General features: G+C 45.1%; 2 protein-coding genes and 1 long non-coding RNA gene across 7 annotated transcripts in view; all 3 read left to right on the top strand.

The window, feature by feature from the left end:
- TMEM176A (transmembrane protein 176A) overlaps positions 1-2700 on the top strand; it is a 4621-nt gene extending 1921 nt beyond the window's left edge. For 3 of the 5 annotated variants that reach the window (XM_074378922.1, XM_074378921.1, XM_074378923.1), the window contains exons 4-8: positions 989-1045; positions 1212-1427; positions 1948-2058; positions 2203-2306; positions 2412-2700. In XM_074378922.1, the coding sequence (XP_074235023.1) occupies positions 989-1045; positions 1212-1427; positions 1948-2058; positions 2203-2306; positions 2412-2442 (519 nt within the window). In that variant the 3' untranslated portion in view covers positions 2443-2700. The remainder of the gene's footprint in view (positions 1-988; positions 1046-1211; positions 1428-1947; positions 2059-2202; positions 2307-2411) is intronic. The other 2 variants (XM_003929855.4, XM_074378924.1) reach the window with 1 other exon arrangement.
- Positions 2701-16057: 13357 nt separating this feature from the next.
- LOC104651687 (uncharacterized) lies at positions 16058-42468 on the top strand. The gene is made up of 3 exons (XR_745120.3): positions 16058-16402; positions 25280-25416; positions 38984-42468. It is a non-coding gene; the product is annotated as an uncharacterized LOC104651687 (long non-coding RNA).
- Positions 42469-45684: 3216 nt separating this feature from the next.
- On the top strand, positions 45685-56980 carry AOC1 (amine oxidase copper containing 1). The gene is made up of 5 exons (XM_010340467.2): positions 45685-45792; positions 51760-53345; positions 54046-54331; positions 55419-55551; positions 55861-56980. The coding sequence occupies exons 2-5, from the start codon at positions 51764-51766 to the stop codon at positions 56125-56127; spliced, it is 2268 nt and encodes a 755-aa protein (XP_010338769.1). The 5' UTR covers positions 45685-45792; positions 51760-51763; the 3' UTR covers positions 56128-56980.
- The last annotated feature ends 14879 nt before the right edge of the window (positions 56981-71859 follow it).

Here is a 71859-nt window from a genome sequence, read left to right as displayed (position 1 = left end):
TGGCACCACAGAATGCTGGCAGTCAGAAAGATCTGATTATCTCGGCCCATTCCCTGCCTGTACAGATGAGCAAACAGCGAGGGCAGTGTCGGCGTGTCCTAGTCGCACTGTCCGCTCTCCCGACGCCTGCCCAGTGCTGCTCCCATCAGGCTGGCTGCCTCTCCCTGCCTCAACAGTAAATGTCAACTAAGGATCTAAGGACCCACCCATCTCCGGATACTTGTGTTGAGATGGGGGAGGCAGAACGTGCAGATAGTATGCGAGCGCCCAGGAAGCATCAGCCTTGGTTACTCCCACTGTCCTCCACAGGCCCTGCACACAATCGGAATCCAGGAATTATTGTTAATAGATGGGTGTGTGCAGTTTGCACAGGAGCTAGGTGGACTGGTCATGGTACCTACACCCTCAGCATAGCAGTATAACACATGTATTTACTGATAATCACCTTCACCCAACCTATGGCAAAATACCCGGATTAGTTACAGAATTAGCCAAACAGGATTCAGGTCCACCTGTCCACTGGGATATACTAGATTTCCTGTTCTTCAAGCCCAGTTGAATGGATCATTGGGCACTGTTAGGACAGGCTTCTAGACCTAACCGTGCCCACCCTGTATAGAGCCACCCTTTACTGAGAGCTTCTCCAGCACCTTATGACTTTATCCACAAGATCCCAGCATCCCTGGAACTTTGATAAAGCACTTGCTGGTGTTTAAAAGGGAAGGTTTAGAGAAGGAAGGGGGGCTCACACCTGGCTTGACCACAGGCTCTTAGGCGTCACTAAAGCAGGGCCTTCTGCGGCCTCAGGAGTTGGATCCCAGCTCCACTGTCTCAGCAGTTAACCTTACCATGGATCAAAAGGCTTAGCATGAAGCCTCAGGCCCAAGCAGAGTGTGCTGGGGAAGGGTCTGCTGCACGGGGTCTCTCTCACGGGAGGGGACTCGCATTCCCTGTGCTAAGCCTCCTGCTGCATCAATCTCTCCCCCAGGCTGTGCTGGCTGGAGTTGCTGCCTTCATTTATGAGACACGGGGTGGCACCTACTGGGTGAGTTCAGAGAAGGGCATGGGGTGGAGGGACCAAGCTCAGGCTGGAGGCCACCCCAATCTCCTGCCCCATCACAGGCTTCTCTGGGCCTTGCCCTCTTTACCCCAGACTGGACTCTGGGAGAAACTGATTCACGAAGATTTCTCTCTGCCTCCTCCCTCCCCAGTCTCTGCTGAGAAGTCTGCTAGAGCTGGCAGCTTTCTCCACAGCCATTGCTGCCCTCAAGCTTTGGAATGACGATTTGGGATACGGCCGCTATTATAGTAACAGTATGTGCCACATCTCTACCTGGAGTAACTGGTACAACACCCCAATCCCCACTGAGAGTCCAGAAGAAGTCAGAAGGTTCCAACTGTGTATCTCCTTCCTGGACATGCTGAAGGCAGGTGGCCAAGGGGAAGGGCAGCAGCGGGCGGGGCAGGGATGCCCAGGCCAGGCTGGGGGCAAGAGTCAGGCTCTTCACCAGACATAGGTGTTACACCAACCTTGATTATCGTCGCCAAAGACAAAGCATCAGAGAAAACAGAAGTGGCTCCTGTAGTTGTGGGTGTTACAGACTAGTGGGAAATACAAGCACTAAAATAATAAATGAACCAATACTGTGAGGGCACAAAGTGCCGCAAAGATGTTAAATGCATGTTTTCCCTCAGTCCTCTCAAGTCCTAGAGGTTCTAGGGAATCAAACCATAGCCCAAACCCGTCACTGTGCAAACGAGGACACGGGCCCAGTATGAGGGGTTTCCGGCCGCATTCTGCACGCTGGATGTATTGACTTCCCCTCTTGAAGCCACAAACTTGGAGATAAAGGGGTAGAGATTGACCCAGATCAGTAAGGAACATGGGGACAGAGCAGGAAGGCAGCTGTCATCCTGGTGCTTACAGCGTGGGTTCTCTGTCCCCAGGCCCTGTTCATTACCCTTCGGGCCATGCTCTTGGCTATCTGGATTCTGCTGCTTCTGGCATCTCTGGCCCCTCTGGGGCTGTACTGCTGGAGAATATTCTCAGCCAAAAAGGTGAGTTCCTCAAGTGTGTGCCTGTGCGTTTGGGGCAGTGGAGCTGTTCAAAGGAGACAGGAAGGAACAGTTGACAGTTTGGGGAGAAGAAAGGGGCCCATGACACGAGTCCCAAGTGTTATCATGCCTGTCTTTCTACCCCAGTGGTGGCCCAGTCCAGAAAGCCCCTGTCCCCAACCAAGTGGCCTCCAAGCCAAAGAGCCCAGTCATCTGGGGAAGTCTATATTCGTGCTGTGCCTTTGCATCAGGTACCACGCGGCTGATTCTGGTAGCTCACAGCTAAGCTGCCCTGGAGGAGAGACTCCACCCTTTCTCGCCCACTGACGGTTGTCTTGCCCTTCCTCCTCCCTTAGAAAAGAGACAAGAAGGACATGTTGGAAGTGAGTGGAATCTAGCCATGCCTCTCCTGATAATAGCACCTGGTGCTCCTGCACTGGGCGTCCCTGCATCTGACTGCTGGAAGAAGAACCAGACTGGGGAAAAGAGACTCTTCAACAGCCCAGTTATCCTGCCCCAGGACCATGGCCACAGCCCTGCTCCAGCAGCACTTGTCCATTCCTTGCACCCCTTCCCCGTCCTGCTCCGCGGCATGTCCCCTCCTAAGCAGTCACGTGATAATAAACGCTCATATTATTGTGCCCAGGTCCTTGCGTAGTTATTTCCGGGAATTTCTCTTGGCGGGGGAAGGAAGTGGAGAAGGAGCCGGCAGCAAACCTCAGACACTCTTAGCTCCCCAACCTCCTGCCTCAGGCTAGACTCGCTGGCCCTGGAGCCAGACCCTCTTTGAGGCTGGTCCTGTGGCTGTAGGTTCAGAGGCCTAGAGATAAAGGATGAAGGGGGCTGCGACTCTGAGTCCACTCCCTATCACTGACATTTAAGAAGGTGAATGCTTGGCAATTTAAGAATCAGAATTTTTTTTTTTTTAAATTTTGACTGTCTGAAAAAATTAAGTAGGCAACCGATAGGACATCCAGAAATAAAGAAAGGACATCTAACAATATGGCAAGATAGAAACCCTTACAAATTGTCCCATAAAAATTCCTAAAACTGCTGGATAAAATATGAATCATGTCTTTTTCAATTCATGACTACACTATCAATAAAAAGATGGAAGCCATCAAAGCCCACAGTAGAAGTCGGAGCCAGAATTCAGAGAGTGGAAGCCAGTACCTGCCTGCATCAGTCCCACAACCACCCGCATACTCAGTGTTCCACTTGAAGGGCACGCAGGGCTCAGCAAGTAGTTGCATTCACAGCTAAGTTATATCACAGTAAAAGGATACACAAGGTGGGGGGTGGGGAACACATCAGGTGGACTCTGGAAGAATAATCCAGGCTCAGGCATCCTATTTCCTCCCACAGTGAGAGGCCACACAGTAACACAGCAGTGTTTCCACCCAGGGAAGCCCACCTAGGACTCCAAGACGAGGGTTTTGATTCAGAACTGGTCACACAGGCAGTCTCTCCACCTGCACGGCTACTGCAATTTCAGACTCCCAGAAGAAAAGCAGGTGTCCATCTGAAATCACATTGTAGGGTCCAGGCAAGCTGATAGAGTGGAATTTAGTACACAGGCACACAAACCACCCTATCAGCATAGGAACATTCCAGAAGCCCAATTCCTAGGAGACAGCAAAGGGTAGCAAAACCTTGTAAAGGGCAGCCCTCTGTTAACTCTTTCCTGGTCACGGCCCTAAGGGCATCTGCCAACCTCTTGCAACCCAAAACTGCACTTAATAACTATGTGAAAGACAGTAAATCCCACTTAAACTAGAGAGTCACAGTGAAGGACCCAGTATAAATCTCCAACTTCAGAGAACAATTGGAGGGAAAAATCCACTCCATCAAGGGAGATGACAAGTTAACTCTTGGTGAAGGGTCAGATGAAGATTCATGAATACAAGCTGGCCCTAACATGGACTTAATGGATGGAATTCCCACTCCTTGGACAAACCCCCTAACCCTGAGAAAATAATTTAAAGGTCCTCAAGATGATAATGACTCCTGACACCTGTCAGAAACAAATGCAAATTCTGCCTGGAGAAATTTCCATGTCCCCTGAAATCCAAATAAATAGATAGACAATGCAAGGAGCCAAACCAGACTCTGGCCCCAGTTGGCAGAGCTGTCCCAAGCAACAAGGGAATAAAGCTGGCATGGTGCTCTGGAAGAGCTCTAAACTTGCAGTCAGAGACATAAGCACAAATCTCAGCACCCTCACTTCCTAGCTCCTTGACCTTGGGTCAGCTACAAAAACTTCCTGAGCAACAATCTTTGTATTTGTAAAATGTGGTTTTCACAAAACCAGGGCTAATGTGAGGATCAAATGATACATCTAATTCTAGAAGTGTCTAAAACCTGGATACCCTACAGTATGAATTCTTCAAATAAATGTGGATTACTATAAAAAACTCGGGGAGAAAAGAGTGTACTCACCAATCCCCACGTCCTGTTTCCTCCTTACTTCAGAGGAAGTGTAACAGAGTCCCCAGATGGGAATATAATCTCCTTTGTTCAAACTTCTAGAATGGGCATGAGGAAAACCAGAACTATATACATCATCAGTGGGACTGACCATGCAAACCCCATAGAAGGTGTGGTTCTCAGTGCACAGGAGCAGCGTGAAGTGGCCTTTGGCAGAGACTGGTGTTGTTCCCCAATATTCATTCTTTTTTTTTTTTTTTTTTTGAGACGGAGTTTCGCTCTTGTTACCCAGGCTGGAGTGCAATGGCGTGATCTCGGCTCACCGCAACCTCTGCCTCCCGGGTTCAGGCAATTCTCCTGCCTCAGCCTCCTGAGTAGCTGGGGTTACAGGCACGCACCACCATGCCCAGCTAATTTTTTGTATTTTTAGTAGAGACGGGGTTTCACCATGTTGACCAGGATGGTCTCGATCTCTTGACCTCGTGATCCACCCACCTTGGCCTCCCAAAGTGCTGGGATTACAGGCTTGAGCCACCGCGCCCGGCCCCAATATTCATTCTTGCTTCTCTTATTTCTTGTAATAGGTCCCCTGGATAAAAATTGGACACATAGCTTCTTGGAATAGAGACTAGATTTCCCAGCCTCCTTTGGTGACTTAATTCTAGGTAATGAGATTTAAGAGGAAGTAGTGTGTGCATGTCCTGGGAACATCCTTTAAAGACAGAAGTGCCCTTTGCCCCCATGCTTTTTTTCTGATGCTTGGAGTGCAGGTGTGATAGCAGCACTATAATGAATGCTTATAATTTTATGTGTCCCAGCATTAATTTTGAATATTAACTGGACTTTCCCCTACCAGCAGCAGGGCTCAGTCACCCTCGATACAGTTTCCACTTCTATACTTCATATCCATTCCTCTATGTGGCCAATCCAGATAGCTGCCTTATACAACTGCCTCCTGGTGACCAGCTCACTATGGAACAACTAGATACAGCCTGCTCCACTGGCCCTGCTGACCCCCACACCCTGCATGGACTGTGCAGACATGCAGCAGTGACCATCTCTGCGCTCTCCTGGAACTCATGCCTGCTTGCTCTAAATCCACCAACCAAAACTCCCTATGGGAAACCAATTTAGATCATACCCTGGACCCAATAAAGGGGTCCCGCACTCTCTCTCCCTGCCTGTGCTCCCTGACCTCCAGGCATGCTATGTGGCCCCCAGAGTCTGCAAACACTAAAATCTCTTAATTTTCACATTGTGGTTGTGTCACTGAAGCCATGTCAGAATTCTGACTCCTATGGCAGGGCTTCCCCAAAGGGACCCATGCAGGTGGATGTCCTGCTGGTGCTCTTTTGTCCAGGCCTCTGTTGGCTGCTATGGACAGTAGCTACCAGCCAAGCTGATGGAAAAAAAGCTGTTTTGAATAAAAAGTTTAATTTAAAACATGGACCGGCTGGGTATAGTGGCTCACGCCTATAATCCCAGTACTTTGGGAGGCCAAGGTGGGTGAATCACCTGAGGTCTGGAGTTCCAGACCAGCCTGGCCAACCTGGAGAAACCCCAGCTCTACTAAAAATACAAAATTCAGCTGTGCATGGTGGTGCATGCCTGTAATCTCAGCTTCTCAGGAGTCTGAGTCAGGAGAATCACTTGAACCCAGGAGGCGGAGGTTGCAGTAAGCCAAGATCGAGCCATTGCACTCCAGCTGGGTCAACAAGAACAAAATCCCACCCAGAAAAAAAAAAAAAAGTACCTAGAGCAAGCTATCTTGGGCCATGAGGTGATTTGGGAATAATATCCATTCATTGAAGAGCAATGGGACAGAGAGTGTGCCCCATGCACAACATACTAATCCTGGGGTGCCTGCCTAGATGTGGATGTATGAAAAAAGCTCGTGTTCATTTACATATTCTGTCCCTTACAGCCAGACATAACTCTAATAAATTTTCACCTCAGAAAGAATCATCCTAAATGTGCATGCACTTAACAACAGAGCTTCCAAGTACATGGAACAACTGTGGATAGAACTGAAAGAAGTCGGCCAGGCGCGGTGGCTCACGCCTGTAATCCCAGCACTTTGGGAGGCTGAGGCGGGTGGATCATGAGGTCAAGAGGTCGAGACCATCCTGGTCAACATGGTGAAACCCCATCTCTACCAGAAATACAAAAAATTAGCTGGGCATGGTGGCACGTGCCTGTAATCCCAGCTACTCAGGAGGCTGAGGCAGGAGAATTGCCTGAACCCAGGAGGCGGAGGTTGCAGTGAGCCGAGATCGTGCCATTGCACTCCAGCCTGGGTAACAAGAGCGAAACTCCGTCTCAAAAAAAAAAAAAAAAAAAAAAAAAGAACTGAAAGAAGTTGTCAAATCCACAATTACAGCTGGAGACACAACATTCCTATAGCAAGGATACAGAAGAGCTGAACCACACCATCAACAACTGGATCTCATTACATTTATAATACAATCCACAATAACATTAGAATACACATCCTTTTCAAGTGTTTATGGGACATTCACCAAGACGGACCATATCATTCGTTATGAAACAAATCTCAACAAATTTAAAAGAATTAAAATCATATAAGGTATATTCCCTAAACCATAATGAACTATAAATCAACGAATGAAAAGTAATGGGAAAATCTCCAAAAACTTGAAGATCAGACAACATATTTCTAAATAATTCATGAATCAAAAAGTCTCAAGGGAATTAGAAAATATTTTGAACAAAATATTTGAACAGAATAAAAATGAAAATTCTTCCTAACAAAATTTGTAAAATACAGCTAAGAAGTGCTTAGAGATAAATTCATAGTATCAAGTATTTGTATGTGAAAAGAATAAGAAAGTTCTTAGATCAATAATTAAAATTTTATCTTAAGAAACTAAAAAAAGAAGAGCAAAATAAATGCAAAATTACCTCAAAGCAAAATAGAAGAAAGAAAATTTTAAAGAAAAAAATTCATTAAATAGAAAAAAATAGGGAAATCGATGAAACTAAATGCAGGTTTGTTGAACAGATTGAAAAACCTCTAGCATGAGTGACAAAAAATTATAACAATAAGAGAAACCAGCCAGGCATAGTAGCTCATGCCTGTAATCTGAGGACTTTGGGAGGCCAAGATGAGTGGATTGTTGGAGCCCAGCCTGAGCAATGTGGCAAAACCCCATCTCTACAAAAAATACAAAAATTATCCAGGCATGATGGTGCAATCTGTAGTCCCAGTTACTCTGGAGGCTGAGGTGGGAGAATCACCTGAGCCCAGGAGGTTGAAGCTGCAGTGAGTCCCACGATCGCACCACTGCACTCCAGCCTGGGCAACAGAGTGAGACTGTCCAAAAAAAAGAAAAAGGGAAATTACACAAATTTCCAATATTCAAAATGAAATGGGGGATATCACGACAAGCCCCACATAAACTAAAAGGATAATAAGGAAATATTATGAACAATTCTATATACTTAGAAATTCAACCACTTAGATGAAATAAACTAATTCCTCAAAAACCGTGAACTACCAACTTATCCAATGTGAATTAAATGACATAAATGGCAGTCTATCTGTTAAAGAAATTGAATTCATAGTGAAAAACCTGAAAAAGAAATCTCCTGGCCTGGATGGTTTTACTAGATAATTCTACCAAATAGTTAAAGAAGAAATAACACTAATTCTACACAGTCTCTTCCAGAAAATAGAAGAGGGAAGCTTCCAAACTTATTTTATGGGCTCTCAGGGTGTTTTGGTCACCCTGAGACCAAAATCAGACAGTACAAAAAAGAAAAACTACAGACCATCCTCCAATAAGAGTCTAAAGAAGAAAGGCCACATGATCTTATCAATTGATGCAGAAAAATCATTTGACAAAATTCAACATCAAAATATGCTTTTTAAAAAAAATTCTCAGTAAACTAGACATAGAGAGAAACTTCCTCAAATTGATAAAGAGCATCTACCAGAAACCTGCAGTTGTCATTATACTTAATGATGAAAGACTGAATGCTTTGTCCCTAAGATAGAGAAAAAGAAAAAAAAAAAAAAGAGTCCTCCCACCACTTCCAATCGATATCATACTGGAGGTCCTAGCCAGTACAGTAAGGCAAGAAATAAAAAAGGTATAGATTAAACAAGAAAAAGAAAAACTGAACCTATTTTAGATGACAATAATTGCCTATATAGAAAATCCCAAGGAATTCGTGCGTGCACACGCACACACACACAAACACGTCTTATACCTAATAAATTACTTTATCAAGGTCACAGGATACAAGTCAACACACAAAAATCAACTGTACTTGAATATACTCATAATGTAAGATTGGCAAGCAAAATTAAAATACATTTACAACAGCTCCAAAAAATTAAATACTTAAGATATAAATCTAACAAAATATTACAGGATCTGTATGATGAAAAAGATAAAATGTTAATGAAAGATATCAAAGAAGACCTGACTAAATGGAGAAACATACTGTGTTCATGGGTTGGAAGACTAAGCATATTAAAGATGTCAATTCTCTCCAAAGTTTTCTACAAATTTAGCACAATTCATACCAAAATCCCAGCAGAAATTTTATGTATATATAAATATATGTATAAACATATGTATAGAAAGAGAGAGAGAGGAATAGAGGGGAGCTGGTTTTGAAATGTTTATGAAAAAGCAGATAAACTTCAACCGCTAAAACAATTTTGAAGACAAAGAATAAAATTGGAGGAAATGCTCTGCATGTTTTAGGAGCTGCTATAAAGCTACAGCAACCAACACATTGTGTACTGGTGGAGGGAGACATGTGTCCATCAGTAGAACAGGATGGAAAGTCTTGAAACAGTCACACAAACTTGGCCAAGCGATTTTTGATAAAGGTACCAAAGCACTTCAATGGAGAAAGCATAGTCTTTTCAACTAACGTGAACAGGGGTTGACTGCCGCTCAGAACTAGAAAACCTATATCCTGAATTGTGTGTCCTGGAGTCTATGAGGAAAGACAACAACACTAATGGTGTTAGAATAACTGGACGTCTATATGCAAAAAGTTAACCTTGACATAACCTTGACATAAGGTTAACCTTATGTCAAGGTTAACTTTTTGCATATAGACGTCCAGTTGTTCACACAGCTTATGGGAAAAAAAAAAAAAAAGATGTCTAGCTTTTCTCACAGCTTATGGAAAAATTAACATAGAAGGCATAATAGACCTAAATGTAGAACATGAATCCATAAAACCTGTAGAAGAAAACAGGAAAAAAATCTTCATAACCTGAGCTTAGGCAAAAAGTTCTCAGACATGACACTAAAATACAGTTCACAAAATTTAAAAAGTGATAAAGGGAATTAATAACTGTTGGTCTACAAAATACTTCATTAAAAGACAAACTATATGAGAGGGAAAAAATTTTGCAAACAGTATATCTGGTAAAGAACTTGTATCCAGAATATATAAAGAACTCTCAAAACTCAACAGAAAGAAAGCTAAACGCAAGTTTCTAAACTCATTTCCAAAGCCAAGTTTTAGAAATGAGCAGAAGACTTAGACACTTCACCAAAGAAGACATACGGATCACAAATAAGTACATGAAAAGATGATCAAGGCTGGACACAGAGACTCATGCCTGTAATCCCAGCACTTTGGGAGGCCAAGGCGGGCAGATCACGAGGTCAGAAGTTCCAGACCAGCCTGGCCAACATAGTGAAACCCTGTCTCTACCAAAAATACAAAAATTAGCCAGGCATGGTGGCGCATGCCTGCAGTCCCAGCTACTCTGGAGGCTGAGAGAGGAGAATTGCTTGAACCCAGGAGAGGACAGTTGTGGTGAGCCAAGATGGCACCACTGCACTCCAGCCTGGGCAACAGATCGAGGCTCTGTCTCAAAATAAAATAGAATAAGATAAAATAAAATAAATTTTAAAAATAAAAGAGGATCAACACCGCCAGACATTAGGTAAATACAAATTAAAACCATGATCAGATGCCACTACACATAAATTAGAGTAGGTAAAATAGAAAACCCAGGCAATACCAAATGTTGACCAGAATGCAAAATGGTACCACCACCTAGAAAACACTTTGGCAGCTTCTTCTAAATTTAAGCCTACGTGATATGACTCAGTGATCACACTCCAGGATAGTTACCCTAGAAAATTAAAGGTCCTGTTTGCACAAAAATCTGTATGTGAATGTTTATAGCAGCTCCATTTATAATTACCAAAAACTAGAAGCAACACAAATGTCCCCGCATGGGTGAATGGATAAAATGTAGGAACGATCACACACTAGAATACTACTAGCAATAAAAGGAACAAACTATTGATACACACAATCACATGAATGAATCTTAACGTCATTATGCTGAGGGAAAGAGGCCAGTCCCAAAAGGTTACATACTGCATGATTCCACTGATATGAAACTCTCAAAAAGTAAAAACTATAGTGATGGAGAATAACTCAATGGTTCCCTGTGGTTAGTGCTGGGAAGAGGGTATGACTGAGAAAGGGACAGCCCAAGGAAGATTTGGGGGTGACAATACTGTTCTTTATCCTGACCATGGTGTTGGTTACATAAATCTGTATATGTGTTAAAATTCACAGAACTGTACACAGAAAAAAAGGTCAGCTCTGCTATAGTGGTAAGGGATAATGATAAGACTCCAAAATAATAATGAGTTTGAGATGAATTTGCCTGTCTCTATCAACATCCCAAAGTTATTTCCAGATGTAAATATTCATGTCCCCATCAAGATAGGAACTTTAAGCCTATGGCTTTAGATGTGTTTTCAAACACACAAATTGCTTTTGAATTTTTATTTTGGATGAAAGGTTGCAGTGGCATGACATCTGATTTCCTGCAGAAGAGAAAACCGGAGACACAGGATTTTCCAAGGCAGCTGGTGAGGGGGCAGGATTGCTGTGGGAAGAGAAGCAGGGAGACTGAGGGAGAGCCTGAGGAGTGGGGCAGAGGGGAGCTGCTTTCCCAGACTCTGATCCTCCAGACACAAGACACAAAGGAGGTTGCCAGCTTCTGAGAGTAAAAGACCCTTTTCAAGCAGAAAGAAAAACTGGGTGGACATTTATTTATGTGAGTGAAGAATGGTAAGAATTTACATCCAACCTAATCATTAAAGGACTGATTTAGAAGCACTTAGAAGAAAAAAATCATACCATCTTTAGCCTGAGAAAGTAATTTACCAGGTCTTTATTTCAGTTTTACTCTGCCAATGTTTCTTAGGACAATGTTTTCTCACCTTAATGATTAAAGTTCAAAACAGAATTAAAACAAGATTAATTTTAAGTGCAAATGCCTGGTTCCATATCTGAATTCTCTTACACGCCAGCTAGATGTGATTAACTCTGCCACCTAGGGGCCACAAAAAGTTTTCCCCGGGAAAAAAATAAAGAAAACATGAACTTTTACATGCGTTTCTTTGAAGAGTATTCATTCATTCATTCATTGAACAAATATGTACTAACACTTCTCATGTGGCAGGCACTGTCAGCAATGGAAAGGGAACTGTGAACAGGCTGGACAGTCCCCTGCCTCCCCCAACCCACAGTGACGTTGAGGATTGAGGGCCAAGAAGTCATGACCTTTTCCCTTCCTCCATCTGGTGTGCCCCAGGCCACCTGCTCTACTTCAGCCAACTGGTCAGAATCACGCCATGCCATCCCCCAGGCCCAGAATTACAGGGCAGGCAGGGTTTTTCCTACTGCCCCACTGTCTCCGGACAGTTTCTCCTAGTCCAACCTCATCGGCTCTAGGACACACAATTCAGGAAACAGGTTTTCCAGTTCTGAGCTGGAGTCAACCTCTGTCACAGCCCACCCTACCTGAGCATCCACAGTGATGCTGGCCTAGTCCTGCCCCAGCCCTGGCCCAGTGAGGTGCAGGGCTGCCAATTCCTTGGGAAGACTCTCTCCACTAAAAAGAATGGTGTGGAAACAATCTGCAGGAAAGGATCTTCTTGGAAACATGAGTGCCACCCCACAAGGAGCCCAGGAGTGGCCTCTCCTCCCTCCCCCACCCAGCCAAGTCTAGGGGCACAGAGAAATCTGTCCCCTCCCCAGCAGAAGCAATGTGACCCAGGACCCAAAGTAGAATGCCCTGAGAATGCAGCCCCAATCCCCCAGCACAATGTGTCACCTTTAGCCCCAAAGACAAGGATTTCTTAAACAAGACATAAAAAGCACAAGCCATAAAGAAAAGGACTGATAAGTCCAAATACACTAATGTTAAAACTTTGATTCTCAAAAAATGAAGGAAGAAAATGAAAATAAGCCACATAATGTGATAAAATATTAGTTAAAACGTAATTAACAACGGACCAATATCTGAAAGGTATTAAGTTGAACCACATGAAACTGCCATTCTTTGTGGGTCAAAAATGTTCAAATGACAGAAATTTCATATGAAGAATTCTCGTAAATCATTAAGGCAGACAACACAGCAGGAAAAAATTGCCAAAGATCTGACACTGTATTGGCCCAAACGGCCAATAAATACCAGAAATGTGTTCAACTTCATCAATAACCAGGTAGTCAAATTAAAACCTCAATAAGATAACATGAACTAAATCCACCATATTCCACAAAAATTAAAGTCTGGCACTACCAAGTGCTGGTAAGGATATGGAGCCATGTTTGTGCACTGCTGGCAGAAATGTAAACTGGTACAACCACTTTGAAAAACAGGCATGAACTAGCAAAGTTTAAATATATGACTTGTGACTCCACCACTGCATTTCAAGGTGTATACCCAGATACACAAACTCCCAAGGCCATATGTGCAAAAAGGATTATAAATATATTATTTATAATATCTCCAAACTAGAAACAAGACCAATATTCATCATCAGTAGAATGGATATATCCATTGTTGCAAATTCCCAGAGGAGAAAATTACACAGTAATCAACAACCTACAACTACATAAAATTGAGAAAAATATACGAGAAAAAAATTACCTTCAGTAAGACTCTGTTTATAGAAAGTTCAAAAACTTTTATAGAAAGTTTGAAACAGACAAAACCAACTTATATCCTTTAGGAATGCCTACATAAAAGGAAACAAATCTAGAGAAAAGCAAAAAAGTAATTTGCACAAGAGTCATTATATGGCTCGTTTCTGCAGGGAGGGAGAGAAGGAGGGGCCATTATTAGGGGATTGGGGATGCTTCTGGGGTAATGAGCTATTCCTTGATTTGGTTATACATTAAGTTTGTTTATAATTAGTCATGCAACTATATATGCTTAATATTCATTTGTATATTTTTTTGTATAAAAAGAAAACTAAAGAACTCAAACTTCTGTCAAAGTCAAATACCTTTAGACAAATCTTAAGGATAAAGGAAATGAAAATTCCATCAAAGTGGTGCAGTGACCTGGGTAGGAGTTTATAGATTATAATCTGGCTTGAAAATCAGAAATTATATGAACCAAATCTAAGAGAGACAGCTAGGTGACCACCTCCTTTAGGTAACAAAGTCCCTCTTTTAGACTCTAAGTAAGATTGACGGGGTCCCATTAGTGTCACATAGTATAGACACATCCCAACTGTATTCTCTAGTTAAGAAGTTCAGCAAGATGGACACTCATTTCCCAATATCGAGAACCACAACATAAAAAGAGAAATTGTATACTTGAGCAGCCCTTTTGAGGCAGGAGATGGTGGAGGGAACCAGAGACCGGATACAGGGCAGAATGAGTGCAAGCATGAGAGCAGAAGCAAGAGGAAGGGGCAAGTGAGCAAGAAGTGAGGTAAGAAGCAGGGTTGAGCAGCCAAAACAAAACTTAGGTTTTTAAAAAGTGAGTAAGGAGCCCTCATGGCCCGCTAGATCCTGACCAAACCTGTCAGGGGAAGCTCCTCAGAGATGGGCATGCACATTAGACAGAAGAAGTATCCTTAAAATGTTCCTGTATGGTAATTAGCTATTTAAGGTTCATGCATATGGACTGCATATCATACGTGTACTTAAAATTATGGGATGAAGGTGACTCGCAAGCGCACAAGGGCCGAAGTACTAAATAGTTAAGCAACCCACCTGCCTATCAAAAGGCAGATGCTGGCTAGAGATTAGGCAGTCTTGGGCAGAGAAGAGAAAAAATACAAAAAGAAATCAAAGTACACCAAACTGACGCTGATCTCATTTCACAGAGGTCAGTCCACTCTTCCATCTCGGAGACTGTAATACTGTGCTTCATACACTTTTGCTCCTTTACTATCTGTGTGTATCTTGTCCAATTCCTTGTTCGGGAACCAAGAGGCTGGAACTGCATGACATCATCCAGTAACACTTGTAAGGAGAACAAAATAAACATCAGGGATAATAAACATAAACATCCCAACATCGGGGATGCCACTAGTTCCAGAAATGTTTGTGAAAGTTGATCAAATGAATTGGGTCATTTTTGTCATACCCAACAAAAACAAAGTCAGAAGGCACTCAGGGCACATAGCAATGCTCCAAGAATGCAATTCTCCACATGTCTGACTGCTGAAACCAACTACTGTAACCTGAGACCAGCTTTATCTACCGCTGCTGAGATAACTTGCTGCTCTAGGACTCATTTTGCCCAGTGCCATTGCCCCCCAGCTGGAACTTGCCAGCTCCGCAGAGCCTTAAAGAGCAATGAGTAACATTCAGTAAAACCTCCAGCCTTCTCTTTGTTCTTCTGGTGTGCATGTGTGTCCCAAATGGCAATCCTTTCTTCCCAAATAAACAATTTAACTTAGAGCCCAGTCTCTACATTTGTATTTTGACTTCAACAGCTTGAAGCCAGAAAGAGTGGGAAACTCAGTAAAGGAAGCTGAGGCTAGACTTAAGCACTGAATGAAATAAAGAAATGCAATAATAGAAAGGCCTTGAGAGCATGAACTTCCATGCCACAGCTGAATTCATAAAGGATCACCAGGGCCGGGCACGGTGGCTCACGCCTATAATCCCAGCACTTTGGGAGGCCGAGGTAGTCGGATCACAAGGTCAGGAGTTCGAGACCATCCTGGCTAACATGGTGAAACCCCGTCTCTACTAAAAATACAAAAATTAGCCAGGTGTGGTGGCACGTGCCTGTAGTCCCAGCTACTCAGGAGGCTGAGGCAGGAGAATGGCTTGAATCTGGGAGGGGGAGGCTATCGTGAGCCAAGATCGCACCATTACACTCCAGCCTGGGCGACAGAGCAAGACTCCATCTCAAAAAAAAAAAAAAAAAAAAAAAAAAAAAAAAGACCACTGGATTTGGAGGCCCGGTAACAGATGAGAATAACTTAGGCGATGTTATACCCAGTGAGCTTGAGGAACACGTGTCTGTCCCTGCCATGTGGAGGAAGACAGCACCTGGTATTTTATTTGCGCATAGCACACGCGCATTAAATATTTGCTGAGTGAATCCCAAACCAGGCGTACTTCCAAACTCCCTGAAGCTGTGCTACAGGGACACGAGGTGGCGCTGTTCGCATTCATGGGGTGGGGAGGCGTGGCTTAGCCAAAGTCTCCCTCATCATTGGCTGTTAGAGAGTGAGCGGCAAGCAGGTTGTCCATTGGATACTAGGATATGGCGGCTCCCCGACTGGGAGGATTACACACTTTGGTTCTTTAACTTGACCTGGGAACGACGGGGCCCGCCAGCAGGGTGGCTGAGGGGAAGGCCTCGGCCCCGGGCCGCAGGCAGGAATTGAGGGTCGGGAGCCGAAGTGGAACTGGAGCCGGCGCCACGAGACGCGGCCCCAAGGGGCGCCTCCACCCAGTGGCCCTCCCCAACCCCACTCCCGCGGCCCTCCTGCCCCGGCGTCACCCGGCTGCGCTAGGACCTCCAAGGGCGGCGTCTGGGAGCCCTCTGCCTCACCTCCTCCCCAGGGTCAGGTTGCAGAAAGGACAAGCTCCTCCGCCGTCCCTGGTGGGCATGGAAGGAGGGCAAGTGATGGCAGCCGAGGTAACGGGGTAGCTACGCTTTTGTGCAATCACTCCGACCCCATCTCGATGGACAAGGATTGGCCCATCTGTTTCTAAATAGGCAGTGCTGTCCTCTCTAAGGAAGCACCCACCTGGCCCGAACACGCCGCGCTTTCTTTGTGGCTGCCTTGCCTCCTCAACCAATTGTAACCCTTGGAATCAGGACTGTTTCCTGTGTTTGCCTCTCCCTGCAGCCTCGCCTGCAAAGGCCTCTGTCCCTTGCCTGAGATGCCCTAGCAAATGGGTCTTTTCGAATATTACCCACCTCAACCTAAGTCCTCAGGCTAAGTCCGGTTCTCTGCCTATTCAGAACAGGGTGCGGCTTTACTGTCATGCCATTGCCTACTTGGGAAGGGGAATTGCCAGATGGCAGGTGGCACAGAATTCCTTTGGAACTCCAAATTCTTTCTTCAGCTTATGATTCTGACATTTTCTTCTGACTCTTACATTTTCTGCCTAAAGGGAGAGCACATGGGTTGAGCTTGGGTTCTCAGAATAGAAGGGTGGAAAGAAAAGTGGTTATGCCTGAGAGGATTCATGTTTGAGCCTTCTTCCCAGTAGCAGTATGTGGCCAGCCCTGAAGACAAAAACAAGAGAAAGGAATGAGATCAAAGTGTCTGTTCCCCTGGCTTCCTCTGTGCCGGATCACAGTCTGGCTTGTCACTGTTCTGCCAAAAGCCACCGATCTGTGCGGGTGGCTGTGTCCTGCAAATCTCCCCCTATTAGCCATGCCCTCTCCTTGCCTCTTCTCACTTAGCTAAAAGCGAAAATGGCTTCCAACTGTGCCGAGCCTCAGGGCGCTTCAACTCCCCTGGCGATGTCCTTGCCCCTGCCTCATCTTGGTAAATAGTCCCTTCTTTAAACTCGTCACTCCTTCTCAGCATGCGGTTTTCTAGCAGGACCCTGACTTTTCTGACTTTTCTTTTTCTTCAACTTTACTCCCCTTTGATCCTGGAATCAACTCCATTTACAATATAGTATCTACAATTGCCAGCTGCTGCGCTAAGCATTGGCCATGCAGAGCTAAGAGGCAAAGGTTACAGTCCATGGATATCTTGGGAGACCAAGGCTATGATGGAGGTTAGCACCAGATGGGGACACAGCAGGGAGAGGAAGATGATCAAGGGAGAAAGGGAGACATCAGAGAGTCAGCAGCAGCCAGGCAAAGGTTGGAAGGGGCACAGTGTTCCAGGGAAGAGGTGTGTGCAGAGATAGGAGCTTAGGTGGGCTGGTATCGCTGGGACTGATGAGAGATCAGACCCTAGAGGTATAAACACAAGCCAACATATCCCAGTGGGTGGCCTCTGGAGAACTGGGGCAGGGTAGCAAATGGTCAGATTCCCACTGTGGAAAGGTCATTCTAGCAGAGGCAGACTATATTTGGAGGAGGCAAGTTTAGGAGCAGGAAGGCCAGTAGGGGTCTACTGTAGGAATTTAGGTAAAGCATAACAAGAGCACAATCCAAAACAATACAGGAGGGAATGGAGTGTAGGAGATAGAGGAAGCAATTCTCAGGAAATAGAACTTGCTGGGGTACTGGGTGTGATTGGGAGGGGAAGAAACATGAATCTGGCAGGACTCTCAGATGCCTGGCTAGAGCATTTGGGGGTTGATGGTAGCATTCCCCATGAAAATGGAGGCACAGAAACATGTGGGGGTATGATAAGGGAGGCACAGAAACCAGGGGTTTAATACGTTCTGCTTGGAGTTTGTTGAGTATGAGGTACCTGTGGGCTAGGCAAATAAAAATGCCCATGAGGAAAATGGGACTATGGGTCTGAAGCTCAGAATTTTCTAGACTAAAGGCAGGCATTTGAGCATCATTTTCATGACAGTGGAAGAATGGTACAAGCCAGGAGTATGCTAAGCTTCTGCTTCCATGCTTTTTGAGAAGTAGGTCAGTGAACAATAATGAAAATGCTGAACATTTCTTGAGTACTTACTACATGCTAAGCACTACACAAGGTACTTCATGGTGAATACTTTTATCTCCTTTATTAGAATCCTCACAGCAACCCTGTGAGGCCCTGACTAGTGTTGTCCCCATTTTTTAACTAGGAAACTAAGGCTCAGAGAAGTTCAGAATTTGCCCAAGTGCACACAGTTAGAAAATGTCATAACTGAGATTTGAATCCAGATGCTCTGACTACTGATTCTGGGCCTTTTCTTCATCATTTCACTGAATAAACACCTCAGTTACTTGTTCTATAGAAAGGTTTTATATTTTTTCCTTCATGTAGTTTACCCCCAAGAACAGTTAAGCCTTAAAGATGAGACTAGAATTAACTGCCATTTTCCTACAAATTGTCAGCTTTCAGATCTGTACTTGTTGCTGAGAGAACCTCCAGGTTGATTCCTCACTACCAATGATGAGGCAAACAGAGAGAGAAGAATTCCTTTGACTAATGCTAAATTAACCTCTAACTTCTCTTCGAATGACCTGCATTTCAAATCAAGTAAGCAGCTGTTCAAAGAATTCAGTCGGGGATGTGACTTGTGCAGTGAGAGTTGAAAAGGCAAATCCTCTTCTGTACCTTCCTGCTTAAAGCATTTCACTGGCTCCCGTTGCCTACAGGATAAAGTCCAAATTCTCTCCACATCTTCTTCCCTATTCCTCCGGCATTCTGACTGACAGAGCCAACTACTCTTACCCCAACACAGACCACCCAGCTGTGCAGAACTACTCACAATTCCTAAACACCATAGAGGGTCAAGCCTCTGCCTTTTTCCCCTCAACATTTTACTATGAACATTTTCAAAAATAAACTTTAAAAAATTTACCAGCGAATACCTGTCTATCTAGACACTACAATACAGTCCTATATTTGCTTTATCATGTTTCAATTCATTTATCCATCCCATTTTTATGCATTTCAAAGTAAGTTGTATACATCTGCACACTTACCCCTAAATGCTTCAGCATGCATATTATTAACTAGAGTTCCGGATGTGTTACTAGTTCTTTTTTTCTTTGTATGTAAAATTAACACACAATGAAATTTTTCCCACTGTATGTAAAATTAACATACAATGACATGCACAAACATTAGGGGCCACGTATTAGTATTCTTGCTATGGTAACAAGTCACCACATGCATGGTGTCTTTAAATGACATAAATTTATTCTCTTGGAAGTCCAAAGTCAGTGTGGCTGGGCCAGAGTAAAGGTGTAATCAGGGCTGGTTCCTTCTGGTATCTCTGAAGGGACAATCTGTTTCCTTGGCTTTTTCACCTTCCAAAGCATTCCTTGGCTCATGACCCCTTCCCCACAGCACCAACCTCTTGCTTTCGTAGTTACATCTCCTACTCACTCTGATCCCCTGCCTTCTTCTTATAAAGACTTTGTGATTACATCAGTTCCACATGGATAATGCAGGATAATCTCCCATCTCAAGATCCTCTGTTTAATCGCATCTGCAGAGTCCTTTTTGATATGTGAAGCAACATATTCACATCTTCCAGGAATCAGCATGTGGCCCTCTTGGAGAGCCATTGTTCAGCCTACCACATGCACATTTAATGAGTTTTTACAAATGCATACATTTGTGTGACCCAAACTCCCAGCAAGATGGTGTTACCATCACCCCCAGAACACGCTCATGTCCCTTTTCAGTCTGTCCCCACTCTCACCCTCACCTCCTAGAGGCAGCCACTGGGTTTTTGCCCCTTCAGAACTTCCTATAGCTGGAGTAATCCTGGAAAGTACCTGGTTTGTGGTTGGCTTGTAGTAAGTGCTCAGGAAAGTACCTGGTATAGTGCCTGGCATGTAGTAAGTGCTCAAGAAAGGACCTGGTATAGTGCCTGGCATGTAGTAGGTGCTCAGGAAAGGACCTGGTGTAGTGCTTGGCATGTAGTAAATGCTCAGGAAAGGACTGGTATAGTGCATGGCATGTAGTAAGTGTTCAGGAAAGGACTTCATCTTTTGAATCTGGCTTCTCTTACTTGACACAGTGTCATGAAGACTCATCCATGCTGTATCAGTATCAGTCTGTTCCCTTTTTTTGAGACAGAGTCTTGCTCTGTCACCAGGCTGGAGTGCAGTGACGCAATCTCAGCTCACTGCAACCTCCACCTTCTGGGTTCAAGCAATTCTTCCGCTTCAGCCTCCCGCATAGCTGGGACCAGAGGCACGTGCCACCATGCCCTGCTAATTTTTGTAATTTTAGTAGAGATGGGGTTTCACCGTGTTGGCCAGGAAGGTCTCGATCTCTTGATCTCATGATCCACCCACTTGGCCTCCCAAAGTGCTTGGGATTACAGGTGTGAGCAGTCTGTTCTTTTTTATTGCAGAGTAATAATTTCATCCAATAAATAGGTCACAATCAGATAGTTCCCTTATTCATCCATTCTCCTCCTGACAGACTCCAGGCTGCTTCCAGCTTTTGTGCTTTTTTGTTTTTGTACACATCTATGGGGTAAACCTGAAAAAACTTGTTACTTATGTATAATGTATTGTGATCAAGTCAGGGTACTCCGGATGTCCATCACCCAACAATACATTTTATACTTGTACATTTATACTCAAGTATAGTCACCCTACTCTGCTGTCAAAAATTGAGGGAATTTGTTCCTTCTATCTTACTGTATGTTTATATGCTTTAACCCACTTCTCTTTGCTGATGGTTGCTGTGAACCCTCAGTTCTTGTCTTCTTAGTTTAAAAGAATTTAAACAAGAGACACACAGCAGCATAGAGCAATTGCAAAGGAGGAAGAAACTTAGTTGCAGAATAGGCAGAACACCCTGAGAGAGGACTCAGGGTGGGCTTCCATGAGGATGAGACAGTAAAGACCCGCTTGAGGGAGACTCCCTTTATGGAAGCCTTACCTGATTATTCATGAGTGTGTGGAAAAGGGTGTTGCTAGGAAGCATGTTCTGGCTGGTTCTCTGGGTGCACATGCACAGTGGCTGTGCATGCTTGTTCATGTATTCCATGTCTCATTAGCATCTTATATCTCCAACCAAGGGTGTCTTTTATTATTATAATGAGCAAAGGGTCAGTCTGAGGACAGATAAAATCAAAATGTGCCTGCCCTCTACAGGGGAACTTTCTTACTGGAGACAATTTTGCTTGAATGAGTTTTACTGCAATGTGAATGCTGGGGCTTATTGTGTTGACGGTGAGGTCACCCAGATTGTGAAGTCCCAAGGACATAGTTACTTCCTTGACTACCTAGCCTGCCTTATCTTCATCCTCCCCACTTCCCCTGAATCACACTTCCCAGTCTCTGTTCTACATGTTTCCACTCTCTGCCTCCATATGATCAAATTTTTTAGCTCCCACGTATAAGTGAGAATGTGTGATATTTGTCTTTTTTGTGCCTGACTTATTTCACTTAAGATAATGGCCTCCAGTTCCATCCATGTTGCTGCAAATGACATGATTTCATTCATACAGGCTTGTCATATATGGTCTTTATTATTATTATTATTATTATTATTATTATTATTATTATTGAGACAGAGTCTTGCTTTGTTGCCCAGAAGTGCAGTGGCGCAATCTCTGCTCACTGCAACCTCTGCCTCCCAGGTTCAAGGGATTCTTTTGCCTCAGCTTCCCAAGTAGCTGGGACTACAGGTGCACACCACCACATCCAGATAATTTTTGTATTTTTAGTAGACACAGGGTTTCACCATATTGGTCAGGCTGGTCTCGAACTCCTGACCTCATGATCCGCCCTCCTTAGCCTCCCAAAGTGCTAGGATTACAGGCATGAGCCACCGCGCCTGGCCAGTCTTTATTATTTTAAGTAAGTCCCTTCTATACCTAGTTTATTGAGAGTTTTTTATCCTAAAAAATATTGAATTTTATCAAATACTGTTTCTGCATCTATTGAGATGATCATATGGTTTTGTCCTTCATTCTGTTGATGTGATGTATCACATTTATTTATTTGTGTTGCACACCTGGCGTAAATCTCACTTGATCATGGTATGTTAGATTTTTGATGTGCTGTTGGGCTTGGTTTCCTAGTATTTAGTTAAGAATTTTTGTGTCTCTGTTCATCAAGGAAACTGTCCTATAGTTTTCTTTTTGTTGTTTTTGTGTCTTTGGTTTTGGTATCAGAGTGATGCTGGCCTCATAGAATGAGTTCTGGAGAAGTCCCTTCTCTTCCATTTTTTTGGAATAGTTTCAGGACAGTTGACATTAGTTCTTCTTTGCACATTTGGTAAAACCAGCTGTGAATCCATTCATTCCTGGATCTTCCTTTATTAGGAGACCTTTTATTAACAAATCAGTCTGGCTACTTATTGGTCTGTTCAGGTTTTCTCTTTCTCCCTGACTCAGTAGCCTGTATGTTTCCAGTGATTTATCCATTTCCTCCGGGTTTTTCAATTTATAAGACTATGGTTGTTCATAATAGTCTCTGATAATCTTTTGTATTTCTGTGATAATTGCTGTAATATGTCATTTTTCATTTCTGATTTTGTTTATCTGGGTTGTCTCTCTTCTTGGTTAATCTAGCTAGCAGTTTGTCAATTTTGTTTATCTTTTCAAAGAAACAACTTTTTGTTTCATTAATGCTTTGTAGTGTTTTTTAATATCTATTTCATTTAGTTCTGCTCTGATCTTTATTATTTATTTTCTTCGACTACTTTTGGGTTGGTTGGTTCTTGCTTTTCTAATTCCTCTAGGTGGATTGTTAGATTGTTAATTTTAATGTTTCTACCTTTTGATGGAAGCATTTATTTCTCTAAATTTTCCTCGTAGCATAGCTTTTACTGTATCTCACGGGTTTTGGCATGCTGCATTTCCATTTTCATTTCTTTCATGGAATTTTTCAAATTTCTATTTTAATTTCTTATTGACCCAGTGGTCACTCAGGAGCATATTGTTTAATTTCCGCATATTTGTATAGTTTCCAGTGTTCCCCTTTGTATTGATTTCTAATTTTTTTCCATTGTGCTCTAAGAATATAATTGACATGATTTTTAGAAATTTGTTGAGGCTTATTTTGAAGCCTAGCATATGGTCTATCCTGGAGAATGTTCCACGTGCCAATGAGAAGAATGTATATTCTACAGTGTTGGATAGAATGTTCTGCAAATGGTTAGGTCCATTTGGTCTATAGTGGAGTTTAAATCTAATGTCTCTTTGTTGATTTTCTGCGTAGATGACACATGTCCAATGCTGAAGAGTGGAGGTTAATGTTTGTGCTTTCGAACCTGCTGCTGACATTGCGCATTTGGCCTGTAATAACCTCACCCCTAGCATCTATTCCCCTCACACATGGCTGCCCTTGTCAGCCTCATTAGACCCAGTACAAAGGTCACCTGCTCTGGGAAACATTTCGTAAACCACTGCCCCACCCTGGGTGAGTGGGTCACTCCCTCCTCCATGCCCTGTATATACCTTGCTCTTTGCACTTGGCCTTTTAATGACCCTTACTTGTTTACTTGACCCTTACTTGAGGAGATCTTACTCTCTTCACTCCAGTTCATGTCCCCCAGGGCAGAGCCAGAGCTTTTCGTATCTGTGTCTCCACAGCAAGGGCAGTATAGTGTGGTAGAGCTGTGCAGCTCTGGAACCACTGCCAGAGTGGGTTGAGGTCTTGGTTCTCACTTCTTTATCTGTAACCTGATGACTCTCATAGGGTCATTGTGAGGAGTGAATAAAGTATACACGTGAAGCACTTAGCACAGTGCTGGGCACAGAATCTGCATCTGGTTCAATTGGGGCATAAATGGATGAAGGAATTTGCCAAATAATGATGCAATGGCCTTTGGCCAGCAAAGCCTTGGTTTCTTTGCATTCCAGTTGGAGTGAGAAATCTGCTTTGTTCTGAAAACAGACCTGGGTGTGGAGGACAGACAAGTAGTGATGTTTGGCTCTGTGAGAAGAGCTGCTGGCTTATCTCCATAACTTATTTTGGGTTTTATTCAAGGACACGGAAGTTCACTTCTTCTTGAAGAAAGGACAATTTAGTCCAATGTCTGAGAAGCTTTAATAGGCTGCCAGGGAAAAGAATTATGAGCTGTCTCTTTCTCTGGGACATATGTGCCATTGTTTCCCTCTCACTACAAAGATTATGCTGTGCCCTGGGGTCGGGTTTATGACTGCACTGTGAAACTGGCTCAAAACATAGCCCTTGAGGTTTCTAAATTTTCTCATTCTGAACTAATCTAGAGGCTAAAGGACTTAACAATCCAGCAACAACTAAGAAGAATATTTTGATGTAATTTCTCCCTATCTTTGCCATGTACTAGATACCTTTTTTTTTTGTCAAGAACTTGGGATTCTTAAACATCATATTTTTGTTATAGACTTTTTTATTGCTTTTTTGTGATTATAAAAATAAATGCATGCCCATTGGAGGAAAGTGGGAAATATGGAAAAGTACAACAAAAAGACAAGAAATTACCCATAATTTCACACCGCAGAGATAATCATTGTTAATATTTTTGTATGATCTTTCCACTAGTGATAGATAGATAGATAAACAAATAAACAGACTGACATACAAATGCATTATGCACATTTTTTCCACAAGTGGAAAAACACCAATAATTAGATTGCTTGGTCCAACAAGCCTAATTTTGTTTTTGTTTTTGTTTGAGATTGAGTCTCACTCTGTCTTCCCAGCTGGAGTGCAGTGGCATGAACTCAGCTCACTGCAACCTCCACCTCCCAGATTCAAGCAATTCTCTCGTCTCAGACTCCTGAGTAGCTGGGATTACAGGTGCACACCACCACACCCAGATAATTTTTGTATTTTTAACGGAAGTGGGGTTTCACCATGTTGGTCAGGCTGGTCTTGAGCTCCTGACCTCATGATCCACCTGCCTCATCCTCCCAAATTGCTGGGATTGCGGGCATGAGCCACCATGCCCAGCCAAAAGCCTAGTTTTTTTTACAGGCTATGGTGTGACCAAGGTGGACTAAAGGAAAAGCTATATTGAAGAAAACTTCTGGACCTGCCAACCAAGAAGGTCCCAAGAGTCCAGACTGGGTGACCACGTGGACCCTCATCCTTCACCTACTCATCCTGCCTAGGTAAGTTTTGCTTAACCCTCAGAGGCAGCGAAGGCAGCAAACATAACTCCAGAGATGGTGGTTTACAAACCAAATCCCAGGCATTGGACTGGCCAACGTGGTATGGGGTGCAGAGATTCAGGTAAGACTTACCTGCTCCCCCTTCCCAGTCCTCCTAGAGGCCTGTCAGGTCCTTTCGTCTGAGCCTTGATTCCATGTGACTATGACAGTGCGTTATTTGGTTGGTGCCTGTATTCGTTTGCTAGAACTGCCGTAACAAAGTACCACAACTGGAAGGCTAAAACAGCACACGTTTATTTCTCACAGTCTGGATGCTGGAAGCCTAAGCCCAAGGCATCTGCAAGGTTAGTTCCCTCTGAGACCTCTCCTTGGCTCGCAGATGTCTGTGTTCTCCCTGTGTTCTCCTCATCACATGATCATCCCTCTGTGCATGTTTGTGTTCTAATTACCCCTTCTCATAAAGACACCAGATATGTTGGATTAATACTCACCCTAATGACCTCATTTTAACTTAATTACTTCTTTATAGACCCTATTTCCAAATATAGTCACATTCTGAGGCAGTAGGGGTATGACTTCAACATAAAGAACTTGGGGTAAGCAGTTCAGCCCATGACAGTGCTTCGCTAGGTGCTGATACTTGATCTTGACCTGGATGTGGAGGTCAAGCTGAAATTTCCACTTACTTCAGCTTGGAGGTGGAAATTCCAGCTGGAAACAAGTGGAAATTTCCGCTCCTTAGAATCAAGTGTTTTAAAGATGAAAAATCTTTAAAACTTAATGAGAATCTGCTGTTAAACTTTTAAAAGCAAGGCACATCAGAACACCAATTGCATCCTTCACAGAAATAACAAAAGTAATCCTGGGATTTGTATGGAAACACACACATGAAAGATATGAACAGACACTATTCAAAATAAGATATTTATGTGGCCAAGAAACATATGAAAAACTGCTCATCATCACTGGTCATTAGAGAAATGCAAATCAAAACCACGTTGAGATACCATCTCACGTTGAGATACCATCTTCACGGTTAGAATGGAGATCATTAAAAAAATCTGAAGACAACAGATGCTGGAGAGGATGTGGAGAAATAGGAACGCTTTTACATTGTTGGTGGAGTGTAAATTAGTTCAACCATTGTGGAAGACAGTGTGGTGATTCCTCAAGGATATAGAAATAGAAATTCCATTTAACCCAGCAATCCCATTACTGGGTATAGACCCAAATGACTATAAATCTTTGTATTATAAAGACACGTGCACACATATGTTCACTGAGGCACTATTTACAATAGCAAAGACTTGAAACCAACCCAAATACCCATCAATGATAGACTGGATAAAGAAAATATGGCACATATACACCAACCATGGAATACTATGGAATACTATGCATCCATAAAAAAGGATGAGTCCATGTCCTTTGCAGGGACATGGATGAATCTAAAAACCATAATTCTCAGCAAACTGATACAAGAATAGAAAACAAAACACCACATGTTCTTACTCATAAGTGGGTGATCGACAATGAGAACACATGGACACAGGGAGGGGAACATCACATACTGAGGTCTGTTGGGGGGTGAGGAGCTAGGGGAGGGATAGCAGGAGATGGGGAGATTGGGGAGGGATAACATTAGGAGAAATACCTAATGTAGGTGATAGAAGGATGGAGGCAGCAAACCACCATGGCACATGTATACCTATGTAACAATCCTGCAAGATCTACATGTACCCCATAATATAAAGAAAAAAAATTTTTTAAGGCTGAAAAAAATCTTGAACAAAAAAAACAAAAGTAGAGGCACCATGCTTCCTGGCCTCAAAGTATACTGCAAAGCAATAATAACCAAAACAGCATAGTACCGGCATAAAAAGACACATAAACCAATGGAACAGGATAGAGAGCCCAGAAATAAATCTACACATTCACAGCCAACTGATTTTCAACAGAGGTGCCAAGATAGCACAAGGGAAAAAGGACAGTTTCTTCAATAAAATGGTGTTTGAAAAACTGGATATCCACAAGCAGAAAAACAAAATTAGACCCTTATATCTCATCATATTCAACTGAAAATAGATTAAAAACTTGAATGCAAGACCCAAAACTATTAAACTACTAGAAGAAGTCATGGGGGAAAGCTCCATGAAATTGGTCTGGGCAATAATTTTTTAAAAAATACAACTTTAAAAGCATGGGCAACAAAAGCAAAAAGAGCCAAATGAAATTACATCAAACTAAAAAGCTTCTGCACAATAAAGGAAACAACCAACAGAGCAAAAAAGACAACCTAAGGAATGGGAGAAAATATTTGCAAACTGTACTTCTGACAGTTGGTTAATATCCAAAATATGTAAGGAAGTCAAACAACTCAATAGCAAATTAAATAAATAAATGAATAACCCAAGGAAAAATTGGCAAAAGATTTGAATAGACATTTCGCAAAAGAAGACACACAAACGCCCCAATGCCCAACAGGTGTATGAAGAAATGCTCCACATCACTAATCATCAGGAAAATGCAAATAGGAAAAGCACGAGGAGATATCACCTTGCTCCAGACAGAATGGCCATTATCAAAAAGGCAAAAATAACAAGTGCCATAAAAGCTGTGGAGAAAAGGGAAATTATATATTGTTGGTGGGAATGCAAATTAGCACAGCCATCATGGAAAACAGTGTGAAGGTTCATAAAAAAGTTAACAATAGAACTACAATATGATCCAGCAACCCCACTACTGGATATATATTCAAAGGATTTGAAATCAGGATGTTGAAGAGATATTTGCACTCCCATATTTGTCACACCACTATGCACAATAACCAAAATATGGTATCAACCTAAATGTCCATCAAAGGATAAATGGATAAAGACAACGTGTTGTATTTATACATATGGAATACTACTCAGCCATAAAAAAATCCTGCCATTTGTGATAACAGGATGAACTTGGAGGACAGTCTGTCAGTGAAATAAGCCAGGCACAGAAAGATAAATACCATATCGCCCCACTCACCAAGATTCATGTGGAATCTAAAAAACCCTATACTCATAGATGTAGAAGCTAGATTGGTTAGAGAAGACTGGGATATGGGGAGATGTCAGTCAAAGGATACATGATTACAGCTAGTTAGGAGAAATACATTCCAAGAGATCTGTTGTATAGCAAGGTGATTATAGTTAATGACGATATATTCTCTTCTTGAAAAATGCAGAAAATGGATATTATGTGCTCTTACCAAAGTGATAACTATGTGAAGTAATACATTTGTTAATTAGCTAGACTTAACCATTCTACAATGTATATGTATATCAAAACATTGTATTATACACAATGAAAACATACAAGTTATGTCAAGTAAAAAAAAAAAAAAAAAAAAAAGCAAAGCAGATTTCTCCAAGCACTATCAGAGCCTGCTTTGAGTTCTTTTTTATCAGTGGAGCTGCTCTAAGACTCAGCTACTCTGAGTCTTGCCTGCACCTTGGAATCAACTGTGGAGCTTTTACAAAAAACCCTCCAAGCCCAGGTCCCCCTAACTAAATCAGAAACCAGAGGTGGGACCCCAGAGCATCATTAGTTAGGAACATTGCCTGGTTGATTCCAACGTGCAGCCAGCGGGGAGAGCAGCCCACAATGGCTCTGGTCCAGGGCGTGGGGCTGCGGGGACTTTGCAGGGGCTCCACAGGGCCTCCACTGAGGTTTCTTAGGATCTGCATGATTCCCTTCAGTCAGCATCTCCCAGGCAGTGAAAGCTGGAGAAGGGCTTCCAGGCTCTGGCTGCCTCCCTTACAAACCAACACCGTATAGAACAGGGACACAGTGAAGGGCCTGTAGGACAAAGCAAACAGTTGGATGCTTGTGAGACCCAGGAACATTGTGGCACTCACACCTCAGGGCAACCCGTGCCCACATCAGTCACAGACAGGAAAAACCAGGAGAACCAGCATCATGGCCCATCCCCAGAGCAACAGAAAAGGCCAGTGATCAGCAACTCAGGGAGACACTGGTGACGTAGGAAGCTAAGTGGGATGAGCCAACCTAATAACCCAGAGGCACAGCCTAGCCAAGGCCTTGCTTCTGTGGAAAGTTTTGGAGCCCCATGGCAGAGGCCTTTCTACCCTGAGTGCTCACAAATCTCCTAAGCCAACACCAGCTCATCAGCTCCTTCTGTCACTCGGGAGAAGCCTTGAATCACATCCACAGCCAAGACAACCTGCCAAGGCACTTGGATGCTCATGCTGGGCAGTGTCCATTCTTCTTCTGTACTGTGCATTTAGCGTTGTCCCTCAGGGGACTTGGTGGAAGTCCAGCAGACCAGCTTAAGTAAGGAAACTCCTTAGTGTCCAAAACCACCAGGAGTTCCTTCCAGCGCACCTTTAAACCTCCAGTGTTGAGAAGATCTTCTGCTAAAGACTCACATCCAAAATAGGGATCAGACACAGCACAAGCTGCTCCACTACCCCAGGACCCTACCCCTGAGAGAATAAAGCCTCTGCTTTCTCAAATTGGGCATAAGGCTCACTGTCTTAGATAGCTCGAGCCCTCATTGTCCTTGTATCCCGAGGGTGCTGGAAAATCACTTAATAATGAGCTGGAGCAAGGGCTTAGTCAAGACACCCATGCTGTAGAAAACAGGGTTCTTTTCCGGGGACTCTGGGTGTGGCTGGCCCAGGATCTGGTGCAGATGAAAAACAATTACATGTTTCAGGGACGGGTTTCTCATTTGCAAAACACCTTTCTTAGAAGATTATTGGGAAAGTGAAATAAGATAACACACATAAAGCACTTAAAACGGGGTCTGTGTCATGAGCAGTGGAGTCTGTGTTGGCCTGGTGGTCACAGTCATGCCCCCATGTGAGCTCTGTAAGTGTTATCAGAGACGTTATCTCAGTTTTCCTCTCTCTGGGGCTTTGAGGTTGCTCAGAGTGGGCCTGGGGTGCCCCTTCACCAAATAAACTTCTCCAGGGCGTGAGGGGTCATCAAACCCACCTGCTGGGGCCACCAGGTAGAAAGTAGGGTCTAAGTTTTAAGAAGAGACTTCCAGTGCATAGAATTGGGGTTGATACAGGACAGATTCCAATGGCTTCACATCAGAGATAGCACAATTCTTGGGGTGCAAAACATTTTTAAGCCCTACAAAAAGCTAATTTATCATACTTGAACCCTGCCTTCTAGAATAAGTTATAATGCCATGGAGATGGTAAACGTTTCTAATATTTGTTTGAAGATTTTTTAAGTTATGTAAAAATACTTACATGGGCCAGGCATGGTGGATCACGCCTGTAATCCCAATACTTTGGGAGGCTGAGGTGGGAGGATCACTTGAGGCCGGGAGTTTGAGACCAGCCTGGCCAACATGGTGAAATACCGTCTCTACTAAAAATATAAAAATTAGCTGGGCATGGTGGTGCATGCCTGTAATTCCAGTTACTCAGGAGGCTGAGGCAGGAGAATAGCTTGAGCCCAGGAAGCAGAGGTTGCAGTGAGGTGAGATGGTGCCGCTGCACTCCAGCCTGGGTGACAGACTCCATCTCAAAAAAAAAAAAAAAATGTACACAGACACACACATAAGCATGGCATATTCCTGCAACAGTGGGTCTTTTTTCTCAAACACACATCCTAGCATAAACACTAAAACCCCTTTCCAGGAGCAGATCTCAAAGGGCTGCCTACACCAGTGAAAGGCACAAAGAAAGTTGAAGGCTCAAGACATAACTCTTTGGCAGAGAAAAGTTCTCATTTGCCCCCACAACCCCTTAAAAGAAATGCCCCTTGTAGGTCTTGGCACCACCTGCCACAGGGAAGCAATGTCCTTCGTGATATTGCTGTAGGTTTGGGAGCCAGAGAGACCTGGTTGTGCCATTAACTAGCTGTGCAACTTTAGAGTAGTAGGAACGATGCCCACTGTGCAGAGTCATCTCTATGATTGAAAAAGATTGTGTGCACAAGTCCCCAGCACAGGGGTGTCAGGGCCATCAGTGGATGGCAGCCTTGGTCATTGTTGGTTGTTCCTTAGCCAAACCCAGAATTTCCCAAGTTAATGTGAAAAGGACTCTCCTAACTGCAGAGAATAACTGACCAGTGGCCTCCACAGGTCCCTCTGAGTGCCACCTGCCTGCAAGGCCTGCCTTCCATTAACACGGACACAGGGCACAACCTCACTTCTCCTTAGCACAGTTCACACAGACCAAAACTTCTAAAGCCAAATGTTACCAGACCCTAGCGGGGCACAAATCAAATGGAGAGCAAGGTTGGAACCTGGCTTGCAGCTCTCAAAGCTTCATCTCATGACGTTCTCCAAGCCCACCCGCCCCACGCCCTAAACCCCAATTCTGGGGCTGGCTACTGTCCTAACTACTTGCCTGGGCCTCAAACATCCCTCTTCTCTGGTAGATGATGCATGGTAATACTGTGGTTTTTTTCCTTGCTATTTATAAAATCCTACATCATTTAATGAAAAAAATAAGCCCCTTAGCTGGAGAAAGAGCCCCTGGGGTACCATTCCAGTGGTTAAGAAGCTGCCAGGCTCTCCTGATTTTTCATGGTGCTGCTTGCAGCCTGGGGGTAGATTTTTAAATAGCCTGAGGGCTTCCTCTGGTGCTCACATAGACGCAAATGTCAACCAGCCCCTTCAATTTTGTTTCTGCAGTCCTCAGCCTCTCTCCAGACCCAGGTGCGGTGTCACTGCAAAGAGGTATTTGCTTTTAAAGAAACTACCCCCTGTCTAGCACTCATTGCTTCTGCCAATAGGGAGTTGTAGAAGAGAATGGGGCTAAAAGAGAAAATCATAACAGGAAGGAATTGGAGCCAGCAAGGGTTAAGCTCAGAACCAACCATCTGAGACTTTGGTCTCAATTACCTGTTACATTTTTACTCCTGCCTCCAGTCTGCCTGGGGCCTCTCTTCCTGATGCCTGCTGATAACTGGCCTGGCAGCTCTCATCCTATCAACCTATTCATCTAACTTCATTCCCTGCAAGGGTTAGTCTCACTGCCCACTGCCCTGTTCTCCCTCCCCCAGCTTCTCAACCCAAGCCAAGACCAGCTACATAAATTGCAAAGCCCAGTATAAAGTGAAAATATGGGGCCCCTTGTTCAAAAATTAAGAATCTAAAGACAGCAGCAGAGCATTAAGCCAAGAAGAGAGCCCTTCTGAGTGTGAGATCCTGGGAGACTGCACAGCCGCATGGCAGGAGCTGATGCTGACTCAAACCACTCCCAGTTGGCCTTGGCCTTGGCCTAAGGAGCCTGCAATGTTGTATAAAGACTCTTCCCTTGGCCAGGTGCAGTGGCTCATGCCTGTAATCCCAGCACTTTGGGAGGCTGAGGCAGGTAGATCACAAGGTCAGGAATTCAAGACCAGCCTGGTCGATATGGTGACACCCCATCTCTACTAAAAATACAAAAATTAGCTGGGCATGGTGGCACGTGCTTGTAGTCCCAGCTACTCGGGAGGCTGAGGCAGAAGAATCGCTTGAACCCAGCAGGCAGAGGTTGCAGCGAGTTGAGATTGCACCACTGCACTCCAGCCTGAGTGACAGCAAGTCTCCATCTCAACAAAAAAAACACCTCTTCCCTTGAGCTGAGAGTTAACAGCATCCTTTGAAACCAGGTTACCTAGCTGCTTTTTTCTTAAAATGGCACATGGAAATTAAAACTTCTGACATTTAGGTACCTACCACCTCTTCCATCTTCCTTGTCCACGTCACCTGTTTATTCATTCACTCCAAAAACCAAAAATGAGCACCCACTGTTTGCCAGGCACTGTGTTGGTCTCTGGTTTTGAATAAATTAAGATAGAATCCGTGACCTCAAGGAAGCAGTAAAAGAGACAGACTTGTGAACAGATAATTACAAAGCCATATGGTGCGTGCAATAAGGGAGACGGGCAAGGGCCCTGGAACCAGAGAGGACAAGACAGCTATGTGGAAGATGTGAAGAGGGTTGGGACAGCATGGGTAGGGAGTGGTTGGTGCCGAGTCTTGAAGCAAGAGCTTGTTCCCAGAATAAAAAGACAGAGAGCCTTGCAGAGAAGGGAACAAAGCCGGCAAAGGCCAGGCGCCCCCAGTGAACCTGGCATGATTGGAAATGGCTAATCATAGTGTGAGAGGGTGTTCGTGTACCAAGAACAAAAGGAAAATTGGAGCTAGGCCGTAAAAGGGTTTTAATGCCAAATTGAATAGTTTATATTTTATCCAATAGGCAACTAGAACCCACCAGAGGGAGGAAGAGGGCATGGTCAGATCTACATTCCAGCAAAAGCATGAAGGGCAGATTGGAGGTGCTCAGGAAGAGAGTTAGGGAGTCTGGAGGCAATTGCAAGTTTCCAGGTCAAATCACAAGGGCTTAAATGTAGACAGGAAGTTCTCAACGGGGCGGCAGTTTTGCCTCCCAGGAAATGACTAACGATGTCTGAAGACACTTTTGGTTGTCCCGAAGGGACAAGTGGCTGCTTCTGGCCTCTAGCAGGTTGAGGCCAGAGATGCTATTAGATGTCCTGCTACACACAGGACAAGCCCACAAGCATGATCAGGCTCCAACTATTAAAGGTGCCAAGGTGGAAAATCCTTGAGGTAGACAATGATAGTAAAGATTGTGAGGCTGGAGAGAAATCCAGAGCTATTTAGGAATTCGAACAGGAAGAGCTTCAAAGCCAGTTAGATGCTGACAATAGGCTAATTGCTCTATCTTGAAGGAAATTGCCGTCTTTGGTGTTGTTTATTGTTGTTTTGAGATGGGGTCTCACTCTGTTGCCCAGGCTGGAGTGCAGTGGCATAATCACAGCTCACTTCCGCTTCGACCTCCCAGGTTCATTACACTTTTGGGTTAATTTCTTACCAGTGGTACCTGTGATAAATTGCAGATTGACAGGGCCACCTTATCAGTACAGGGAGCTGGAGGGTACCACCTTGATGAGTGACCAGGTCTAAGCCCAGGGCTGGCTACAAAGCCAGCTGGCTCTGGAAGCTTTGATTCCTGAGATGGCCGACAACTCACTCACATGTAGAAGGAAAAGAACACTTGGAAAGAAAAATAAGAGCTTTCAAAAGAGACGGGGGTGAATGAGAAGGCTTTACGGAAACTGGTTTATTACTAAGACAGATGTGAACTAAACGAATCTCTGATCTTATGGAGAAGGGGAAGGAGAAAAGTCAAGGAGCCCTCACACAGACTTGCCACATCTCAGGGCCCCTGGAGTCCTCTGTATTACCCACATTCACACTTTCCCAGCTGTAACCATCATCATCATCATAGCTAGCATTTGTCGAGTGATTTCTATGTGTCAGAAACATTAGTTAGGTGCTTTGCATACCTTTTACCTCATCTGATCCCAATAATTTTGTCACATCTTCATCATCTGTTATGATGCAATGAGAAAACTGAGGTTTAAAAAAATAACTTCTTTACCTTAGAGGCAGGGCAAGATGGCAGAATAAAGGGCTCTACCAAGTATCCCCACCCCTAAGCAAGAACACCAAGTCTGACAACTATCTACACAAAAGGAACACTTTCATAGGAACCAAAAATCAAGTGAGCACCCACTGTGTCTGGTTTTGACTTCATACTGCTGAAAGAGGCACTCGAGGGTGAGAAGGAGAGTCTTGAATTGCTGATGCCACCCCTCTCCCATCCCCTGGCAGTGGCTGTGTGGCACAGAGAATCTATGTACACTTGGGAGAGGGACAGCGCCATGATTGTGAGGCTTTACATTGAACTCAGTGCTGCTCTGTCACAGCGGAAAACAAAAATGAGCTGACATCCACCCACAGAGGGAGCATTTGGACAAGTCCTGGCCAGAGAGGACTCGCCCAGCCCAGCGATCAGAACAGGAGTTCCAGCAAGCCTCGCCCTACCAGCTGGAGTGCTTTGGGACACTATGTGAACTTGAGGATCAGTCTAGGCCATGAGGACTGCAATTCTTAGACAAGTCCTAGTGCTGAGCTGGGTTTGGAGTTAGTGAACCAGTGGGGCACAGGAGACCTCAGCTATGGTGTCTAAGGAAGTGCTGCGCCACTCCCCACCAACCTCAGGCAGCACAGCACACAGCTCCAAAAGAGACCCCTTCCTTCTGCTTGAGGAGAGGAGCGGAAAGAGTAAAAAGGACTTAGTCTTGATTTTGGATACCAGCTCAGCCACAGTATGCTAGGGCACTGATAAGGGCTATGAGGTCCCCATTCCAGGCTCTAGCTCCTGGACAACATTTCTGGACACATCACGGGCCACAAGGGAGCCCACTGCCTTGAAGGATGAGTTCCTATGCCTGACAACATTCACTATAAGCTGACTGAAGTTCCTTTGGTCCTTAATGGAACATCAGTGGTCGACAGGCAGTATTCCCCATCGGCCTGGTGAGGCTCCTCTGCCTGCAGGAAGGGGAGGTAAGAATGAGAAGGACTGCATCTTGTGGTTTGACTGCCAGTTCAGGTGCAGTAGAATAGAAGCAGGTAGATGTCTAAGGTTTTAGACTCCCATCTGTAACTCCAGATGGCATCTCTGGACCTGCCCAGGGCCTAGGGGGACTCACCAACCTGAAGGGAAGGACTGAAGCCTGGCTGGCTTCACCACCTGCTGATTGTAGAGCCCTAGGGCCTTGAGCAAACAGACAGTAGCCAGGTAGTGGTTACAGCAGGCCTTGGGCAAGACCCAGTGCTGTGTGGACTCCATATCCGATCCAGCGCGGTCCCAGTGGCGGTGGCCACAGGGGTGCCTGTGTTACTCTACCTCTGGCTCCAGACAGCTCAATGCAGAGAGAGAGAGAGAGACTCCATTTGTTTGGGAGAAAGTAAGGGAAGAAAAAGGTGTCTTTGCTTGGTAATCCAAAGAACTCTTCCCGATCTTATCAGAGACCACCAAGGCGGTACGTCTGCAAGTGTGCAAGAACCACAGTGTTACTGGGCTTGGGGTGCCCACTAAAACAGATGCAGCTTAGGTCATGGCACCCAAGTCCTTTTGAATACCTGGAGAGTATGGATTGTGAGGCTGGAGGCAAATCCAGAGCTATTTAGGAATTACAGCAAGAAGAGCTTCAAAGCCAGTTAGATGCTGACAAGAGGCTGATTGCTCTATCTGGAAGGAAATTGCAATCTTTCATGTTGTTTGTTGTTGCTGTTGTTGTTGTTATTGTTTTGAGACAGGGTCTCACTCTGTTGCCCAAGCTGGAAAGTGTTCCCAAGGAGGACAGGCACAAACAAACCCAGACTGCAAACACTACAATAAATAGCTAACTTTTCAATGCTCAAACACTGACGAACATCCCACAAACATCAAAACCATCGAGGAAAACAAGACCTCATCAAATGAACTAAATAAGGCACCAGGGACTAACGTGGAGAAACAGAGATACGTGACCTTTCAGACAGAGAATTCAAAATAGCTGTTTTGGCCGGGTGCAGTGGCTCACGCCTGTAATCCTAGCACTTTGGGAGGCCAAGGCAGGCGGATCACAAGGTCAGGAGTGAAGACCAGCCTGGCCAACATGGTGAAACCCCGTCTCTACTCAAAATACAAAAAAGTTAACCAGGTATGGTGGTGCATACCTGTAATCCCAGCTACTCCAGAGACTAAGGCAGGAGAATTGTTGAACCTGGGAGGCGGGGGTTGCAGTGAGCCGAGATTGCACCACTGCATTCCAGCCTGGGCAACAGAGTGAGACTCCATCTCAAAAAAAAAATAGTTGTTTTGAGGATACTCAAAGAAATTCTAGATAACACAGAGAAAGAATTCAGAATCCTGTCAGATAAATTTAACAGAGATTGAAATAATTAAAAAGAATCAAACAGAAATTCTGGAGTTGAAAGTTTCAACTGACATACTGAAGAATGCATCAGAGTCTCTTAACAGCAGAATTGCTCAAGCAGAAGAAAGAACTAGTAAGAATAGATAGGCTATTTGAAAACACATAGTCAGAAGAGACAAAAAATAAAAAAGAATGACGCATATCTACAGGATCTAGAAAATAGCCTCAAAAGGGCAGATCTAAGAGTTATTAGCCTCAAAGAGGAAGTTGAGAAAGAGATGGGGTAGACAGTTTATTCAAAGGAATAGTAACAGAGAACTTCCCAAAACTAGAGAAAAATATCAAGATCTGAGTACAAGAAGGTTATAGAACACCAAGCACATTTAACCCAAAGAAGACTACCTCAAGACATTTAATAATTAAACTCCCAAAGATCAAGAATTTAAAAAACAAACAAACAAACAAACAAAAACAGATCCTAAAAGCCACAAGAGAAAAAAACGAGTAGCACACAATGGAGCTCCAATACATCTGGCAGCAGACCTTTTAGCGGAAAGCTTACAGGCCAGGAGATAGAGGTATGACACATTTAAGGTGCTGAAGAAAAAAACTTTTATTCTAGAATCGTATATCTGGTTAAAATATCCTTCAAACATGAAGGAGAAATACTTTCCCAAACAAATAAAAGCTGAGGAATTTCATCAACACCAGACCTGCCCTACAAAAAGAATGCTAAAGGAGTACTTCAACCAGAAAGAAAAGGATGTAAAAGAGCGATAAGAAATTGTCTAAAGATACAAAACTCACAGGTATTAGTAAGTACACAGACAAACACAGACTACAACAGTGTAACTGTGGTGTATAAACTACTCTTAAGTAGAAAGACCAAAATATGAACCAATCAAAAATCATAACTTTTCAAAACATAGTACAGTAAGATACAAATGGGAACATTAAAAGTTAAAAAGTAAGGGGAAGGCCTCTGTGTGGTAGCTCATGCCTGTAACCTCATATGGCATCCCTGTAATCCAAGCGCTTTGGGAGGCCAGAAGCAGGCAGACTTCTTGAGCTCAGGAATTTGAGAGCAGCTGGGTGACATGGCAAAACCCTATCTCTACAAAAGATTAAATTAGCTGGTGTTGTGGCGCATGACTGTGGTCCCAGCTACTTTGGGGGCTGAAGTGGGAGGATTGCTTGAGCCCCAGAAGTGGAGGTTGCAGTGAGCCAAGATCGCGCCACCCACCTCACTTCAGCCTCGATACAGAGTGAGATGATGTCTCAAAAAAAAAAAAAATGGGGGTACAAAGATAAAGTCTAAGTCTTTATTAGTTTTCTTTTTTCTTGTTAGTTTGTTTATGCAAGTAATGTTAAGTTGTTATCAACTTAAAATGACAGGTTGCAAGAGTGTTCGCAAGCCCCACAGTAATCTCAAATCAAAAAACATACAACAGATACACAAAAAATAAAAAGCAAGAAATCAAATTATACCACCAGAGAAAATCACCTTTTCCAAAACAACAAGTTAACTGCTTTTCTCACATAATATGCAACTAAAAGAGGAAGAAGCCGGGTTCAAACCCAGGTCTTCTGGCTCTACATTCCATCCCAGTAACCATGCTGCTGTATTTCCTCCCAAAATTGTGCTCAGCAAAGGGCTGCACAAAGGCAATCACTGCCCTGGGGATTTCTGAAATGCTACGTGCTGCCTCCCATGTGCACCTGGAATGCCATAGTCACCAAAATGGCTCAACACAAACACATCTCTGCTTCCTGATTAACTTCTGCTTCCTGATTTTCTGGGCTCTTGGTGTTTTTCTTCTTTCAGAATCCAGCGAACATTTTAGGAGGTAGCTACTAAAGAGAGCCATGGGGAAGAAAGAATTCTGCTGTGTCTCCTGCCCAGCCCCAGCTGCCGGACACAGCTGCAGGGAGGGAGGAAAGCGAGATTTCACCGGGAAGCTGCCGGCTGCCCAGCACTGCCAGACATGGTCAACGAAGGTACAAAGAGCATCTGGAGGACCCAGTCCTGGTCTCTGATTCCTCAGAAAGGGGCCTAGCCCTGGTCTCTGATTCCTCAAAAAGGTCTCCACCCTAGTACCTCATGTGCCTTGGGATCCAGCATCAAAGTTCAGAAGTGGGCTCAGCCAGCAGCTGGCCGTGCTCACACACTGAAGCATCCTTAGTCAGCTCCTGGCTACCCAGCAGAGCAGAAGCTATGCCCAAACTCGGGGTCACCCGACTCCTCTTCACCTCTTACATCCCAGCCCTCAGCAAATCCCCCCATCCAGCCTCCCTTCCAGCTATATCCAGAATCTGGCCACTTCTCATCACTTCCATCCTTGCAACTCTGACCCAGCAACCAGCCTCACCCACCAAGACTACTACCACCAGCCCCTGGCCTGCTCCCTGTTCCTGCCATCACTGCGGCCTTCACTCTTTTGCATTCTGTCTCCCCCCACACCTCCAGATGGCACCTGCTAGAGGAGGTCTGTTCTGGCCTCTGCACAAACCGGACAGAGGCTTCCCAAGTGGCTTAGAGTAAAACCCCAGTGACAGCCTTGGAGGACCCGGGGCATTTGGTCACTCTCTGAACCCGTCTCCCACCACTCGCCCTGGTGACAGCAGTGCCCTCACTCTGCATCAAGGACTTTGCATGTTGCTTCTTCAGCCTGAAATGCTCTCCCCTAGGAATCCTCCATAGCTCATTCCTTCACCACATTGAGGAGAAGAAGCCTGTTTGGAGCCCCCTTTCTGAAAGTTCAGGCCCTGCCCCCACCACGTCTAACCCCATGCCTGCTCTGTTCTCCCCTGAGCATGTGCTCCTCTGGAACGTACTGTGTCACCACTTGCCGCCAACGCCTGCAGGACACCTCTGTGGACACCCGTGACACCTCACAGCATCTCTGCTGCCAGAGCTTCACTAGGACTCATGAGACTAAGCAGACGTTTATACCCACGGCTAAGACTCAACAAGGACACAGCAGGGTCTGAGGGATCAGGGCACAGACTCGCTGTGCTCTCTCTCTCATGAGGGCTGCACGGAGCACACCCTGCACCTGCATCTCCCCAGGGAAGTAGATGCTCAGAGCTGGGGCAGAGGCTGGAGCTGCTCATGTCAGCACACTCTCTGCACAGCACAGCTAACAAGACTCCAGACTCCCAATAGGAAAGCGGCTGTTCACAAACCACATTATCTGTAAAAACAGTCAGCAGGCCAGGACAGAGGGGCAGGATCCTGAAAGTCAAGTTCCCAGATGCCAGCCCAGGGCCAGCCCCTGTCATCAGCTGTCCCAGTGAGGAGGTCTGCGACAGATGCTCTCCTCACTGAAATGTGAGCTTCATGGAGGGTTTTGTTTTGTTTGTTCGTTGCTCTGTCTCTCTGGTACAGAATGGGTGCTCCATAAACATCTGCTGAATGAATTAATGATCCTCAAGTATAAGCCCACCAGCCAGTGGTAGAAGCAGGGCTAGCGCTTGGAGATGAATGTTCTTCCCTATCTGAGTGGGGTTGCCCAAGCCATCAGGACCTCACCAGGGCCCCTTATGACCAATGGCTCTGCCTCAGAAAATAGTAGAACTTTCTTTTTTGCAAACCAGCCTTCCCTAATCAGGGACAAAAACTATGATGTTGGCTTCATTCACATAAAGATCTCATAGAGTGGCTTCCCTGGCGCCCCCAGCAGGCCCTGGTGCAGGCACAGGTGGCTCTGTTTCTTCTCTGTGGTTCGTGGAAACAATCCCACTCTCTAGATCCTCTCAGATCAGCTCTGATGGGTTGTGACTTTCTGAAAGCAAAGTATCAAGATTTAGTCACATCTGTGAGCTGTGATGTCTGTCCTCCTAGCTCCAGGACACCGTGTCTCTCTTTGCATATAGCGCTGCCCCTCCCCAGGCCTGAACCTCTTTGAGAAAGGCACGCAGCCAACAACTGGAAGTTAACGGTCTTTGCCCGAGTGCTGTCTCTGTCAGCAATCATTAACCTCACAAGCGAGAAACTGCACGTCAGAAACCAAGGTCACCTACAGTACGGAGGGGCCAACCAAGCCAGGGAGCAGGAAGAGAGGTGACAAGGCCGCAGAGCCCAGATTCCAAGCGTCACATCCAAGCCCCCAGCCACAGTGTGCACACACGTGGGCAGAAACAACTGCCTTGGCCAGACATGGTCGCTCATGCCTGTAATCCCAGAACTCTGGGAGGCCAAGGCAGGACGATCATTTGACGCCAGGAGTTTAAGACCAGCCTGGGCAACATAGTAAGACCCCATCTCTACAAATACATATATAACACAACAGACTTACCCCAGCTTTTTTGCACAGGGATTCTGCTCGCCTCAGCTTTCCCAAGGCCTCTCTTGGAGGCTTCTCTGTCTCCTCTGTCTCTATAGGATTCCCACAAGTCCCCCTTCACCCCACTCTTCTCTAGAAGCGCGTGGGGAGGTTCCTCACTCTAACCTCCTCAGACATCCCACCTGCACTTCCTCAGCACAGGGACAGAAACTGCACCCCACTCCCCCCACCAACCCTGACCCTTTCCCACGCTGGGAAACACACCACATGTCAACTCAGGACTCTGCTCCTGCCTGCCCCCTGCCCAGTGTGCCCTCTTCCTCCTAAGTCCCTCATGTATCACAAAACGCCACACAGGCTCTTCCCTGTGGATCGTCAGGGCTGCAGCCTCCCAGAGCACAGGGCTTGGGATTCACTCACTGGCCAAGGAACATGTTCTCTGCAAGGAGGCAGGTAAAGAAGGTGTGCTGGGTTGCACAGCATCCCCCCAAAATTCATGTCCCTCCTGGAACCTCAGAATCTGATCTTATTTGGAAATAGGATCGTTGCAGGTGAATTGGTTAAGATGATGTCATATTGGAGTTGGGTAGTCCTTCAATAAAATCACTGATGTCCTTGTAAAAAGAAGCACAGAGACAAGGAGGGCGACATGTGAGGACAGAGATTGGAGCGACACAGCCACAAGCCAAGGCCCTGAGGGACGCTGAGGATTGTTGGCAACACAGAAGCTGGAAGGGGAGAGGAAGGACCCTCTTCCTGAGCCTTCGAAGGGGAGCATGGCCTTGCCCACACCTTCATTTCACACTTCAGTCCTCCAGAACCGAGATGACCCATTTCTGTTATTTCAAGACCCCGTGTGTGGTCCTCTGTGACAGCAGCTATGGAGGCTGCTGCAGAGGGGAGAGTCCCAGGACTTGCAGTCTTCAGGGGAATCTCCTTCCAAGCCCCTGCAGGACAGGCTCCTGGGCGTGATTGTGTTGCACTTACTCTGAGCCACCTTGTAATATTCATCTTTCTATTTACCTGTGGCCATTACATAAAAATTGCAATTCTTTCTGGGGTGCTGCAGCTCCCTGCCTTCATGCAGCGTTCCTCCCTGCCCTCACTGCATCCTCCAGGTGCGGAACCTGTCCTCAGCCACATCTACCCTGGTGTGAGGACCTGCAATCACTCAGTCTGTCTCTCAGGCCTTTTATTTATTTATTCTACCTCAGTGCATGGATGTCGTCAACACTGGCCCATACGAGGCCTCTCTCTTATCTTTCTTACTTGTGTATGTGTGTATTCCCACTCCCACCCCCAACCAGACATCCATTCTAATGTGTATCCATTCCTGAAAGTAGGTGGCTTGGTTTCCTGTTATGTAACAGCATTGTGCTGTCACTCATCCTGCGTCTTCCATGATCCTGAAATCTATTCTCAGGAGTGGCTGTGTGGACATCCATGCCTTTGCATCCACCAGCTGCAAAGCACGTGGTGGTGGTGACCACCCTCCTGATGGCCTCCAGCTCCCCATTCTCACAGCCACTTGTGTCTGCTTCCCATCTCTGCACCTGGGTGAGAACCTCTTTGACATATAGTCCAAGAGGCAGAATTGCTGAGTCTGGAGAGCATGCAATTCTCTCATCTGCCCATGCCCTGCAAAGTGCACTACAGAATGGTTGTACCATCAACAACCCCGAACCACAACCACACATAGGATCCCCATTTCCCCATCTCTCTGCCAACACTTGGCATCATGCAGCTGTCCTGTATACAATTATATCTCATTGTTGAATACTTTGCATACACATTTGAGCATCTTTCCATAACTTTAGCCCTTTGGGGTGCCTCTTCTGTTAGTTGCCTTTGGGATTCTTTACCAGGTTTCCACAGGGACTGCTGCCTCTTTCTGGATGATTTGCAAGAGTTCCTTGTATATTCTAGTTATTATTCCTGTCACTTTTGGAAAACAGCTTCATTGAGACATACCTTACAATTCACCCATGTAAAGTGTATAATTCAATGTACTTTAGTATATTCACAGGTACATGCAACCATCACCTTCAATTTTGGAACTTTTTAGAAACTTCAAAAAGAAACTCCATACACATTAGCTCTCACCCTGTTCCTCCATCACACCTCAGCCCTAAGCAACCACTAATGTGCTTCTCATCTACTCGAGAGATTTACCTATCCTACACGTTTCATATAAATGGAATAATATGTGGTCTTTTGTGACTGGCTTCTTTCATCTGCCATAGTGGTTTTAAGGTTCATCCACGTTGTATCATGTAGCAGTGATTCATTCCTTTTCGTGACTGAATAATGTTCCATTGAAAGGATAGACCACATTTGGTTGACTCATTTATCAATGGAGAGAGATCTGAGTTGTCTCCACCTTTTGGCTATCGTGAATAATGCTGCAGTAAACACTCTGGTACAGGTTTCCACGTGGACATATGTTTTCCTTTCTCTTGAGTATATACCCAAGAGTGGGATTGCTGGGTTATATGATAACAATGTTAAGTCATTTGAGGAACAGCCAGACAGTTTTCCAAAGTGGCTGCATCATTTCACTGTCAGCTGCCAGTGAGGCTTCCAGTTTCTCTGCCTCCTCCCTTACCTGTTTTTATCTCGCTTTTGAATTCTAGCCATCCTAGTGGGTGTGAAGTGATATCTCATGGTGGTTTTGATTTGCATCTCCCTGATGACTAGTGATGCTAAACACCTTTCCATGTGCATATTGGCCATGTCTTCCTGGAGGGAACATCTATTCAGATCTTTTGCTCGTTTTTAATTGGATTGTCTTTTATTATGGAATTGGAAGAGTTCTTTTTATATGCTAGATACAATTTTATTACCAGATATATACTTTGTGAATATTTCCTCCCATTCTATGGTTTGTCTTTTCACTTTCTTGTGGATGTTCTTTGAAGCTTAAAAGTCTTTTAATACTGATGATATCCAATTACCTATTTTTTTCTTTGGTTATTTGTGCTTTGAGGTCACATCAAAGAATTAGGTGTAAAGTCAAGAAGATTGACTGCTATGTTTTCTTGAAGAGTTTTACAGTTTTAGCTCTTACATGTACATCTTTGGCGCCTTTTGAGTCCGTTTCCATGTGGGGAAGGGTCCAACTCCATCATTTTCATGTGGTCCTACTCCCTTTTAATCTTTTCAAGTCTCTTTTCTCAATCGGTCCTCAGTCCATCAACTTTGTTGTGGTTTCCTTTGTGGAACAGAAACAGATTGTAGTCCTCAAAATCAGGTTGTTCCTGGAACTCTCTTCTGATCCAAATCTCCCCAATTCTCCATGGAGTTGGTGAGCCCATAACTGAGAATGCATCTCTCACAGTCCTCTTGAACACTGAGGGTGAAAGATGTTAGCTTTCATTGTCTTCGTATCAATCATCATTTTAACATTTAAGGTGAATCCCCTTCCTCAGAGACACCAAAGACCTTCTGGAATTGCAAGCAAGCATCAAGTTGACTGAGTGTTTTCACCTTCCTTCGTCTAGTGGCCGGTGCACACTGAAACGACTTGCAATGCAGGCAGCAGGAAGGATGATAATGAGAAACACAAAATCCCTAGAACCACAAAGCGGTGCATGGTCCCTGAGCAACCAAACCTTGGTCATGGGCAATGACGACCTCTTGGTGGTCCTGAGCCATGCACTCTTCCTGACTCTACTCCTTCCCTTCCAACCAGGAGCTCAGCCAGTCACCACTCTGCCATGTTCACCATTCTCAACCTGACAAGGCCATGTTAGCACTGTCCCCACCGCTGCATGGATACTACCTGCCCCAGTGTCCTCTCCCCTCTCTGCTCTGTGCATAGCCCTAGCTACCCTGGCCAGCTTTGTCTCAGCCAAGTCCTTCCTCCTTTCTGAATCTGATGGGGGTCCCAACGATAGTTAAAAAGCCGCCAAGGTTCACAGCTCATCTTGAGTGGCTGCTTCTCCCAAATGGTTCTGCCTCTGGTGTCCTATTCTACGTGTGGTCGAATTCTCTGCTTTGCTGTGGGTGCCAGCCTCTATCAGTCCCTCCCCTGGTCTATCTGTCAGCTTCAGTTAAGACTACCAGCTAGGAAATGGCCCCTTGTTCTTATCTCTGCCTCTCAAATGTGCCACCGACATAAACAGATTATGGCATTGTACAGCTCGTCACAGAGAAACCAAAGCAAATCCTTGTAGAAGGCGGCTTGTCAGGAAACAGACCCAGGAAACGTGTGTTGAGCAGCCAGCGTCCTCGTACCCAGAGTTTGTCCCTCCCTGCAGGGCGGGGTCTGTTCAACTTCAAGAATGAGTCAGAGATCAGTGTAAGGGCAAAAGCTGGAAGCAGAGCAAACTGGGAGCACAGCACACAGGTGCGTTCTGATGGGTATTTGGGAGAGATGAGAAGGGGCTGAACGGGTAGGAAGAAAACGAATGGAAGGAGGGCATGGGAGGAGGGGTGGGAGAAACAGGATGCAGAGGGAGGAGAGCCAGGAAGTGAGGGCAGCCCAGCACATCACAGAAGGTGTCAGAGCGCTTGGTGGCAGGCAACAGCTGGCCAGGGTAGAGCGGGGAAGGCTCAGAGAGGAGGGTGAGTGGGGAGACGGCTTGCTTCTTGCTCCTGCCTGGAGGTCTCACCAGCCACCACGTCTCCCTCTTCCTTTACGGCAACATTGCCGTCATCCACCTCCCCCCACCACCACTGCACATGGGGACAGAGGTTTGTCCTGGGGAAACTGAAAGTTTCTTCCACATCTCTCTCCTTCCCAGCACAGCAAAAAAAAAAAAAAAAAAAAGCATGGGGATAAGATGTTGTGAAAAAGGAGCCCCAGCCATGAAAGGACATGGAGGTATCCTAAATGCACACTGCCAAGGAAAGAAGCCAACCTGAAAGGCTGCAGACTGTTAAGATTCCAAAGACAGGATATTCTGGGAAAGGCAAAGCGATGCAGACAAAAAAAAAAAAGAGCAGTGATGGCCAGGGGTTAGGAAGGAGAGCGGGATGAAGAGGTGGAGCACAGAAGGTTTCTGGGGCAGTGGAACTACTCTGTGTGACACGCTAATGGTGAATCCATGTCATCGTATGTTTGTCCAACCCATAGAATGTGCAGCACCAGGAGTAAGCCCTGAAGTAAACTGTGGACTCTGGGTGAGAGTGACCTGCAAGGTCATCAGCTGTAACAAATATGACATCTGATAACATTTGTTACAGTGTAACAAACATCTCTGGTGTGGATATTGATAGTGGGGAGGCGGCATGAGTAGGGGCTGTGAGTATACAGAAACTCTCAGTACCTTTCACTCAATTTTGCTATGAACCTAAAACTCCTCTTTTTTTTTTTATTGTACTTTAGATGCTGGGGTACATATGCAGATCATGCAAGATTGTTGCATAGGTCCATTCATGGCAAGGTGGTTTGCTGCCCCCACCCCCCCAATTACCTATACCTGGCATTTTTCCCCACATTATCCCTCTCCACCCTCCCTCCCGATATCCCTTCCCTTCCTGCCCCCAACAGACCCGGTGTGTGATGCCCCCCTCCCTGTGCCCATGTGTTCTCATTGTTCAACACCTGCCTATGAGTGAGAATATGGAGTGTTTGATTTTCTGTTCTTGTGTCAGTTTGCTGCGAATGATGGTTTCCAGGTTCATGCACGTCCCTACAAAGGACAATAACTCATCGTTTTTTATGGCTTCATAGTATTCCATGGTATATATGTGCCACATTTCCATTGTCCAGGTCTTTGCTATTGTAAACAGTGCTGCAATGAACATGTGTGTGCACATATCTTTATAATACAATGATTTACAGTCCTTTGGGTATATACCCACTAACAGGATTGCTGGGTCAAATGGTATTTCTATTTCTAGATCACTGAGGAATTTCCACACTGTCTTCCACAATAGTTGAACTAATTTATACTTCCACCAACAGTGTAGAAGTGTTCCTATTTCTCCACATCCTCTCTAGCATCTGTTGTCTTTTTTTTTTTTTTTTTTTTTTTTTTTGGACAGAGTCTCACTCTGCCACCAGGCTGGAGTACAGCAGTGTGATCTCAGCTCACTGTAACCTCCACCTCCCAGGTTCATGCAATTCTCCTGCCTCAGCCTCCTGAGTAGCTGGATACAGGCACATACCACCATACCCAGCTAATTTTTTTTTTTTTTAAGTAGAGATTGAACCTGGATGGTCTCAATCTCTTGACCTCATGATCTGCCGGCCTTGGCTTCCCAAAGTGCTGGCATTACAGGTGTGAGCCACCACACCCAGCTGTCTCCATATTTTTTAATGATCGCCATTCTAACTGGCATGAGATGGTATCTCGATGTGGTTTTGATTTGCATTTCTCTAATGACAGTGATGATGAGCATTGTTTCATGTTTGTTGGCTTCATATATATCTTCTTTTGAAAAGTGTCTGTTCATATCTTTTGCCCACTTTTGGATGAGTTTGTTTGTTTCATTTGTATCTGTTTTAGTTCTTTGTAGATTCTGGATGTTAGCCCTTTGTCAGATGCGTAGATTGCAAAATTTTTTCCCATTCTGTTGGTTGCCGGTTCACTCTAATGATTGTTTATTTTGCTGTACAGAAGCTCTGGAGTTTAATTAGGTCCCATTTGTCTATTTTGGCTTTTGTCGCCATTGCTTTTGGTGTTTTAGTCATGAAGTCCTTGCCTATGCCTATGTCCTGGATGGTTTTGCCTAGGTTTTCTTCTAGGGTTTTTATGGTGTTAGGTCTTATATTTAAGTCCTTAATCTATCTGGAGTTAATTTTAGTGTAAGTTGTCAGTTTCTGCTTTCTGCACATGCTAGCCAATTTTCCCAACACCATTTATTAAACAGGAAATTCTTTCCCCCATTGTTTATTTATGTCAGGTTTGTCAAAGATTAGATGGCTGTAGATGTATGATGTTGCTCCGGAGGCCTCTGTTCTGTTCCATTGGTCTATGTCTCTGTTTTGATACCAGTACCATGCTGTTTTGATTACTATTGCCTTGTAGTTTAGCTTGAAGTCTGGCAATTGTGATACCACCAGCTCTGTCCATTTTGCTTAGGATTGTCTTGGCTATGCAGGCTCTTTTTTGGTTCCATATGATGTTCAAAGTGGCTAAAACTTCTCTTTTAAGTCTATTTAAAGACTTTGGTTGGGCATGGTGACTCATGCCTGTAATCCCTGCACCTTGGGAAGCCAAGATGGGTGGATCATGAGGTCAGGGGTTTGAGACCATCCTGGCAAACACAGTAAAACCCAGTCTCTACTAAAAATACAAAAATTAACTAGGTGTGGTGGCACATACCTGTAGTCCCAGCTACTCAGGAGGCTGAGGCAGGAGAATCACTTGAACACAGGAGGTAGAGGTTGCAATGAGCCTAGACTGCACTATTGCACTCCAGAGCAAGACTCTGTCTCAAAAAAAAAAAAAAAAAAAAAAAAAAGACTTTAATAGAATTTTGAAAGACCTTTAGCAGACTTTATAAAGTCTATTAAGAAGTCTGTTAAAAGTGTATTTGTTTAAAGTTTATTTTTTTAAAAAGTCTACTGTAATCCCAGTACTTTGGGAGATCAAGGTGGGAGGATCACTTGAGCCCAGGAGTTCAAGAGCAGTCTGGGCAACCTAGTGAGATCCTGACTCTATGTATTTTTTTTAAGTCTAATAAGAAGTCTATTTTGGGCCAGGTCCAGTGGCTCATGCCTGTAATCCCAGCACTTTGGGAGGCTGAGGCAGTTGGATCACTTGAGGTCAGGAGTTCAAGACCAGCCTGACCAACATGATGAAACCCCATCTCTACTAAAAACACAAAATTAGCCAGGCATGGTGGCACACACCTGTAATCCCAGCTACTCAGGAGACTAAGGCAGGAGAATTACTTGAACCCGGGAGGTGGAAGTTGCGGTCATCCAAGTTTGCGCCACCGCACTCCAGTCTAGGCTACAGAGCAAGACTCTATCTCAGGGGAAAAAAACAAGCCTATTTAAAGAAAAAAAAGAGGCCTGGCTAATGTTTAATAGTAGAACACAGGCAGTCACCTTATATCCCTCCTATTGGCATGGGTTCCGTCTGCAGCCCCTCCCTCACCTGCTCTATTTAGGTGAGCAAGGACTCCAAGAGCCCAAGATCATGTGGGTTCCAGGGTCTTCTGCCAGCACCAGAGGGCAAGACAGGCCAACCAGAGAGGCATCCCCATGAGAGGCCATGAACATGGAGCAAAACAAGAGCCCTTGAGGAGGGGGGCCTGGGAAACTGGGAGAAGGGCCTCTCAGGTCAGCCTTGACCATAGCTTCCAGGGCCAGAAAGCCCTTGGGTGACGGAACAGGCTCAGCCAACACCTTTCATTTATCTACAAATCAAGACATGGCCGTCATGTACAAATTAAATACAAAGTGCTAAGGGGGCTCATGAAGAAGTGAATATGTTAGTTGGGGCCAAAACCAGAGCCCTCCTCAGCAGTGCAGGGTTTCAGCTGACCTGAAACGGTGGGGAAGGCTGTGCCACCGGCCTAGAGTCGGGTGGGGAGGGACACCTTGCAGTTGAGCTTCCCTGGAGGAAAAAAGCCACAAGGAAAACAGGGCCTCTAGTTACCCCGTGGGTTGTGTTCCCAACAATTGTGCTTCGGAAATGTGATGTGTAAATGCATTTTCCAAAAATAAAAGCAAGAAATGAAAAGCCTTCATGATGGTCAGGTTTCCTCAGTGGGTCACTCCACGATACACCCCCAAGTAGAGCTGCTGCACCTCAGTTACATTTCGCAGGGCTGCTGAGTTTCCAGGTGAAATCCTCGGTCCCGCCTTGCAGGCAGCCTGGGCCCCCTGGGGGAAGGCTGGGCCAGGCAGAGGTCTGAGACCAGGAGTGGATTAATCTCTCTGCTACCTGTCTGTCTGCACAAGAGAATGCATTTTCGCCAGGGTTACCCCCAGGGCTTCTGATTTAGGGAGCAAAAGGCAATTACCTATGAAAACAAGGATCTCTGAGTCCAACACACTCAAGACGTCTACCTTGTAAGTCGCTTGCAGGAAGGGAGAAGCGCAGCTGAGGTAGGGAGGAATCCTGAAGCGGGGCTCCCAGGTCAACCCAGAGCCTTGAGGAAGGGGGCGCAAGGCAGCGAAGGCAGCGCTTCTGTAGGGAAATTTCACGGTGACGGCAGCCATCCAGGCAGGGCCCGTGGTATCCAGGAGGACAAGTTAGGGTCTGGAGAAACTGAGGCTGGGAGACCGCTCCGGCCAGCATCTGCAGCAGCAGCACAACAGGCAAGGGCAAGCATCTCCCAGAGGCTCCACACACAGTACACAGGAAGACAGGGTCACGGCCACCGCTTCTCCCAGCCCGGCGGGAGGCTCGAAGCTACAAGCACAGGATTTTATGGCTGCCTGGGGGATGGGGTTATGAGGTGAAGCCCAGACCACACGCTCCCTGAGAAAGGAAAAGCATCTCCCTAAGATGACCCTCTCCTTGAGGGGCCCTCCTAGTAGCATTGGGTGGTCAAGAGAGGTGAAAGGGGCACAAAGAAGGCTGGGCAGGACTGGGCACCTCTACTTCACCCCAAAGCCGTAAGTCTGCAGCCTAGTCACACCTGAATCACTCTAGAACTTTAAATGTGCTGTGGAACTTTATGTGCTGGTGTCCATAGGCTGTACGTAATTTAACAAGAAGAGCAGCTGACATTTCTCATACATTTCCTATAAGGCAGGCATTGTCACAAACACTTTACATTTACTGTCTCATTGATTTCTCTCCACAACCCTAGGATTGTTGTTATCTTCATTTTATAACTAAGAAAATGAAGGCCCAGAGAGTTTAAGCATCATGCCTGAGGCCACACAGCAAGTCCTAGTGGCGTGAGTTACTGGGACTGGACTTAGGCAGCCTGACTCCAGAGCCCACCTTTGAATTTTTACACTGCATTTCAAAATCTGTCTACCTAAAAGGTATTTTGTTGTGTCAGAAATGCAGTTTTGCTGTTAATACAGGTAGGTGTCTGCTTCTCTAGGGCACAAGAGGCACCTGGGGGTGTGTGCAGCCTGGCATTTGTGACCCACGGCGCCCATGGCTAAGAGCATCCCCCGAGAAAGGAAGGCAGAACTGGAGGACACTTACAGAGGAGTGAGGAGAGGGCAGAAGCAAATGGATGGAAGCACAGATCACAGCCCGACAGCACTGGGGACTGCGCGGGGCCCCAGCTTCCCCACAGACAGCCTCTAGCTTAGGGCAGGGCAAGGGGAGGAAGTTCAGTGCCTAGGAAAACTTTGAGGTGGACGGACCTCAAACTCCACGGCCCTAACTGAGGGAAGCCCATTTCTGCCCATAAGACAACTAAGTTCATCTCCTCTACTGCATTCCAGAGTGATGGCACGAGAGATGCTGGCCCTGGGCTGGACCGTGGCTGCCATCCTGATGCTGCAGATGGCCATGGTGGAGCCCTCCCCAGGGACCCTCCACAGGAAGGCAGGGGTGTTTGCAGACCTGAGCATCCAAGAGCTGAAGGCAGTGCACAGCTTCCTCTGGTCCAAGAAGGAGCTGAGACTGCAGTCCTCCAGTGCACCCACCATGGCCAAGAACATGGTGTTTCTCATTGAGATGCTGCTGCCCAGGAAGCACCACGTGCTGAGGTTTCTGGATAAAGGTGAAAGGCGTCCTGTGCGGGAAGCCCGTGCCATCATCTTCTTTGGTGACCAGGAGCATCCCAATGTCACCGAGTTTGCTGTGGGGCCCCTGCCGGGGCCCCGCTACATGCGAGCACTGCCTCTCAGGCCTGGGCACCAGCCCTCCTGGGCATCGAGGCCCGTTTCCACATCAGAGTATGCCCTCCTCTACCACACCCTGCAGGAAGCCACCAAGCCCCTGCATCAGTTCTTCCTCGATACCACAGGCTTCTCATTCCAAGACTGCCAGGACAGATGCCTGGCCTTCACCGACGTGGCCCCCCGGGGCGTGGCTTCCGGCCAGCGCCGCAGTTGGATTATCATACAGCGCAATGTAGAAGGCTATTTTCTGCACCCCACTGGGCTGGAGCTCCTCGTGGACCACGGAAGCATAGATCCCCAGCACTGGGCCGTGGAGCAGGTGTGGTACAACGGCACGTTCTATGCGAGCCCAGAGGAACTGGCTCGGAAGTATGCAGCTGGAGAGGTGGAGGCGGTGGTCCTGGAGGGCCCACTGCCCAAGGACCAGGGGCATGAGAGCACGGAGGAGCCACCCCTCTTCTCCTCCCACAAGCTCCGCGGGGACTTCCCCAGCCCCATCAGTGTGAGTGGCCCTCGCCTGGTCCAGCCCCACGGCCCTCGCTTCAGGCTGGATGGCAACGCCGTGCTGTACGGGGGCTGGAGCTTCGCCTTCCGGCTGCGCTCCTCCTTGGGCTTGCAGGTCCTGAACGTGCACTTCCGCGGAGAGCGCATTGCCTATGAGGTCAGCGTGCAGGAGGCCGCGGCGCTGTATGGTGGACACACACCTGCAGGCATGCAGACCAAGTACCTCGATGTGAGCTGGGGCCTGGGCAGTGTCACTCACGAGCTAGCCCCTGGCATCGACTGCCCGGAGACCGCCACCTTCCTGGATGCTTTCCACTACTGTGATGGCGATGGCCCGGTCCATTATCCCCGAGCCCTCTGCCTCTTCGAAATGCCCACAGGGGTACCCCTTCGGCGGCACTTTGATTCCAACTTTAACGGTGGCTTCAACTTCTATGCCGGGCTGAAGGGCCAGGTGCTGGTGCTGCGGACAACGTCAACTGTCTACAATTATGATTACATTTGGGACTTCATCTTCTACCCCAACGGGGTGATGGAGACCAAGATGCATGCCACTGGCTACATCCACGCCACCTTCTACACCCCGGAGGGGGTGCGCCACGGCACTCGCCTGCACACGCACCTGCTTGGGAACATACACACTCACTTGGTGCACTACCGCGTCGACCTGGATGTGGCAGGTAGGACTCAAAGCGAGGCTCTCCCATTCAAACATCTGCATCCCACCAGTAACTAAGCTCCCAGAAGACGGCAGTGTAACTCCCTGGGAGTGTAAAATCAGGAGCGTTTGCCAAGCCTGCTTCTGTAAAACCTAAAGCTAGAAATCTGTGTGTCCCTGAAAAACAGTGAAAGTGAACAGTGCTGAGGGTTCCCTGGATGCAACAGTGTGGACCCTGGCCTGGCCCTGGGGCTGTGTGTGGGGCAAGGGAGGGGACAGTGCCTAGGAGGGTAAGAAACATCATTGTCTAGTGCTTTGAGATGGAGCGTGTGTCATCTGGAAATAATCAGGGTGCCTCCTGGATGATGTCACCATAAAAGAATGGCATGGGTAGAATGACAGTGCCACCAGGACCAGAGGGTTGGCTCCTGCTCGTCAGTCCCAGTCACCTCTCTGGGCAGAGCCTCTCGTGCCTGGAGAAAGATGGGGGCCCCTTCTCTGGGATTGTGGCCACAGCAAATGGGCATGAGCAGAGCACTTGAGAGGAACTTCCCACGGTGGTAATGGAATCACCACAGCCGCCCAGGGCATCCCCCAGCATCCTGGCTATTCTAGAAAGTTGGCTGTTGGCTGTGGTGGAGGATAGAGATCCTGGGGCAGAATGAGGAGGTTTTGGTTCTGGCAGCTCAGTTCTCGTTCTCCTTCTCCCTGCATACCTCCAGGCACCAAGAACAGCTTCCAGACACTGCAGATGAAGCTAGAAAATATCACCAACCCCTGGAGCCCGAGCCACCGCGTGGTCCAGCCGACCCTGGAGCAGACGCAGTACTCCCGGGAGCGCCAGGCAGCCTTCCGCTTCAAGAGGACGCTGCCTGGGTACCTGCTCTTTACCAGCCCCACAGAGAACCCCTGGGGCCATCAGCGCAGCTACCGCCTGCAGATCCATTCCATGGCTGACCAGGTGCTACCCCCAGGCTGGCAGGAAGAGCGGGCCATCACCTGGGCAAGGTGAGGAAGACCCAGGGGGCCTGGGGGAGGGGCAGGGGCTCCCCTCAGTGTGTGTGTCTGTGTCTGTGTTTGTGCCCATGGGTTCTGAGTCTATGTGGTTTTGGATCTGGGCGCACATGTGTGTTGTGTATGTGTATGTATATCTTTGTGTACAAGTGACCCTGAACAATGTGGGGATTAGGGGTGCCAGCCCCCCAATGTGGTAAAAAATCCAAGCATAACTATAACTTCCCCATGACATAACTACTAATAGCCTACTGTTGACCGGAAGCCTTACCAGTAACATAAACATACAGTGAACATATATTTTATATGTTCTATGTGTCAGATACTGTGTTTTTACAATAAGGTAAGCTACACAAAAGAAAATGTTATTAAGAAAATCCCAAGGGAAAGAAAATATGTCTAAAGGTCTCCATCTTCATCACCCCCACTGTGAGTGGGCTGAGGAAGAGGAGGGGCTGGTCTTGCCGTCTCTCCACGGCAGAGGCAGAGGAAACTCCAGATGAAAGTGGACCTGCGGGCCGGGCGCGGTGGCTCATGCCTGTCATCCCAGCACTTTGGGAGGCCAAGGCGGGTGAATCACCTGAGGTCAGGTGTTCGAGACTAGCCTGACCAACACAGAGAAACTAAAAATACAAAAATTAGGAGGCTGTGGTGGTGTGCACCTGTAAGCCCAGCTACTCGGGAGGCTGAGGCAGGAGAATTGCTCTAACCCAGGAGATGGAGGTCTCAGTGAGCTGAGATTACATCACTGCACTCTAGCCTAGGCAACAAGAGCACAACTACATCTCAAAAAAAAAAAAAAAAAAAAAAAGTAGACCTGTGCAGTTCACACCTGTGTTGTGCAAGGGCCGTCTGTCCTTCGGGGCCTGTGTCTCTGTGCACTTGTCGGGGCAGGGAGAACTCCTGCCGATCACCTGAACCTTGGTTGACAGCAGCCAGTCCTGCTGTCTCCCTGGAGATCATCTCTCATCTTGGAGAAGGCAGTCACCTTCCTCTATTTTGACCCTGAAGCTGTTCCCTGAGTGGGGCTGGGGGCCCAGCCCAGGGCCCTGAGCCAGGCTGCTTCACCTCCACCTGGCAGGTACCCCCTGGCAGTGACCAGGTACCGGGAGTCGGAGCTGTGCAGCAGCAGCATCTACAACCAGAATGACCCCTGGGACCCACCCGTGGTCTTCGAGGAGTTTCTTCACAACAATGAGAACATTGAAAACCAGGTACTGCCCTGTCCCCAGCCCTGCCCAGCGCCGGCCCTGCCTCCTTCCAGGTCAGCCCAGGACCATCCGCATCACCATCAGGGAGTCCCAACCACCCTCTGCCCAGATCTGTCCCCAGTCACAGCAGCTGTGCCTTGCTGTGTGGATGGCAAGTTCAGAGGTCACAGCAGAGTTGCCCATCTCTTTAAAAAGGGGCTGGAGAGGAATTCAGCAAGTTTCCAGGCAGAACTGAAAATAACCAAAGGCCGGAGTGGCCTCCCGTGGTCAGTACTCAGCCCTGCCCACTGAAGCCCACCCTGTCTCCTGCAGGACCTGGTGGCCTGGGTGACAGTGGGCTTCCTGCACATCCCTCACTCCGAGGACATTCCCAACACAGCCACACCTGGGAACTCCGTGGGCTTCCTGCTCCGGCCCTTCAACTTCTTCACCGAGGACCCCTCCCTGGCTTCCAGAGACACTGTGATTGTGTGGCCTCGCGACAACGCCCCCAACTACGTCCAGCGCTGGATCCCTGAGGATAGGGACTGCTCGATGACTCCCCCTTTTAGCTACAACGGGACCTACAGACCCGTGTGACCAGCCCCTGCCCCCAGTTCCTCCCAAGAAGCCCAGGAGCCTCACGGGGTGGACAATAAACCCTCCGAGCCCCGTTCCACGTGCTGCTTCTTGCGAGGATGCACAGGGGCCGTGTGTGTAGGACACACACACACACAGACGTGCACACACACGACAGGCACTTTGTTCACACTGGCCTAGTGCAGCCCATAAAAGTCACCATTACTAACAAAAAGGAAGCTCGAGGAAATCCTAGATGTACCTATCAAGTTGTTTTTTTTTTAATCTGAGACTGGCCAGGCACGGTGGCTCACGCTTGTAATCCCAGCACTTTGGGAGGCTCAGGTGGGAGGATGGGAGAATGGCTTGGGCCCCGGAGTTCAAGACCAGCCTGAGCAACATGGTGAAGCCCCAACTCTCCTAAAAAAACACAAAAGATTAGCCAGGCAAGGTTGCATATGCCTGTAGTCCCGGGGCAGAGGAGGTTAGGTGGAAAGATTTCTGAGCCCAGGAGCCGAGATCATGCCACTGCAATCCAGCCTGGGCAACATAGACACAGTGAGACCCTGTCTCAAAAACAAAATCTGAGACCGGCAACCTTGTCTTGTGGAGGTTGCAAGGGAATTTCCCAATGTCAGTGGCGGGCACAACCATAGAGAAGACGCTACCGGGAAAACTAGCAAGATCACCGTGCCTTTACCCATTAGCACACTGGTCCAATTTCATGGGGTTTATCCCCAAGACCCATCTATAAACACAGAAAAGACACATGTACAAAGTGACTCATTGTGGCATTGTTTGTAACAGCAAAGTCTGGAAGCAACCAACTTCTCATGTGTAGAAAAGCCCAACTGAATAAACTGTAACGCAACCACACAGTGCAATTCTAGGTGATTATAAAAGAAACACACAAATGAGGACATTCTGTGAGCTGACAGGGCCAAATTTCAGGCCATAGCAAGTAAGAAAAGAGAAGAAGCATAGAATGATGTAGACAGCAAGCCAGCTTTGTGTGAGAAAGGAGAGGAGTTGCCCTAGACGTAGCCAACACATAAATGACAGGGAAGCATGGTGGGTGAGAACAAGGATAGGAGCAGGCTTTCTCCATGGAAACCTTTCTATTGAGTTGTTAGGGGCTTTGTTGCTGTTTCGTTTGCTTGCTTTTGGGGACAGAGGGGGAACGAGGGAGAGGGCTGGGCCACGGGCTGGGCAGGTAGAAAGATAGAGGCTAGGGAGAAAGCAGAGCAGCCTGGCCAGATGCTGCAGGGACAGGGCAGGGAGGGTCTCCTCCCTCCCTCTGGAGTTGAGGGAGCCCCAAGTGTCCTGGCCACAGTACATGGCCCGGGAAAGCACTAACTGCAGGAACCTGGCTGCCACAGCGTCTCGCCCCAGTGCGATGTTATTTTTTATTTTTGAATCATGAGAATGTATTACCTCTTGAAAAAAACTGAAATCTAAATTTTACAAGAGGCAGGAAGGGAGGAAAGGAGGAAGGGAGAGAGGAAGGGAGAGAGGGAGGGAAAGATAGAAAAATGAAACTCTAATTGCTAATGTGTGGTACTATAGTAGCTGGCCAGGATGAATGGGGTAGACAGAATAAAGCGCCCCCTACCCAGGCGATGCTGCCTGCATCCTGATTCCTGGGACCTGTGAATCTGTTATCTCACATGCAAAAGAAAGGAATTCTGTGGGCATGATTAAGGTGAGGATCTTGAGATGGGAAATTATCCTGGATCATCCAGGTGGGCTTGAGTAATCACAAGACCCTTGTGAGAGGGAGAAAGGAGAGAAGAGACCACACGGCCAGCTCTGAAGATACAGAAGGGGCCACAAGCCCAGGAATGTCAGTGGCCTCTAGAAACTGGGAAAGACAAGGAAACAGATTTTCCCCTGGAGCCTCCGTTAGGCACAAGGCCCTGAGACCTAAGATGGCAAAAGAATAAATGGGTGTTATTTGAGGCCGCTAAGTTTATACTGTGGTACTGTGGTACTGTGGCATAGCAACCACAGGAGCTAACACAACGCATGTGGAGTTTTCCATCACGGGGTACCATTGACAGAGGAAAGCAGAAAGCAACAAGTGAACAGATGGGGGAATCTCACACTGTCCCTCCCAGCCCTGCTCAGAGCTCAGTCACTCATATCCAGCCCTAGAACCAGGACCCAGTGATGGGGAGGCAGGAACAGGGTGAGTCAGCTCACGTAGGGCAGGGTCCTGGATCTTCAACTGGAAAATTCAATAGAACAGATTCCAGCCTTTCTCTCCCTCCAAGAAGACAGAAAGGAAGGGCGTGTGCAGTTTTGATCAACATTTCAAGAGGGTAGAGGACACTGGAGGCCCAGGGTCTCCTTTATACACTGAGTTGTGGGTGTGTGACTGTCGCCACCCGCAATACCAGGGGCAGCTGGAAGACCAAAGGCTTCGCTGACCCACCTGGGTGTCTTTTCCTAGTTGTCTGCTGGTGTCGTGCATTCAGCAGGCACTAGGCAGTCCTTGTTGAGTTACTAGTGGCTGAGAGCCTCGGAAGTACAAGCCTCAAATCACATCTCACCTCCCTGCCCTGTTGAATTTTTGCACTTTGCTCCAAATAATTATTTTGGCCATTCCTGTGGCCACCACAGTGCTATCTCTCAACATCACTAACGCCTAACAAGATTGCAAAAGAACCTGACCTCAGCGCTGAGAAAGCAGCCCTAAGAATCCCAGGGCCCACTTCCCTTCATCACAGGCAAAGTCTGTCCTAATGGTCCTCACAGGTACTGCCTTCTCCTCCTCCCCTGAGGCCCCGGCTTCTGCTTTTTAACATGTCTCACTGCTCCTCCTTCCCTTAAGCAGAATGTGACTGGCCTGGGACACAAAGATGAGGAAGACGAAGTCCCTGACCTCAAGATGTCCACAGTCACAGGGGCAACAGCCCAGAGGGACAGACAGGGAGGGACAGACAGGCCGGCCTGAAGGCTGCTATACTGAGGCAGTGATGTTCTCGAACAGTCATCCTGTTTCTAAACAAAAACTGGAAGCACTCAGGAGGCTGAGGCGGGAGGATTGCTTGAGCCTAGGAGTTCAAGCCCATAGCCTGGGCAACATAGCAAGACCCCACCTCTAAAAAACCAACAAAACTGGAAGCCTGGTCTGACACTTGAGCAGGCAGAGCTTGACCTCTGTGGACTCATTCAGTGATTATCCATGTACGTCTCTGGCATTTCCAAACACACAGCCTCCCCAGGCCTGGAAGGCCAGCTCTGCCTGGGCAGTGAGTTCTCCCTGAGGACCATGTACCCTCAGGAGAGAGGGGTACTCTCCCTGTTGTCTGGCCCTCCTCAGCAGGGAGAACTGAGAGCAGCAGGTGTTCCCCACCCAAGTCCCCAACCATGACCCAAGCATGGGAGGCCCCAGAAGACAGGCGGCTCAGGAATTCCCATGATCAGCATGGCTCACCCTCTGAAAACTTGGATGATGACCCAAGAATCTCTGAGTGGAGATAGATGGCATGGCCCACCAGGCTGGCCAACGGACCTTCCCTGAGAGTGGATTCCCAGCACTCGTAGGGCGTAAATAGGATGAGGTCTCTGTTAGCAGGTAGAGCCCAGTAAAAGTGATGTCAACCAAGAAGTCCTGGGGCTTGGAGTTGTTTCATCGAGACTGCTGGTGACCTCTGCCTAAACCTCCGGGTGGCCCAGTGGACCAAGCCCTCCACGACTGTCTCTCCACCTTTGGGAGCCCTTAAACCTTTCCTCTTGATTAAGTTCCCTGCAGAACCAGCCCCATGTCCCTTCAATGTAGGAGCAGACCTCAGCTAACATCCAACCCAGTGCTCACAAGAGGCAGACTCCTGCACGCCACGACTGGCACAAAGCTTGTGGACCCCGGAAGAAAATGCAAGCCCTTGTTCCAAAATTATTAAGAATTTCAAGATGGTGACAGCAGAGAGTTAAACCCCAGGCTAAGCTCCCAGCCCCAAGGAGCTGGTCCTGCCGTCTGCTCCCACTGCCCGCCCCAGCCATGTCCCTGAGGAAGCAAGCTATTTCCTGGGCTGTGTTTCTAATAGTAATGCAGTGAACCAAGAGAGCACGTGATCTTCTCCTCAAAGCATGTTCTGCTTCCCAAAAGCAAATAAATATTTAGTAAATCAACATGCCAGTTATAGCAAATATTTCATTTACCACTTAATTCAAGCTTATGCAAGTTAGAGCAATTGCACCCTTAACCCTAAGTTTTCTTGGCAGTAAACATTTTTACAAAAAATACATGATTAGCTAAATGTTTTTCTCAACTGTAGGTTCCTCAAGGACTAATCCTAAACTCTTGGCCAACTACGAGCTGTTTCTTAGAACATACATATTAACTGTCTCATAAATCTCTCCTCTTAACTTCCTGTGCCTTTCCCAATTAGGAGGAGATGTTCATAATTTTTGGTCTTATATTTGACAATTTACCTGCTACATTGAACTGCATGGATTCCCTGTCCTAGGGCCACTTCAAGGTGGCCACATCCCATAACTTGGAATTTCTAATGGCTGAGGTCAGCACGAATCTGATATCACATGAAAACATATCAGGTGTATAAAGACAAAAATACCATTTGACCCAGCAATCCCATTACAGGGTGTATACCCAAAGGAATATAAATCATTCTATTATAAAGACACGCACACATACGTTTACCGCAGCACTATTCACAATAGAAAAGACATGGAATCAACCTAAATGCCCATCAATGATAGACTGGATAAAGAAAATGTGATACATATACACCATGGAATGCTATGCTGCCATAAAAAAGAATGAGATCATGTTCTTTGCAGGGACATGGACGAAGCTGGAGCCATTACCCTTAGCAAACTAACACAGGAACAGAAAACCAAATACCTCATGTTCTTACTTACAAGTGGGAGCTAAATGATGAGAACACATAGACCCACAGAGGGGAACGACAGACACTGGGGCCTATTGGAGAGTGGAGGGCGAGAGGAGGGAGAGGACCATGAAAAATAACAAATGGGTGCTAACTAAGCTTAATACCTGTGTGATAAAATGATCTTTACAACAAACCTCCATGATACAAGTTTACCTATGTAACAAACCTGCATATATACTGTGAAATTAAAAGTTAAATATATATATATTAGGCGTAGATGTCTGACCCAAGGACTTAGCCAGGATGTTAAAAGTTTGCCTACTAAATCCCCATGCTTATTTGCTAAGGCATCCAAGGATTGGTTCGCAAAACTCACAAGATCCCCCCTCATTGCCTGAGAGCTGATTCTGTGTTAGTTATCCATTGCTACGTAACAAACCACCCCAATTTAGTGGCGTAAAATAACAACTATTTTATTATGCTCATGAACTCCATTGGGCAAGGATTCAGACAGGTCACCCTAGAGATGATTTCTCTCTGATTCATGATGTCTGGGGCTTCAGCTGGGAGGACTCAGAAGCTCATAGTATCTTGGATACTAATTCTGGAGGCAGCAATTGTCTGGCAGCTTTTTCCCTTACATGTCTGGCATCTGGACTGCTCTATGCTCAACCGGAACTGTAGACCAAGCACCTATGTGTGGCTTCCCATGGGGCTGGGGCTTCCTCACAGCCTAGCCATCTCAAGTAATCAAACTCTTGTGTGGAGACTCAGGGCTTCAAGACGGGTGTTCTAACATGCAAGAAGGAAGTAGCATGCCTTTTTGACCTAACTTCAGAAGTCCCATGACTGCTTCTGCCATATTCTACTGGTCAGGGTCACCATGGCACCCAAATGGAAAGGAAGAAGACCTAGACCCCACATCTCAATGGGAGGACCAGCGAAAAAGTGAGAGGGGCCATGTTTCACAACTGCCACTCCATGACTCATTTCCTTTATGGTAAAGGCAGCTCTACCTTTGCTGAACTGCAGTAGTGGTTCCAAAGTTGCCTTTGGTTCCAGCCTCCTAAATTCTTTACATCCTGGAGTAGTTTACAAGCTACTTTAGAAACTCCCTATATTCTCCTCTCAAGGTAAAAAATGTTCTTCTTCCACCACAATATCCATACTTGCCAGCAAAACAGGACATGCTCTTGATGGAAAACAGCTTTCCTCTCCCATGCTAGTTTCAATCACTAAGCTGCCTGTAGTGTCTGCGTCATAAAAGATTCCAATTCACAACCAGTAAATAACAATGCCGTTGTTAATTCAAAATCTCTGCTGCGGGTGCGGGAGGAAAGGGTGGCATATTTATGTCCTGTTCTTGTCATTTCTGAAAGACACCAGCCTTATTATCAAATACAACCTCCAGTAATGCATCAGGACCACTCGGCCCTGTGGCAGAGTCTTCTTTCACAGTGTCATACCCTCACCCATTAGAATGCGTGAACACGTATTCACAACTCACATGTCAGTGATGACTCAGCTCTATCATTCATTCATTCAACAAACAGTTATTAAATGGCTATGGCTTAGATCTTGCTCTAGGTTTTAGAAATACAAAGATGAAATACACAGTATCTGGTTTCTAGAAGCTTGTTTTTCTGCATTAAAAAAAAAAAAAAAAAAAAGTCATGTAAAGAATAACTAAAGAGGGAGAGAGATCCAAGATGGCTGATCACTAGCAGCTCGGGATTGTAGCTCCCAGTGAAAGCACAAAGAATGAGAGGACGCCATACCTTCACATGAATTCTTGTTGCTCAGGCACCAGGAGATTCCCAGCGGAGGAGCCCCACGGGTCGCCAGCGCGACTCTTGTGACCGGCGAGGCGGTTTTGCCGGCGCCTCGGAGCGTCGGTTCTTGGTGCAGAGTCAGAAAAGCACCATCAGTCTTAAAGCCGCTGATTTAGTCGGTGCAGTGGGTTGCTCAGATTTCGGCGCTGAGAATCAATAAGTTGGACGTCCACTCGGAAACCCAATTATAAGGACGGTAATTATAAAGACCACAGATGGATAAATCTACAACGAAGGGAAGAAAACAGCCAAAAAAGGCTGAGAATACCCAAGATCAGAACGCCTCTCCCTCAGCAGAGGATCACGGTTCCTCATCAGCAACGAAACAAGGCTTGATGGAGAACGAGTGTGTTCCAATTACAGAAGCAGGCTTCAAAATGTGGGTAATGAGAAACTTCTGTGAATTAAAAGAACTTGTTCTAACCCAATCTAAATAAACTAAGCACTTTGAAAAAAGGTTTGACGAAATGTTAACAAGAATACACAATTTAGAGAGGAATATAAGTGAATTGATGGAGCTGAAAAACACAACACGAGAACTTCGTGAAGTATGCACAGGTTTTAACAGCCAAACTGATCAAGCAGAAGAAAGGATATCAGAGGTCGAAGACCAACTCAATGAAATAAAACAAGAAGACAAAATTAGAGAAAAAAGGATAAAAAGGAACGAGCAAAGTCTCCAAGAAATATGGGACTATGTGAAAAGACCTAATCTACGCTTGATAGGTGTACCTGAATGTGACGAAGAGAATGAATCCAAGCTGGAAAATATGCTTCAGGATATTATTCAGGAAAATTTTCCCAACTTAGTAAGGCAGGATAATATTCAACTCCAGGTAATACAGAGAACACCACAAAGATATTCCTCAAGAAGAGCAACTCCAAGGCACATAATCGTCAGATTCACCAGGGTTGAGGTGAAGGAGAGAATACTAAGGGCAGCCGGAGAGAGGGGTCAGGTTACCCACAAAGGGAAGCCTATTAGACTTACAGCAGATCTCTCAGCAGAAATCTTACAAGCCAGAAGAGAGTGGGGACCAATATTCAACATCCTTAAAGAAAAGAACTTTCAACCAAGAATTTCACATCCAGCCAAACTAAGCTTCATAAGTGAAGGAAAAATAAAGTTTTTTGTGAACAAGCAAGCACTCAGAGAATTCATCACCACCAGGCCAGCTTTACAAGAGCTTCTGAAAGAACCACTACACATAGAAAGGAACAAACAGTATCAGCCTTTCTAAAAAATACCAAAAAGTAAAGAACATCAATATAATGAAGAATTTACATCAACTAATGGGCAAAATAGCCAGCTAATATTAAATGGCAGTATTAAACTCACATATATCATTATTAATTCTAAATTTAAATTGACTAAATCCCCCAATCCAAAGACAGACAGGCAATTTGAATAAAAAACTAAAACCCATCAGTATGCTGCATCCAGACCCATCTCATATTCAAGGATACACAAAGACTCAAAACAAGGGATGGAGAAAGATTTACCAACCAACCAGAGAGCTAAAATATATAAATAAAAAGCAGAAGTTACAATTTTTGCCTCTGATAAAATAATTGTTAAAGCAACAAAGATCAAAAGAAGTAAAGAAGGACATTATATAATGATAAAAGGATCAATGCAACAACAAGAAGAGCTAAAGATCCTAAATATATACGCACCCAATGCAGGAATACCCAGACATACAAGACTAATAAAGAGACTTAGACTCCCACACAATAATAGTGGGAGACTTCAACATTAATATTAGACAGATCAATGAGACAGAAAATTAACAACGATATCCAGGACTTGAACTCAGATCTGGAACAAGTAAACGTAATTAACATTTACAGATCATCTCTTCACTTTAAATATACAAAATATACACTCTTATCAGTACCACATCATATCAACTTAGAAGTTTAAACGAAATGTTGGTTGGCTCCTTGTTTGTTATTCCCTTCCCTCATTTTCTTTTGTGTCTCCATTATTAAGCACAATTATAGGCATACCCATATCTAGTCTGCATTCTAGCCTGGGCAATAAAGCAATACCCCCATCCTCTCTCCCTCTTCCTCTCTTTCTTCCTCTTCTTTATTCAAAAAAAAAAAAAAAAAGAATAACTAAAGAATAATGGAGAAAATCCCTCCAAATTCATTCAAGGAAAGTTGCAGAAAACTTTAAAAAGGAGGTAGAGTTTGAGCTTTAACATCAATTGAAGGGAGAAGGACATTCCGGACAATGGTCTGCACAGAGGCACCGAGCTATTCCAGGGACATCAAGTGCCCCACATTCTGTGGTCCCTGAAGCATCTGCTTGACCTAAAGGAATGGCACACAGCACAGACTGATCACCCAACTGCAGTCCAGCTGGATAAGGCTACTTGCAGTTGACAATCCAAGAAACAGGACCCCAAAAAGGGAGACTGGAAGTTACTCTAAACCCAATGTCTTACTCTGCACACTTCTCCAAAACCTCAGGGGATTATTGCCTGGTCATCGACCTTGTGGCTTTCTAGTGATAGTGACCATGCATACCCAAGATTTTCTCAGCCACTCAGTGGCCCTTCAGCTCACACCCACAAATCAGAGACTGAAATTCACTTATTCCCAGATCCGATTCTGGATATTACCAGACAATGCTTCCCCCACAATGGGATTTAATAACCAAGAACTGGCAGCAGTGCACACCCAAAGGCTGGACCTCGAAGCAGATCTGTGACACCAAGGCCTCACTCCTCTCCCTGTGGCCCATCCCTGCTGGGAAGGGAAATATTGTCAAAAACCACACAACCTTCCAACCACACTGCAACAGGGCTCCTTCACAACTAGGAGGAAAAGCCCCAGGCCACAGCATCCAAAAGTCCCCATGCTTCCCACCAGCTTCTGATAGAATGCACCTCCCCTATCCATCCCCAAGAGCACCCGGCCCACTCTGGTTCCTGTGTTCCTACCGCCCCTAGTTCTCACCCCATTGCCCTCTGTTGTTGTGATGCTTATTCTTCAACAGGAGGATCACTTAGCCCAAGAGTTGGAGGTCAATCTAGCCAAAATAGAGAGATCCTATCTCTTCAAAAATAAAATTTTTTTTAATTAACCAGGCATGGTTGTGCGCACCTGTAGTCCCAGCTACTTGGGAGGCTGAGACAGAGGGTGACTTGAGCCCAGAAGTTCAAGGCTGCAGTGAAGCCATGATTGCACTACTGCACTGCAGCCTGGGTGACAGAGTGAGAACCTGTCTCAAAATAAATAATTAAATAAACTCTCACATTTAGAGTTGACCTTTGATGAGATTACCAAAACAATTCAATGGCAGAACAGACTTTCAACAAATGGTGCTGGGACAACTGGATATATACATGTAAAAAAATGAAACTGGAACCCTAGTATTTATAATATATAAAAAATATCTCAAAAGGAATCAAAGACATAAATGTAACAGCTAAAACTCTTAGAATAAAATGTAAGCATAAATCCTCATGACCTTGCCATAATTAGGCAATAATTTCTGAGATATAACACCAAAAGCACAAGCAACAAAAGAAAAAAGTTGATAAAATGAACTTCATCAAAATGTAGAATGCTTTGTGCTTCAAAGGATAGCATTAAGAAAATGAAAAGACAATCCACAGAATGGGAGAAAATACTTGCAAATCATATATCTGATATGGGTAACCCAATTTAAAAATGGGCAAAGGATCTAAATAGACATTTCTCCAAGGAAGATACATAGTAACCAGTATCACATGAAAAGTTGCTCAACATCATTAGTCATAAGGGAAATGCAAATCAAAACCACAATGAGATACCACCTCATCCTCACCAAGATCACTGTAATCGGAAAGACAGAGAACAAGAAGTGTTGGTGAGGATGTGGCAAAATTATCAACCTCATATATTGCCAGTGGGAATATAAAATGGTGCAGCTACTTTGGAAAACAGTCTGGCAGTTCTTCAAAAGGTTAGACAGACTACTAGAGAATACAGAAATTTCACCCCTAGGTATGTGTCCAAGAAAAACGAAAACATGTGTCCACACAAAAAGTTGTACATGAATGGTCATTGCAGCATTATTTATAATAGTCAAAAAGTTGAGACAAAACAAACATCCAACAACTGATGATTAAATAAACAAAAGTCATATATCCATACAATGGGATTTATTCTGCAATAAAGAGAAATGAAATACTGATGCATGCTACTACATAGATGTATCTTGAAAACATTATGCTAAATGAAAGAAGACAAACACAAAAGACCACATAGTATATTATTCTATTTATATGACTCATTCATAACATACAAATCCATAGAGGCAGAAAGCAGATTAATGGTTGCCATGGTCTGGGAGGATTGGGGAGAATTGGGTATAGGGTTTCTTTTAGAGGTAATGAAAACATTCTAAAATTGGTTGTGGCAGTAGACACACAATTCTGTAGCTATATTAATAACTACTTCATGTACACTTCAAGAGAATAAATTGTATAGTATATGAATTGTATATCAATAAAGCTGTTATTTTTAAAAAAGGATGCTCCAATATTGGTTGTTAAGTGATAAAAGTCACAGAATAATAAGCATTGTAGAATTCTATTTATACAAACAAAAAAATTTGCATATATGTTTTAATGTTTTATGAACATTCACTCATATATTGTTTTTTGTAATCTTTAAAAAGTTTAATTACAAAAAGGCAGCCATCGTTATATATAACAAAATAGAATGTATAGCCAGGAAATATCAAAAGAGATAGAGACATGTTATACCTATAGATGAAAAGAAATTCAAGGAGCATATCAACTAATTATAAGGTATGAATCTTATTAGGATCCTAATTTAAGTAAAGAGAATAGAAATATTTATAAGACAATTGGAAAATTACAACACTGGATATTTGACGGTATTAAGAAATTATTGTTAATTTTTTAGGTATGATTATGTTTTAAAAAATAATTCCTTAGCTAGATGCTAATGTATTTACTTTTAAATGATATTATGCTTGTCACTTATCTCAAAATAATTCAGTAGAAGGTGTGTGGAAGAGTTTGTGTAGAACAGATGAAATAAGAGTAGCCATGAGTTGTTGAAGCTGGATTTGAGAGGGTTCATTATATCCTTCTCCCTACTTCTGTATCTGCTTGAAAGAGGTATAGCACATCTTGAGGAAAGTAACAATAGATCAAGAAGGTACAACGTCTATAATCTATATGCATCTAACAACCTATTCTCAAGTACAAGAAGAAAAAAATCAAAAATATTGCTGATTTGAGTACATAAATCTCAGAACTAATAGATCAAGTAGACAAAAACACAAGCAAAGATATAGATTAGCTAAATAAGACATTTAATAAACTAACCCTCCACAAACCAAAGAATGCATGTGTATATTGTGTACATATAACATTCATATAAACTGACCAAATAATGCTTTTAAAAGAAGTCTCAAATTCTAAAGAATTGAAAGAATACAGACCATGTTCTGAGATCATAATGTAATTAAATATATGAATAAATGAAAAGGTAATCTGTGCTCTTAACATTGTAAAGATATCCATCCTCCTCAAATGTCTTTCATAATTCCAATCCCAATCAAGTCCTAATTAGAACTTTTTAGGGGTCGATGAATTTATTCTAAGACATATGAAAAATGGGTTCACAAATGGTGAAATTATTTTTCAGAAAGAAAGACAAAGAAGTCAGACTGGGCCCCACAAGTATTAAGTTACACTATAAAGCCATAGACATTTTTTTAAATCATGGTATTGGCTCAAGAGTAGACCAACAGACCAATGGAACCAAAAAGAGCCCAGAGACCCATGAATATAAAAGAATTACAAATAAACAGGAAAAAACTGACTGTTTAGTAGATTATGGTGAAAACCATAATATGGAGAAAATGAAAACTGCATCCTTACCTGATATAATATACAATGAACTTCAGCTAGAGTAAGAATCTATGCATAAACAGTGAAACTAAAAATGTAGGAAAATATTTGTGCCCTAAACGTGGAAATTTTCTTAAACAAGACCTAAAAAACATAAACCACAAGGTAAAATATATATATATATAGATTTAATTTCATTAAGATTACAGGCTTCTATTCAACAAAGGAAGCCATACTCAAAGTTGAGAGGGAGAAGATATTTTCAACACCTCAAATTAACAAAAAATTCATAATTAGAATATATTGGGAACTTCCGCAAATCTATAGGAAAAAGTAAGAAACCCATTCTATAAAAGGCAAAGTATATAAGCAAGTAGCTCCTAGAAAAAAATGAATTAATAATAGATATATCAAGATATGATCAAAATTAGAAAATTATCTAATGCCAAATATAAGAAGGGCTTTCAGAAACACAAACATGGGTCTAAAGTGGGTTTCATGCCATTGGAAATGTAGACTAATGAAGCCTTTCTACAACATAGCCTGCATGTACTTGGTGAAACTGACCACACATACATCCCATGACTCAGAAAGCCCACTACAAGTTATACATAATTGAAAGAAATTCTCCCCCAGAACTATGAAGGGATGAGAACAAGGATGTTCATCATAGCATTTGTCTTGGCAGTGGGAGTGGGAGGCAGATTCAGCATCCATCCTTGGAGGAATGGATGAGTCAAATGGACTGAATGTACACCATGAAATACTAAGAAACATGCTGTCCTTGTTGGGTACTCCAGGAAGCAGACACTGAGATGCTGAAATGGAGTTAGATTTATTGCAGAGTTAAATACCTGGGAAAGAAAAGGAAAAGAGGCCAGAACTAAGATGGCCTGAGGGAGGAATCCTGTAGGGGTGGAGATGGTCCAGCCCTAGAACTGCCTCTCCGCTCAGTCATTGCCTGGGGACCATCCAGAGAAGAGCAGGGCCTCACTGAAAAGCTGAGACAGATCTTGAAGAAGATAACAGCTTGAACCATCAGCTGATCACACACACACACACACACACACACACACACACACACACACACATTAGCCATTAAAGAAATCCAAATTAAAGCCACATTGAGATGTTTCTACACACCAATTAGAAAAGTTAAATTAAAAAATAGTGATGGCCGGGCGCGGTGGCTCAAGCCTGTAATCCCAGCACTTTGGGAGGCCGAGGCGGGTGGATCACGAGGTCAAGAGATCGAGACCATCCTGGTCAACATGGTGAAACCCCGTCTCTACTAAAAATACAAAAAATTAGCTGGGCATGTTGGCGCGTGCCTGTAATCCCAGCTACTCGGGAGGCTGAGGCAGGAGAATTGCTTGAACCCGGGAGGCGGAGGTTGCGGTGAGCCGAGATCGGGCCATTGCACTCCAGCCTGGGTAACAAGAGCAAAACTCCGTCTCAAAAAAAAAAAAAAAAAAAAAAAAAAAAAAATAGTGATAATACCAAATGCTGGTGGGGTTGCAGAGAAACTGAATCTCTTATACATTGCTGATGTAAATGAAAAATACTTTGTTAGCTTCTTATAAAACTAAACACTCACCGTATCACCCTGAAATGACATTTCTGGGCATTTATCCCAGAGAGATGAAAACTTACATTCAAACAAAAGTCTGTATGCTAATGCTCATAGTAGCTTTACTCATAACTGCATATGAAACAACCAAGATGTCCCTCAGTGGACAAATGGTTTAACAAACTCTGATACAATAAAATATTATTCAATCATGAAAAGCAATGAACGATTGATATATGCAACAACCAGCACAGATATTACTAAGCATATGCTTAGCGGGGAAGAAAGCCAGACTCCAAATATCACATGCAGTATGATTTCATCCAGATAGCATTCCCAAAATAAGAAAACAACAGAGATGGAGAAAATGTTACGGATGTCCAGGGGATGGGGATGGGCTGAGTGGTGGCGTGGATGTTAATAAAAAGAGGCAGCAAGAGGGAGTTCTTTCATGGTGATGGAGCAGTTCTGCATCTTGACTGAGGTGCTGTTTACACAGATCCACACCTGACAAAAACAGCTGATATAAACTTGCACACACAAATACAGAGAAACAGAGACAGAGACAGAGAGAAATGCAGGTTTAAAAGCAGTGAAAACCGAATAACTTCCATAGTCTAGTTAACAGTAGCGTGTACTTACATCAGTTTTCTGGTTTTGACATTGTGCTCCAGTTATCTGTGTCTTAGTCCATTCTGGGTGTTATAACCAAATACATAGACAGGCGCCTTATAAATGACATAAGTTTATTTCTCACAGTTCTGGAGGCTGGAAGTCCAAGACCTAGGCACTGGCAGCTTCAGTGTCTGGAGAGGGCCTGCTTCCCAGTGCATGGGCTGGCCATCTTCTCACTGTGTCCTCACATGGTGAAAGAGACAAGAGAGCTTTCTGGGGTCTTTTTCTTTTATAAGGGCACTAATCTCATTCGTGAGGGCACTGCCCTCATGACCTAATCACCTTCCAAAGGCACCAATTCCTATTGCTATCACCATGGAGATTAAGATTTCAATACATGAATTCAGGGAAGACACACTCAGTCCATTGCAGGATGTCACCACTGGAGAAATACAGCTGAAGATTCACAGAACTCTGTACTCTTTTTACTACTTCTTGTGAGTTTATAAGTTGGTAAAACTAAAAAGCTGTCTTTAAAAATATATACAAATTCTCAAGTAATATATAGTAAGCTTGTTACTTGTTACTTTTTCAGGCAGCTGATGCCTTTATCTGTAAACTCTTTTAAAGGAAATATGGTATGAAAAAATATTGAGATATGGATGTTTCACCAACTCTCAGCTTCCCTTACTCAAGGATTAAATCATAATAATAACATCTAAGTAATCCAACATTATCATTTTATTGAAAATAATGAAGACCATGTAGATGGAGAGAGAGAAAAGAAGCACTATTTTTAAATCTGCAGCTTTGTATCAGTATACATAAATACATACCAGATAACCATTCATATGTCAAATTTTAAAAAGGAAGGGGATTTGGCATGGTCCTATCATTATGAAAGAGGATTCGGCGTGTTCCTGTCCTTATTTTACTCGCCGTCTTATCCCCTCTCGTCTACCAGGCATCCGGGCGCTGAGGAACAACTGTTTCTG

Source organism: Saimiri boliviensis, chromosome 10 (assembly GCF_048565385.1).
Source record: "Saimiri boliviensis isolate mSaiBol1 chromosome 10, mSaiBol1.pri, whole genome shotgun sequence".
Lineage (NCBI taxonomy): Eukaryota > Metazoa > Chordata > Mammalia > Primates > Cebidae > Saimiri > Saimiri boliviensis.
This window is presented reverse-complemented; position numbering and strand designations above follow the sequence as displayed.

Excerpts from the sequence above, each read along its gene's own strand:
- AOC1 (XM_010340467.2), top strand. The coding sequence starts at position 51,764 with ATGGCACGAGAGATGCTGGCCCTGGGCTGGACCGTGGCTGCCATCCTG. Across the intron at positions 53,346-54,045 it reads CGTCGACCTGGATGTGGCAG|GCACCAAGAACAGCTTCCAG; the intron begins GTAGGACTCAAA and ends GCATACCTCCAG. Across the intron at positions 54,332-55,418 it reads CGGGCCATCACCTGGGCAAG|GTACCCCCTGGCAGTGACCA; the intron begins GTGAGGAAGACC and ends TCCACCTGGCAG.